Source organism: Mauremys mutica, chromosome 1 (assembly GCF_020497125.1).
Source record: "Mauremys mutica isolate MM-2020 ecotype Southern chromosome 1, ASM2049712v1, whole genome shotgun sequence".
NCBI classification, from domain to species: Eukaryota; Metazoa; Chordata; order Testudines; family Geoemydidae; genus Mauremys; species Mauremys mutica.
The window spans coordinates 107,457,804-107,529,892 of record NC_059072.1 but is presented as its reverse complement, the minus strand read 5'-3'; the positions used below and the strand labels follow the sequence as shown (position 1 = coordinate 107,529,892).

Here is a 72,089-nt window from a genome sequence, read left to right as displayed (position 1 = left end):
TATCTTTAATACGTTATTGATTATGAGCTAGTTCTTTTTTCTAGGGGCCAGGTCCTGGCCTTGCCTGTGTAGTCAACCAGAAGCATAAGGGGGAATTAAATTCCACACTTCCTTACCTTATAGCTACTGGCATAGGGAACGCAGTGGGGGTTGCATGCCTTGTTCTTCCCCCCACTCAGGCAAATAAAGGGAAAGGGCAGGGAATGGGCCACGCCTTGGTTCCGCCTCCCTTTCCCCAGGCACCAGCCTGTGGAAATGAGCGAGGGTGAGGAGGTAGGAATCTGTTACTGATAAAGGACATAACAGATTATTGCCCTTGGAGCAAATGGGAAACAGGGAGTAATTGTAACTTCATGAGTCCCAATTCCTTCCCTTAGTTTGTCCTAGGTTGGCATAACTTTGTTCCACATTGTACAGGCTTAGATGTACAGGCACAATCTAGCCGTGTAAATATTGAACCCGAAGAACCATGGAGAGGTGTCCTGTGGAATGCTTCAAGAGCAATTATTTTGGGTGGATAAGTGATCACCCAGCACCACCCTCTTGGTCTGAAAGGGAAGAATGCAAAAACTCTTTCCTGAGCAATTCCATCAACCCCTGGTAGGGTCAGTAGCTGAGCCGCAAAAACCTAAATGATTCAGGATGGTCAGTTCCTGCACACATGGATAACTAAAAGTGTTATTCCTAAAGCAGGAAATGTTAAGCTGCAAACTAACTAATTAAATAGATCCCATTTTATCATAGGCTTTCACCATCATTCATACAGCAAACATTTCCAAAACATAGACTTTCAGCTTTTCCATGGAGTTTGTGAACTCACTGTTAATAATTTACCTTATGTTATTGAATGTGCAGGGTGTCTCTCTGCATCTGTGTACGGAGCCTAACTTAAACAGTCAAATACTATTAAGAACTGGTGCAAATATTTAAATCCAATATCACTTGCAGGAAGCACACTGACAATATTACCAGAGAATGACATCAATTGAAGTTTATGCTTAATTCGCTGCACTCTGAAGACAGTCACAATTTATATGAGCAGTCATGTTCTTTATGCAGTAAAATGAATGCACACATTAGCTTGTATTACAACATCTTAGGCAGGTTATCACAATCAGCTAGCTGAGATCCATAAAGCACCAGAGATGGATAGTTTCAGGGAGCTTTTATTGCTGCAGTTGAAAGAATTAGGAAACAATATATTCCTATTCAGGTACATGAACACCATCTGCCAGACTGCTCTGCTGCTGTTGCTATTTGCAGGATTTACCTCCTAAAGCCAGTCCAGAGGGAGTGAGAGAGTAAAGAAATGGCAGCCAAAGAGTGATACTTAAGGGTACTGGCTGTTTGTGGCAGCCAGGTGGGGTTGGCAGATGCATTATTTCCCTTTTCTTGACCTGTTCCGGACTTTTCCTTCATTCTTTCCCGCAACAGTGGTTGCATCTTAGAAGTATATTAGACTGTTTAAGTTTATGATTAAGTGACTTTATTTGTTACTTTATGTTATATTGCTGAAGAGAGTTTGTGATAAGAACACAATCTGTAGGCCAAATTCTGCTGTCAGTTTAAGCATTTGGTTTATTCACTGTGAGTGGATGGTGAGAAATACATTCCTTCTCTTGTTTTATTCCCTGTTTTCCTTTTGTTTTGTTGGTTATTTTTAATAGGTGAGAGATCTTCTGCAGATGGAGAGAAAAAAAGAGGGAATGAGTTTTCTTGTCCTAGCTTATTTTTATGTGACTTATCTCTTTTGAGGATTCCCATTTTACAAAGCAATGATCCAAAATTCTTTGAAGCCAACTGGAAGATTCTCATTGACCTCAATGGATTTTTTGGATCAGAAGCCAAGAGCATCTGGACTCAAGTTGTTCTTTTATTGTTATTTGCTGGTGTTCATGGAGGATGGCACTAAGTGGAAGGTTTTGGACTGGGGTGGGATTAGGGTAGCCAAGACAGTTGGGCTAGCAGGTTTGAAAATACCCTAAGGATAACTCTTTGTAGGAGAGGTGACTCCTGGGCTATGAGAAGGCATCTTACTTGAAGAAAACAGGTTCAATAGTTTTTAAAAGTTGCAACTGTTTAAAACTGACATTTGTGTCTCGGAACAGCATGACTAACACAAGATCCTAAAGAACAGAATCACAGAGTTTATACGTTTATTATGCCTAATAGTGCAGAATTTTTTTTAACATATATAGTGGTAATGCAAGTATAGTAGAGAAAACAAGAACTCAAATGTCAGAAACTCCCAAATGTAAAGGATAAGTTAAATATCAAGATTACAGAGTTGTATTTTTCTTTTACATTTGTTTGTGGATAGAGTAAAGTATAAGATTTTAATTAGATTACAATATGTATATTTTTTGGCTACATTTTGGGAGTCTCTTGTGTATGGCTTTGGACTGAGAATCAAGAGGTTTGGATTTGGATTCCAGTTTTGTCACAGACTTCTGCATGACTTCTAATAATAGTTCTATTGCTGAGAACAAGTATTTTTGTATTAGTGTGCCAGTATACAATAATGGAACAATTTAAATATTATTTATTCTTACTGGTTGAAAGATGGCCCACTAAAAGTCCAAGCTAACTCTCATTAAGTCAATAGAAGTTGACTTTAATCGGAGCTGAATTAAAGGTTCAATGGGATCACCTGTGTGATTAGGACAAGAAGGATTTGGCCACTGCAATGAGTTCTAGGAAAAATCAAGAAGTGCTTCTACAGTATTACAAACCCCAAGCACTCACAGGCTACCAAAAGTCACGAGATTGACTTAAAAAACTTAAGAATCTAAAAAATAATACACTGTGAGTGTTTTAATTTGTATTCTGGCTCTTAAACCTTTGAGGTTTCATGTTTTCCAGCTCCCCTCTGCTTCATAAGGTAGAAACATACTTTTTAAAAAATGAAAGCTGAAACTGTCAGCAATTACATGACCCCAGGAGCCAGAGTTTTAAGAAAACACCTAGTATAGTATTGCCAGACTCACTAAAATATCATGAAAGGACAGCTATACTGCTTCTAAGTGGAGAACCAGAGCAGCTGATTTTCCAAAATAACTGGTAACACACATGACAGTCAGGACCAGTCTGCCTGATGAATGTGACTATTTAATGTATTAAAAAGGAAATACTGAAATTAAAGGCAACATCAAAAAAGGAATGACATTATTCTTTCTAAATGAGGACAAGCAATCTTTCAAGGGAAACTAAATCATCAGATCACAGTTGTAAAGTGAATCCCCACCATGAAGCTCAAAATCAAATTGCATTTTCTGTCTTAAGCAGACATTTCGCTTGGAACTGATTAATTTTGTGACACCAGAGATCAGAAGCATGATTGGAAACCCAATAGAAAATATCGCTACCCTCATTTAGGCAAAACCATCTGATCATGGAATGGGGCAATTTGTGATATATTAAACTTTGTTTCCATATTTTACAAACATTTTCTAGTACAATAAATATGTATTCTTTTTTAAAATTTGCACACCACATGGTAAAACTTATTTTAATTTTTCAACATAGAAATAAGCAGCTGATAGGGTATAAAAAAACGCACATGAAGTTGAAAGTAAAGCAAATTCTGTCTGGGTTCTAATTCTAATAATACCATCTTTCTGAAAGACATGTAATGAAAAGTCAGTGATGACTGAGAATATAAGACCAGATTCATCGTTTACCTCCACATTATGTAGTCACTTACACCAGTGCAAAGTTAGTGTAAAAAGAACCAGATCAGAATTTTCCTTTCCCTTCTGCTGGTAGCAGTGTTTTAAACTTGAATAGATGTAAAGGATAAGACAGCTGAGAATTGGGGACCTATGATGTCTTTATCAGACTTACAGTTACTTACTTTTGGATATTTAAATTAGGCGCTATTATTCTCAATATTCCACTGAATAATGCCATAGAAGAAATTGTGCAGAAAGCCAATAGTACTACACCAAATCCCCTTTGCTGTAGTGTGACTACTTGTTTATATTTCTTCTTCATTCCCAGATGTGCTGATTTTTACCCCACCAACTGGTGGCAGAAATGTATGCCTTTATTTGATTATGTTCTTTGCCAAATTCATTTGTATATGTCATCAGAACTTGAAATAGCAAATTCGTTAAAGGAAAAATGCTGAAGAAGTATTTTGATACAGGGCATCAGTTCTCAACACGGGCATGGGAGGAGAGGGGGAAATCACAAACTGGTCTCAGAGGGTTATGAGCATTCTATCCTTCTCACTTTGATAAATAGAAGGGAGTTCCTGGGTAGGCCCATGATCCTGTACCATTCAGATCAATGGGAGAGATTTCTAATTACTTGAATGGGAGCAGGATCAAGCCCTAGATGCAAAGAGGGTCCTGATATAGAAAAGAAACTCATGATGTGGAAAAGGATGAGACCTGCTGGGATAGCCATTTACTTAATATGGCCCCAATCATGCAATTACTGCGGGTTCTGCATGGGCACACTATTGCATCAACACCGGATTCTGCCTGGGAACAGTATTGCATCCACACAGGATGTCGTTGAAGTCTGCAGGTCTCTATGCAGGTGCAGCACTGCATCTGCGCACAATCTCTTGCCAGACTGGGGCCTATATGTGAACAAAACTCAGGAGAATGTGGGCCAAAAATCTCTGGTTACTTCCAACTGTTTGCTTTTTGTAAGAAAGACAAAAATGAATAATTTTAATCACTTTATTTCTTGTTCAAAATACATATGAAACAAATAGAATAAAATTATATTTCAAATGTGTTCTTTTCTTTTTCTTTTCTTTTTTTTATAAAATTATCACAAACTGTACACTTCATAACATCTTTTGAGGTTTCATTGTTACATATTTTTTCGGAACTGACAAATAGATTCACACTTTCTAGAGAATACATTGTAAAAATACTGAAATGTGTTACATCTCTTAAAGGCTAGTGCAAAAACATTTACTATCAGTAATACAATTATATGCTGTCAAGTTTCACAAATGGCTGTTTAGCGCGTACAAAAAGCCAGTAACACGAGTTCCAAAAGGTTTTTATTTTCTTTCCCCTCTATAATGCAGAAGCCATAGATATTGACTCGAACAATGGTTGGGTACCAAATCACAAACTGCATTTAAAAAGTCACACCATGAACACTGAATAAAGGGAACCAAAACAGTCAAGTATTTAATTTTAGATCCCAGTCAACCAATACCACATAGCAAGAAGAGGCGAAAGCTTAGAAGAACTCTGCAGTTCTTCATAGGCTACATAGACTTGGCAAAAGTTGTGATCTAATTGTAAAGATTATTTGAAAGGTCGGCAGTTTATTAGAGTTTTGGCTATTTAGGGCCTAATCCAACGCCCACTGAAGTCAGTGTAAAGATGTCAATGGGCATTAGAATGGGCCCTTAATTTTAAAGTATTTTAAATTCATTTTTTATTTTAGCCCTCAACTTTTCCACAGGCCAGGAACCCAATCTTAACTTCCTACCTTTCAAATCGTTCGCTCCTGAAAGCGACTTCGCTATAAATAAACAAAATATTCTCTCGTGAAAAAAATAGAATCCCAAAGGCTAAATCCTGTTCACATCACCTCATTCACATGAGTAGTTCCACTGAAATCAATGGGCTGGAATATGATTTGTGTTACATGCCCGCTCAAAGGAGTAAGAGGTGTCAAGAACCCCCTTTAGCTCCTACACAAGCTAGTTGGGCTCTGATTTGGAGTGCACAGGATTAGGTGCCACTTACTTGGAGGGTGAGGAGTAAGCAGAGATGGGTGGGGAATGGATGGAAACTTGGCTCCACCTCCTACATCCTGGTTAGTGCAGCTAAGCTGGCATGAGGGCTGTTGTAATTTACTGGTAGTATAGGATAACAGTAAGACTCTGACACAGCAGTCCATCTCTATTCAGCAAAGTATTTTAGCAGGTGCTTAACTTTAGGCACATGCCCAAGTCCCAATGACTTTAATGGGATTTAACTTTCATGTTTTTCTGTATAGGAATAGACTTAAGCATGTGCTTAAATCTCCTAAATTACTGTCCCCAGGTCAAAGTGGAAAGAGGGAAGGAACTGGGAATTGGACGGGGGGGGGGGGTGTCTTTCTGGTCTGCTCCTAAGGTGGTGCAAGTAGCTGTTACCCCTGGCTCAGGGCTGTGCCTATAAAGCCCCATAGAGCCCATTGAGACTGCTCGTGTGAGCAAGGTGGGCAGTGTTTAGACCTACATTTGGAAGAAGAGAAGAAAAGAAACTATCTGCAAGATATATATAATTTCTTAAATTGATAAGTAGTTTTCTACTTGGTATTCTTAGCAAAATTATATTTTATTTCCTATTTTTCATAGAAATATATATTGAAAATAAGTGCTTCATGTTTGCTGTACAACAGGATTATCTAAGGATTACACTGGAAAGATCTACTCTGTCCAGACATACTCTGAGCTTCACTACTAATATGGCATCAGATGGAAAACTGTAGGCTACAATTAAAATAAAAGAGCCAATAAAGATATGTCTGACCTCCACACCAGGCTACAGACACCAGACATTTTTATTTACTGAATCAGGCAGTTGAGGCTTACATTGCTTGGCGATGCTAGTAAAATCCACACACAAGACAGGCAATAGTTCATACCCTAGAGATGCACTGAAGACTTGAATATAATCTGAATTGGCAGCAAGCCACAAGCATCAACAGTGGACACTTCAGAATTCATTCTCCTTGCTGGGTTCGTTTCATGACATTTTTTGCGTTACTTGTATATTTTATCATATGCAGCCTGGTCTAAAGCTCATTGAATTCAATGGGAATCTTTCCATTGACTTCAATGGGCTTTGGATCAGGTCATTGGGACTGTGCTTGAGCACCTTGTCATCTGTCTTGGTGTTGCAATGAAATGACACCCTAAAAAGAATAATAGAAAACTGGACACTGCCTGAACACTCATTTTACTGGGTACAAATAATGGCAGAGATGTAATATAGGACCTGGACATTTAAACAAAACCCCACATCTCTCATTTTAATGAATATAAGAACAATTACTTCAACTACAGAAAGAACAGCTGCTTACCTGCTTTAAAAAAATCTTGGTTTGAAAGAATGTTACAATTTTTACTAAAATGGTAACAGATTTTAATAAGCTTCCTTTACCAATGCAAAATATAAAAAATGTGCATTATTTTAAAAAGTATATTCTTTTTAAAAAGCTAAATGGAATAACTTTGTGCTCTATTCTTTCAATAATTATTAAAGCTACAGGATTGTGTTATTTTGTGGTTTTATTGGGTTGAGGGTTTTTTGTTGTTGTTGTTTTTTGGACAATGGAAAAGTCTGCAATTTTTTGTCCTACAAGTTTTTACCACTGAGAAGGCTTTCAAAGTACAATGTACAGCTTTTTTCTTAGCATCTCATAAGAATAAATATTTTTGCTAACAGATTTTTAAATCTTTGTTTGCATTATGTTATATTATGAGTAGATCAATGGTATCATTTTTGCTGCTGCTAGATAACAAAGTATCAAAGTTGTATCTCTTTTAATAGAAAGAGGATAGTTAGCAACAGCAGAGGCAGCAAATAAAGACGTACTAAAAGATGCCTTGAAATGGATTTGAATGGATCTCTTTTCTCTGTGTGGATCACTTACTAACAACCCTCCTTGGGCGGGATTCTCATTTACTCCATTTGTGTATGGAATGGTTTCAGAATCAGGCCTAAGGTCTTAAAAGGTTCCCCCCAGGCACTGCTTTAATGTACACCACCTGACTATGATGCACAATGGGTGTTGACCAGCGGCGCCAATTCAGATTTTTCCTATGGTGGGGTGGGGAGGGTTCCATTCCCCACCTTTCCCCCTACCTCCCAGAAGGGCCTCTGTTCTAGTTCCTGCTCCTCCCACATGGACCCCGGGTCTCCCTCAGACAAGGAGTCTCCCCTTTCTCTTATCCACACTGTGCATGAGTTGGTGGAACCAAGAGTCAAGCAGGCTCTGCTACACAGGAATAGACTTCCCATGTGCCAGATTGCTACACTGACAACTCACTGATATTTGGCCTGGCCTCCCATCTGTATGGAAGAGCTGTTGGGGCAAATTTCAGTGGCACTGTGACCATGCAGCAGGAGCAAGGCTCCAGACCACTTCAGCACCAGCTATACTGATTTGGTACAAGACCACTACTTAAAAGTGGTCAGGCCATGCCCACCCTGGTTCCGTGGCCTATGGAACTTGAAGCAAGTGCAAAAACCCTGGGGCTGGGGGAGGCACTCACTCCCCCCAATCCCCAGTTGACACCACTGCCAGGTGAGAGCAGCCAGAGTGCTGTTGTGCGCCAGCCAAGGCCACTTTTACCCTCACATGGAGCACAAAGGTCTACCAATGTAGATTCAATTGCAGGACTGGGGCTGAAGCAATATATTTCATATTCAGCGGTCCGACTATACCCTGATAATAAACATGTAATGATTTGGGGGGAACCTGCCAGATGAGAAGGTTAAAAGGTTCAACAAATTAGTCAAGCTCCTGTGCTAAGGGAATAATTCAAGTCATTAGACTCTCTTATCCTCTCTAAAGCTGAAAAGGAACAAAAAAATAACATACCATAAAGTGCTCTTTGGAGGTTCATTCTAATCTCCTCCCTCATTTTCTGAGATAATCAAGGCTCCCTTCAGAGAAAGAAGTCCACTCACACACACTCATGTGCTAAATACAGTAAAATAATTACATTTGGCAATTCTATATCCCCTTTCATCCAAAGGTCCTCAGAGCTCTCCACAAACATTAATTAATTAAAGCTCACAAAACCCCTGTAAAGTAATGGGCTCTATTAGAATCACTTCGACCTCTGCAGAAACACAGTCACCTCTGGGGTGAAACACTCACTGGTTAGCAGCAAACACCACCACTTTGCAACTGTTTAGAACAAGAGAAGAAGAACTCAGTATCCAATTGAACCTGCATATGTAACTTTAGATAGGAAGAACAAAATCAGCTGGAGTATGTCCTGGACACCAATCCCACTACCTCTATTCATACAGAAAGAGCTGTTGGATATTAAATGAGAAATACACTGTAATCAGGAATTCAGTTTTGTGAGTACTCCTCAATAGGTGCAGGATGGCTACACCCATTATCTTCCTTCTTCAGGAAGCCGTCACAGAAAACCATTGATCCTTCTCCAGTGAATCATGGTGATCAGAGGTGCAGTAAGCAGCATTACTCCCCCATCCTTCCCTTCCAGCAGGCAGCAGGAGAGAAAAACACACTATTCCTGTGCTGCTACCTGCTGCTAGATTGAGAGGCATGGTGACCCCTACATTGTTCTATGGCATTAGTCTAGCCATTGTTCAGATTGAAGAATGGTATCTTCTGAATCACATCAGCACTTGCAATAGGTATTTCCTAGTGAGTCTTCCATCCAAATACTGATCTGGTCTGTAGGGACTGGAAAATGTGCTAGGCTCATAGCATAGAAGGCTGGTCTGTTCTAATCTGTGCCAGCTGCCAATGCCATTAAAAGCCATTACAGCTGCAGGAGTCAGTGGGTCATGAGAAAGCCCTGGCTATGTCCCTTTTGCCCAAGATATGCTGCAGGGAGCAGTGTAGGCACCATTATGACACCACTTCAGCACCTTAGAATCCTCTTTGCAGGGGAGCTAGAACTGCTGGGTTTAGGGTCACTGCTCTAGGAATAGGCAAAGTGCCTACAGTATGGCTCAGGCCAACTGGCACAAACACAAGGCCGTGGAGAATCAGACCCAAAATATTCACTTTTTTTTATGGAAGTGGAGCTTGCTGTGTATACATTTTGTGACTCAGTCCGTACACTGTCACTGTACTCCTGCCTTTAATGTTGTCACTCTTTTTTTTTTTTGACAAGCTTTTATAAAAATCAAATGCTCTTCAGAGGCTCAATTGGCTCTTCTCCCCTCTCCCCATGAGTTATTGACTCTGGTGCTAAAAAAGGAGCTAAATGTCTTGTTAGGCTGTTAAATCCTTGTTTCCCTTTCTCCTTCATTTTCATGAAGCTCTCAGTCTGGACTCATCTGATTAACCAACCCAAGTCCCCACCTCCATAATCTCTCTCTCTCTGCTGCTAAAGGAGATTAGCTTTCCAGGTGAAGCATACAAAAATATTACTCTTACATTTAAAAAAAATCTCTCTAAAATATTTCTCAATTTTTATTTTTGGGGGTAAAATATGTGTATGTAGAACTGTGTGTTCGGGCAAAAACTTTTATTGGTGCTCATTTGGGATATAAAAATATATATATGGCAAAGCTTCCTGCAAGTGAGCAGCTGTTGGGGTTACAAGACTAACAGCAACTCTGTCCTCTTCCTGCGTGTGCCCCCTCAGGCATTAGGCCTCATGCCATTACTTTTCCTGGATGGAATTCCACAAATCCTCCATTCTTAGACCAGGCTCTGGTCTACAGGACTCTGTGTATTGACCATTCTTACCCAATATGTCTAAATGGGTTTAGTTATCTGTGGTTCTTCCCTTTGGGAGTCTGTGACCAGTGATGTACATAATGACCAAATGGCCTTCATCAAACAAAAGGATTGTTTATTTTGGCAGAAGGAAGAAAGCATTTAGAGAAAAGGAATTTTAAGATGCCCACAGTTTACCTGCATGTCTATTTTACCTAACTGTTTACCAAACCCTGAGGTAATCTAGGCAGGCCTAACTTCTTCAGACCCTTCCAGCAGGTGCCTGCACCTTAGTCTGGTTCCAATGAACAACTCTCCCATCTCCAGAGAGAGAGACAGACCCTCACTGCTATAGTCCTTTAGTTTTTGTGTTCCCAGGGCTGTGGGCTTTCTAAACAAAACTAGTTTTGCAGGTTGACTGGGGAGGAGGTAAAGTCTTCAAAGATAACAGTTCAGACATTGTCCCTCAACAACCCTCAAGCATTTGAGGTGTGACATATCTTGAGCCATTCTTTGCTTTCCCTGCTTGTTTTTCCTCACAGCCCTCTATTAAACTTCTCAACAACCATCTCGACATACAATATTCACAAATTTTTATTTATTATTCAAAAGCAGCTCTACTGCTGCCATAGCAGCTGTCCAACCTCCTGCTGATTAAACCTTTGTAGCACACCATCATGAAACAGCAGAGGTTCTTCAAGTGTTAATTACTAAACAATGCCTAGCTCCTCTGTTAAATCAATTAATTTGTATTTTTATTTATTAATTCTATTTATTGTCTTATTAATTGTCGGTAAACAAGACCTTCAATGAAGCTTACCTGGATGGTGATTTCATCAGATTTTACAAATGTCGGACTCAACTCTGCGGGGTGCTGAGCACTCTGCTTTGATCCAGCAAAGCACTAAAACTCATGCTTCATGTTCACAATACGAGTACTCCCATTGATGGTGTGGTATAAAGTCTTAATTGACAAGAGCAGCTGTGATGCTGTTTTAAACTTCTGATGTCTGGTGACCTCCTAGGTCCAATCAAGCCTAGAGGATTGAGCCCTGTGCAACATAAGGCGTGGTCTGTATTTGAATGGAAGATAGTAGGTAGATATTCTCTAAATCAGTAAAGAAAGTGTCCCAGCAACAACATGCAGTGTTGGAGGTGTTGTCTATCAGGTAAGACATAAAACCAAGGCCCTGAGTACTTACTGTCTTTAAGAACCTTGTAGCACTTTTCAGAAGATAGGAGGTATTAATTCCATTTTCCCCTTTGGTATGTAAATCCCTCATGTAGTTTCATTTCAATAGCCCTTATTTTCCTGGGTGTTGCTGAACAGCTGCCAACTTCCAACCCAGAAATGAGAGAAGGCATTTCTGTATATAAGAACTGAGTTGATTTTATATAGTGCTTTGGGATGAAATGTACTATATTAATGTAAGGTATCATTTGTCATGAACATGACAAAAGACAGTTCAGCATCCCACTTCATTTCTATACTTGCTGCTTCTGTTTCCCCACTGCCCAACCTTTCTAGGCTCCCTTTTCATCACTGCCTCAATAGTGCATTCAGGCCCATCAAGAAGAATGAATGCACAGCATGAATACCGCAAAGATTACCTGCTCTAAAGAAGTGTTTTTTTCCACCGACTTTGCAGTTGTACCAAACAGTTGTGCACTTCATATTATGATCTCATCCTGGTCATTATCCTATGTTTTCAATAGCTCTGTATTCCATCATGTTTGGCAGTTTTACAATTTTCTGGAAGTTGAGTGCTTAGATTTTTGAATGATCCTCATAAGCCAACTGGAAGTGAGTTTGTGAACAAAAGGTCAATACTGGGTCTTATTTCATATAAGAGGAATGAGAAGCCAAGAACATTTTCTCTCTAAAATATTCAATAACATCCCTGCCATAGAAAATATTCTACTCATCACTGGCTTTAAATCATCTCCAGTCCAAAAGCTGCCGCACAATCTACTTAGCAATGCACATTTAGGTCATAATTTATGCCAATAGAATTTTCAAGCACATTCATTTGAATGCACAAAAAACGTATACTTTGAGTCAGGGACTCTCTCTTCCTAAGTGTTTGTTCAGCATCTAGCACCAATGGACGCCTATTTCTCATTGGCCTTCTGGATCCTATTGCATTGCAAATGCTAAATAATCATGATTACATATATATTGTGTGTACTAGTGTATTTTCAAACATAGATTTTTGCAGGCTCAGATAAATACTTTCTCAAATCTTGCTGGCATATTTATTGAACTCCTTTGAAAATGTAGCTATTAAAACACTAAAATAGTCCTGTTATATATGTATTGCTGTGATGGCTTCCCACATGGCAAGTTACTGTAGACCAAGCCATGCTCTGGGACTTTCAGTGCACTGCAGCATCATCTACATGTCATATTACTCCATGGCAAACTGTAGAGTAACAACCTTGTTTGTTGGGCAGTAATTTGCCATATAGATAAGTCCCTAGTGAGTGTTAATATAATTTCTCAAATTCTCCAACATTTTTGCTCTTAAAAATGATTTAAAACGTTTATGTGTAAAGTATAAATCTACCAATGAAACTTATGCAGCATCATAGACCTTTTATATCCCATAAACCATCTAGGTACATATTTTGTTAATGGGTTAAAAAAGGCTAAATAATGTGAAAGTTGGGAATTAGATCATCATCACCCTAGAAAGTGATAGTCAAGGCTTACAAATAGGTAAAATAAAAGCCAACAGAAAATAAATGAAAGTACAAAAGTAAGAGTAAAGGATGACTGGGTAAGGATTCCCTGGAAACTGAACAAATTGCTAAGCCTTATGGGTAGAAGTGGTTATGAATTTTGTTTTCCTGAGGAAAACTTTGATGAAAATTAAAACTGCTTATTTTCATTGAAATGTTACTTCTGAATCTTTTGGTTTTAAACTGAACAATTTGGGGGTTTGGTCACTGAAAACCAAGAGTATTTCAAGTTTTTGGATTTATTGTTTTTTTAATGAAAACCAGATAAGAATATAAAAATGGCCATAGTGGGTCAGACCAATTGTCCATCTAGCACAGCATCATGTCTTGCGACAATGGCTGGTGCCAGATTATTCAGAGGGAATGAACAAAACAGGGCAATTCATTGGGTGATGAACCTCCTGTTGCCAGTCTAGCTTCTAGCAGTCAGATGTTTAGGGGCATCCAGAGCATAATTTTAAACAAAAATGGAAATTTTTGTGAAAAAATTCCATTTAGTTAAAAAAGCCATTTTGATGGAAAATGTGTGACCTGATGTATTTATGGGTTACTGCAGTCCCTGCCCTGCTATTCAACATAGCTCAGTGATTTGAGCATTGGCCTGCTAAACCCAGCATTGTGAGCTCAATCCTTGAGGGAGCCATTTAGGGATCTGGGGCAAAATCAGTACTTGGTCCTGCTAATGAAGGCAAGGGACTGGACTCAATGACCTTTCAAGGTCCCTTCCAGTTCTATGAGATAGGTATATCTCCATATATTAACATCTAGCAGCACAGAGACAGTATATTTCCCTCTCCGGCTGCCTGCTCGAAGGGAAGGAAATGAGAGTAATGCTGCTTCCTGAACCTCTGATATTCATGATACACTGTAGAAAGGTCAGAGGCTTTCTATGGCAGCTTCCTGAAGAAGGAAAATAATGGGTGTAGCCATCCTTCACCTATTGAGGAGGAGAGAGAAGGGCTTTCATAGATTCTAAGGCCAGAAATCTTCTTGAGGCAGTGCAGAGGAAAGTAAGCATCAGATCACTACTGCTTGAATACAAACCTGGTAGAGAAAAGGTTGTCGGAAAAAAGTGGCCAGTTGTTGGGATGATGGAGGGGAAGAGACAAATCAGTGGAGTTTCATAGATCTACAGTCCTGTGAAATGCATCAGCCCAGCTTTAATGACTATTTGTGAACATCTGCTTATGTTTGTTTGCAGCCCCACTAGAAACCCAAACCTACCCTGGTTTTCAAGTCCCACTCAAACTTTTTGCATAGACCTACTGACAGCTTCATCATTGTTCAAACTGTGTTTTGTGGGTTTTTTTTAACTTATTAGTATGGTGGGAAAACACTTCATTATTTACCCAAGAGACCAGAGTGGCTCATGGGAGAAATTTGCATTTGGACTTCTCCATTTTAAAGTGTATTATTGTAAGTATGTTTAAGAGCTGAACAACTTTTTTGGAGCCACTTAATCCATCATGTAAATACAGTATTCTGAAAGTATTAAAAATTATGTATACAAAAAAAATTCTTATGAAAAATAATTACTGTGCCCAGCCAATTCAACATAAATTCAGGCTTTTAGAAATGTGAGTTTTTCAAATTGCCAGATGTTATTGGAATATATTTTACAAACATCACTTGCTAAATTTGATTGTGTTTAAATCAAAATAATACGTATGACATTTTGAATATGCAAATATAGGCAATCAAAACATTTCTTCAATTTTTTTGCACCTTGTCTACAAATTAAAAACAATTATGTTTCTTAAAAGCTGGAAGGAAAAGTTATTTATTCATTCACTGAGACTTTCTTTCCTAAGTTTTCACTCTGAGTGAACGTTTTTGCCCGAGGTGTATACTTCTAAACATGGTGGTCTTTAGAAAAAATGGTATAGTCTAAGGCTCCAAATCCTGCAAGAAGTTACACACATGCATAACTTGTGAGAAATCCCCTTGAAAAGAATGCAATTGCTCACATGGTAAATGAAGCACAGGCTTAACTTTGCAGGATCAATACTCAAGGGATCAATGAAAAAATAAACCACTTTACATTATTTAAATACATCACTGATAAGGGCACAATATGAGAAACCATCTATAATCTACAGCTAGGCTTTTTTTTGAAAGTTTGATGCCTAAATTTAAGCATTTCAATTCATATGTAGGCACCTAATTAAGCAGCCTGGTTTTTCAGAGAGGCAGAGCACCCACAAATCAAGTTTGGAAACATAAGCCATTATTAATAATTTTCTGAACAAAAAAAAAAGAGGGCACAAACTGGATTATTATTCCTTTGGTTTTGGATAATAATTTAAATCTAAGAAAGTGATCATTTAAATATCTTGCCACTTATAATCACACATACATGATATTAATAGAAAATGATGAAACAGTTATAAACAAGATGTTGTTCATTACTGAACACTAGTGCTACATTTGATTGTGAACTTGTTAGCTTTTTTTGGATATTAGATGCAAAAAAGTGCAAAGAATATTCAGTCAACTGTTACAGTACCACATTACAAAATAGTAACTTTTGGGGCACAAAACCCCATTTCCTATAATACTTTATATTAAGATAGATGTATACTCAAAATAGTTTTTGAATCTCCAGATATATAAGTATGTCTCTATATCAGCCTTGCAAAACTATCATGAAAATTTACAAGCCCAGGCACAAAATCTCATGATGATGATGGTGATGAAAACCAAATTACAGTTTACTCCCCTATTTAAAAAATTTACTCACCCAGGGCAAGAGGATGAATAAAATTTGCAAGGCTGTATGTATATATATTTATTTATTAAAATACAATCTTGAGGGTTAAAATACCATGGGACAAGAGGACCAAATCTCTAGAAGGAAACAGTTTCTATAAGATTCAGCAAAGGTGACTTGCAAAGAATTTTTTCAAACGTTGGTCCCTTTTTTTTGTTTTTGTTTTCAGTAATATATAAAGAAGGCCTGTGTGTTTATGTGTGTGATTATTTTATGCTTGGTTTTACTAGAATGTCAAGACTAGCTTTCTGTGTTTTTTCTGGAGGAAATGATAAACATCTCAGAGTATGTTTACTGGGAGCTATCACATCTTAATTAAAAAGCTGGAGGTGATAGATTTTTCTAAATAAATCATTTATCCAAAATGTTAGTCATTGAAATAAAATAGGTATTAACAAAGCCAACCAAACCCAAAAGATTTGTTTAAGTCTGAGTAAAAATCCCTTCCTCTCAGTTTTCATTCTCTTGACTCCTGGCATGTCAGAATTTGGTAGTTCTCCCATCATTACAGAGTTTTTCTGCACAGACAGAACATACATTTCTAATTTTAAAATGTTTTTGGATTGTTTTTAAACTAAAACCTTTCTGGCTTTCTTTATATGTCAAAAAGAAACAAGCAAACAAACAAACAAAAAAAAGGGAACATCCCTAATTAATTTTCCTATTGCAGCTCACCTTTAAAAGTCCAAGGCCCAATCCTGCAGCCTTTTCTCTGTCCTTATTCAGTATAAATTCTCTCACTGAGCTAAACTGGAGTTTTATTGAGACTTGGATCAATACTGCAAAGTAACATGCTAGAACAGTAACTCCTCACTTAACGTTCTAGTTATGTGCCTGAAAAATGCAAATTTAAGTGAAACAATGTTAAATGAATCCAATTGTCCCATAAGATTTAATGTAAATGCGGGGGGTTAGGTTCCAAGGAAATTTTTGGGGGGCAGACAAAAGGCATTATACTGTATACTGTACAGTACTGTACTGTGGTTGGGAAGTGCCCTTGGCTTACTCCACACAGGCAGAGCCCGCTGCAGGCAAGGATGCTAGGAAGCACCTTTGCAGCAGCAGCGGCAGCTTCCTTGGAGAACAGACTCGGATTTTGCTGGGAATGCTCCAGGCCCACCTCTTCCTGTCCCCACTCCACCTCCTCTCCGGAGCATGCCACATCTCTCCCCCACCCCCAAAGTCCTAAGCCCTGCCAAACAGCTGTTCTCCAAACAGCTGTTTGGCAGGGCTTAGGACTTTCTGGGATAGAGAGGGAGGAGCGGAGATGCAGCGCTTCCCTGCTCCTGCCTTTCCCTCCCAGAAAGTCCTAAGCACCGACAAAGAGCTGTTTAGCAGCGCTTACGATTTTCTGGGAGGGAGGAGGAGGAGCAGAGACATGACACTTCCCCACTCCTGCCCCTCCCTCCCATAAAGTCCTAAGCACTGCCAAATTTGGCGATGGGAGAAGCGCTGGGAGGGAGAGGGGTTGGCAGAGAAGCAGACCTTCTGCAATGCTCCCTTGTAAAGTTGCTGCTCTTCCACAGAATCTTACAAGCAGGCAGCCAAACAGCGTTGTAAGAGAGCATTGCACAACTTTAAATGTGCATGTTCCCTAATTGAGGAGGGATGTAACATTGAAACAAAGTTAAGTGGGACAATGTTAAATGAGAAGTTACTGTATTTATTCAGTTTTTTAACCAACTAGCTTTAACTGATGCTCATTTTGTATTTTCTTTCCTTGAATATTCTTGAGTTTATGAGCAGGAATGTTCTATGAAGTAGTAACACTTAAGTTTCTACCTCACTATATTGACAGAAGGCAAATTTCAAATTCATAATCACAAGTCTTTTCACTGGAAGCCTGATTCTAAGAAAAACATTCATCCAGTCCTATTGAATTCATAAGACCAGAACAGAACCAATCCCATGCGAACAAGGCATCCAGTCAAAATAGCTTGGATATAAAATACTGCATAGTTATCTCCATAATGTCAGTAGGATTGTTGAAAGGGTTCAACTACATGCATTCATTTGCAGGATATGGTCCATAGGACCTGAACTAAAACCAAATGAATTCAATAGGATCCTTTCCATTGACTTCAGTGGGCTCTGGTGCAGGCCTACAGTGAGCAAAGTAACATTCAAGACAATCATAGAGAAACTGGACATTATGTTGTTAGAATTATCTTTTTCTAGTACATCAATAGCTTTAAAGGTTTTCTTTAATGGTCATATACGATTTAGTGCAAAATTTATAATTTAGAGGCAAGTTACAAAGTAAGTGCTGTATATGACAATTTTGCTACCTTAAAAGGAATAGTATCATAAGCTCCATTTGTTTTCAAGTGCTAGTATATATGTATTTTTTTTATTCCCTTCCATCTGCAAAGAAATAGGTTGTATCAAAACAATACTTTATGACAGAGAGAAAAATGAATATCTTTGCATAAGGAAGGAATATTTTGGCTCAAGTGAAATTCATTCTTAAGAAATTATTATAAACTGTAATATAAGACTTAGAACAGGAAGAAAATCTATTTTAATACAAAAATATGGATACAGTTCATCTGAGGAAGCCAAACCTTCTGTTAATGTAGGTGTGATGGACATGGAGCTTGGACACTGGATGTGATGAATCCATTCTTGTGCCCTAGGGTGTAGGTGGTGGTTTTGGTGATGAACAAGACCCCTGGCTATCAAAACTGGTTGCCTGGCCAGGTAACTGAAAGAAAAGTTTTAGTTTTATAATCATCATCAGATCTCTCCACTCATCATGGTTATTTCTGAGGATGAGAGAGTCTTAAGGACCCTCTCCAAAAGAAGGAGCTGAATTGTACCCCAAATGAAAAGGAAATTTTTAGAAAATGAAAACTTAATCTGAACTAATTTTTATGCCTCAGGACACACCCTCCTGGAGAATTAACCATGGTAAGGAAACTTTTTTGGGGGGGACCCAATAAGGACTTTCCCTGAATCATTCCATTTGGGTGTGGCTTGCTTCACCATCTACTGAGCTGCAGTTCTGTCTCCAAACCGTGCATATATGCTGGAGAATCCAGGAGGAGGCCAGGAACCTCTGTGCAGTGCCCTCTGAACTGTTCTGGCTCCAGCTTCCTCTCTCTCATACACTCCCTGAGAATGTAGCTCCAGTAGACACTCCTCAGCTGCCACAGCCCTGGATGCTTCTTTAAGGGTGGTTCCCCACAGTAGAGGGAGCCATGAAATAGTCAGTGCTGCCTCAGGTTGCATCAGCTCTCAACTGGTTTATCTGCAAGGCTTGATTGAAGAGAAGGGGTGAACAACATTTGTCCCCCTGACCCCAATCCTGGCCTGCTGCCTAATGAACACAGCCTGCACCCTCCCAGCCCTAAAGCCATGACTCCAATGGGTGTTATGCATCCGGCAGGATGTGGTCCTAAGACATGGAAGGGGATCTTCTCAATGTTCACAGTTACACACATAATTTTCCCTGCATTAGGATTAGAGGGTTCAAATAAGTGACTGTTTTAGCATCTCTGTATGTGGCTACTGGTGTGTAGCCTCAAGTTGGCCTACTAAATGGAGAAATCTATACTCAATATTTTAGTTACACAACTCTCTTTAATGGTAATGATTTCAGATCAGAAAATGACTGCCCTTGAAATATTTACATTTGCCACTCCCAAGTAATTTTAAGCAACTCTTGGTAATCTCAAAATAAACAATAGGTAGCCCCTAAAAAGATTTGAAGGAACTTTATCTCAAAACCTTGAGAGCAGAGCAAGACAACTTCTGAAGTAACACTTTCAGATCAAAAGTAAACTCCTAAATCAGAACCTCACTGATTAAAATAACGGCAAAAATCAATACAAGCATTCTTTAGACGTGAACTGAATCATAGATTTCTTTTGACTGTCCACTATTTAGAGAAATTTCAGTCCACAAACATAAGAAACTTCAGGTCCTATTCAAGTGGAGTGCAGGAAGGCTGAGGAAGTAAAATCCATCTCTGAAGCCCAGGGTCAATTTCTGACCCCTGGCCTGCCCCAAAGTGGATCTTCATACCAGCCTTTGCAGGGCAGTGGAAAGTGCTTTTCTGCAGTATGTAAGGTATGGGCAGGCATCCCTGTTTGGCCATTCAACCCTTTCTCCCCCACCACACACAACTCTTAGGCAAAATTTAAGTGTTGTGGAGGTTCTTCCACAAGGTCCCCACCTTAGTGATGTCGTGATTCTCAGAGGCTCTTGGAAATGAGTTATTAAATGCAGAGAGATGTAGCAACAAGTTGGCTATAGAGATACTCTACTTCTTACCTCTACCAATGGATGCCAGTGAGTAATAGGTTTACGGGGGTAAGCCAGCATTTCATTCCAGTGATCTCTTCCAAGTCCTTCAGCATCAAGTCCTGTCCTACACACCCCGATCACCTCATTGTGTCCTACTCTGAGGATTACAGAAGGGCAGAGAAAGCGTTTTTTAATGCAGATAGATTTATTAACATCTTTGAATCATAATCCAGTTTGATTGGTTTAGCGCAAAATGTTGTTGAGGATGGCCAAAGTGTGCACATTATTGTTATTAATCATTATTGTTATATATCATATATATCCCAGTCAAGCTTGGGGCATCATCTTGTTAGGAGCTATAAAATCACTGGTGAAGAAATTGGCCCTGCCCTGGGAAGTTTACAATTAGAGCCCTGCAAATCTGTGGATATCCACTTTATATTCACAGATATCTGCATCCGTGGATGCAGATATCCATGGACCATGTTCACAGATCGGATGCAGATACAAATTTGGTGCAGGGCTCTACTTACAACCCAAAAGAACAGGCAAAGAGTTGGAGACAGGGTTAACATACAAATAAATGACCATAGTTTTGAGTGTGCGGTGTTGCGGCTGTGTCGGTTCCAGGATATTAGAGAGACAAGGTGGGTGAGGTAATATCTTTTATTGGAGCAACTTCTGTTGGCGAGAGAGACAAGCATTTGAGCTTACACAGAGCTCTGCTTCAGGTCTGGGAAACTTACTTATTGTCACAGCTAAATACAAGGTGGAACAGATTGTTTAGCACCAGTAGTTAACACACATTTCAAGGGACCATTCAAGGTGAAGTAGTCCATTAATACCCCTTCAATCACAGGGATAAAGGAAGGCAGGGTGGAAGGGGAAGCAAAGCAATTGGGGATGTTGTTAGTGGGTTATAAATTGTTGTAATAAACCATAAATCCTATGTCTCTGTTCAGTCCATGATTTTTAGTGATAGCAGAGTTATGAATTTAAGCTCCCAGAGTTGTCTTTTGAAAGTGTTGTGCAGGTTTCCTTTGAGGATGAGGACTGAGATGTTAGATATAGAGCAGGGGTAGGCAACCTATGGCATGGGTGCTGAAGGCAGCACGCGAGCTGATTTTCAGTGGCACTCACACTGCCCGGGTCCTGGCCACCGGTCTGGGGGGCTCTGCATTTTAATTTAATTTAAAAAGAAGCTTCTTAAACATTTTAAAAACCTTATGTACTTTACATAGAATAGTTTAATTATGTATTATAGACTTATAGAAAGAGATCTTCTAAAAATGTTAAAATGTATTACTGGCACGCGAAACCTTAAATTAGAGTGAATAAATGAAGACTTGGCACACCACTTCTGAAAGGTTGCTGACCCCTGATATAGAGAGATCACTTTGTGAAAAGTGCTCACCCACAGGTGATAGAGTGTTTTTGTCTGTTATCATTTTCCTGTGTGAGTACATTCAAGAGTGTAGTGATTGTCAGATTTCACCCACAGAATTGATACTGGGGCATTTAGTGCACTGGATGAGGTACACCACATGTTGTGATAGGCATGTGTAAGACCCGTGGATCTTGAAAGATGTGTTGTGGGGGGTGTTGATCATTTTAGCACTAGGTTTTGCATCTGTTGTTCTGGCAGGGTCTGGTGCCACTTTGAGTTGGTGTGTCTTGGTCTGCGTGGAGCTTGCTTGATAATGAGCTTGGAGAGATTGGTAGGTTATTTGATGGCCAGAAGTGGGGGTTCAGGAAAGATTTCTTTCAGGATGGGATCCCCATGGCATATGGGTTGTAGTTGTTTGATGATACCCTGTATGGGTTCCAGTGGAGTGGTAGGTGACAACTAGGGTTGTGCAGTCAGAAGGTGGGGGTTATTTCTGCATTGGAGCAGGCTCTCTCAGAGTATTTGGGTGGCCCATTCCATGAGATGATCTACTTCTCTGGTGGAGTGTCCTTGTTTGGTAAAGGTGGTTTAAGTGTGTTAAGGTGTGTATCCCAAACTTTCTCCTTGGAGCATATTCTGTGGTATCTAAGTACCTGGCTGTAGCTAACAGATTTCTTGGTGTATTTGGGGTGGTTACCAGCTCTACGAAGGTAAGTGTGGTGATCCATTGATTTCTTGCATATAGTTGTCAGTAGGTTTTGAGTGTCACCGGTTAGTTAGTTACACATTTTGCTGTTGTGTTTTAAATTGTGGGGAGAGGGATGATGAGTGGGAATTGGAGGAATGAGGGTCCATGCAGGATCCAAGAGTAACTGGTGATCCTAAGGTATATTTTTCATCTTTAGTCTGTTATAATAATTAGAACCTTAGGTACAGAAACATAAAAGATAGATCTATGCTTTTTGTCAAGGCATTCCGGGGTGTAACTATGACAGGCAAAAATCTTAACACCAGCTAAATGCTTAATAGCTCTTACTCTGACATCGATCTGTTGTGTGACCTTGACCAAGTCACTTCCTCTCTCTTTCTCATTTCTTCCCTCACACAGGTGACGATACCTATCTTCCCCTATGACAAAGCCTTTGAGATCGGCAAATGAAGAGTGCTATAGAAGGACTGATGGTGTATAACTCACTGCACCATTCACTCCCTAAGCCCTTCACAGCCACTGTCTTAAGGTGAGGTAGGAACTAAAGGATGGGGAAAATTCACCACAGGTTTTATATCATTAACTCAGTTTTTACTGCTGATTCTTCCCTCCACCCCCATAATTTTGAATGTCTCTGGAGCTCATGAGTAATAGTAGGTGTGAGTGAAGTAGGCTCTGCTTAAGCACTGTTCTGTCAATCCATCTCTAATGTAACTTGCAACCCCCATGCTATTTTAGCCATAGGGATGAAGTTGTCCCCTTTGTGCTAGGAAACTGTCTGGGAAAGGATGGGAGGAGATGGCTCTCTGTGATGCGGTTGTGGGGTATTTCCCTCCTCTGTATGGAGACAGGAAGTAGGCAGGTCCAGGGTAATTGACCTGAAGTAATGAATTATTAGCAAGAATGTAACCAGTGTCTACAGAACTAATTTTTTTCCTACTGCTTGAGCTAAAGGAATAACTCCATTTGCTGGAAGTTTTACAGACTTACAAACCCATTACACAGTGTAGCTACAGGGTGTGTGTGGGGGGGGGGAAGGGGAGATGGGGACGGGATGGACAAAGACTCACACTGTTAATGTGGGTTACATTTATAAGACAATTTTCAGTCATGTTTAATTTTCTTCCTACCTTCATTAATGACACTGATTAACAGAAGTAAATGCTGAAAGCTATGGTAGCTTTGAATCCTCCAGCAGAGGATTCAAAAGTGTTATTTTAGTGACATTGAATTTACTTAAAACACCAGGCAGTTAAAATAATAAATCAATTGCAATAATGAGGTAACCACTTGCTGAAGATTAATATTTTCAGGGAACAAATTGCACTTACCGATCGTAGTCCATCACAGCAATGGAGAGGCTGACCTGGTCCACATTCTCTGGAGGGATATCAAAGATGATGGCCTCATTATAAACTGGGTTAAGTGTGTTTTTCTTTGTAGTTGTTTTCCGCTTTTTCAGCCTTCGACCCTCACACATCAATGAGACTTTGACATACGGATCTGAGTAACAGGAAGTCATTTTCACACACTGGTCTCAATGCAGTTGAAATGTAAAGCAAAAAAGCAGCGAATTCTTAGCAGGTTAACATTCATGAAAACCTAAGTTGTATAGGTATTAGTGAGATAAGACAACCAGAGCTGTCTCTTCTGCAATTTCAATTTCCTGTCTACTCAAAAGAATGGTGCAAGCAAACAGAATAGATACACCCACCCCCACATCACACACAGCCAGTAGCACTAATTTAGACCTCTCCACCTTAACCAGTTCTCTTGAAGGTTTCATATAATAAACATATTAGTTACAAAGTAAAAGGAGGAGATTTTCAAAAGTGCAGAGGGCAGTTAGGTACCTAACTCCAATTGAAAGTCAATGGGAGTTGTGTGCCTTTGAAAATCTCTCCCCACATTTTTAATGCTTAATTTTCTTTTAATTATCTTCTGCTATTATTTTAAGAGGACGGAGTAATCCCCATTGTCCTACCCATCCAGAAAACAAAGCAAAACTTAATTAACTAACAAACAGACAAATCCCAAAACTTTGTAGGTGAATATCAAAGTACAATTTAATGTCAACTAAATCAAAGCTTTCCACTGGATATAGAGATTTTTAATGCTCCACTAAAGGAGTGTCTTTTGAAGAGCAGTTCCATTCTATTAGTGTCTGTTGGTTGACATGTTTGTCTCACAGTGCTTTCTGTATCAAGTTAAGTTTACAACTTTAAAAACAAAACAAAACAAAAAACCCAACAGTCCTTCAAACTCAGCCTCAACTCTAACAGCTAACCAGTGTTTTATCTCACTCAGCATCAAAATAATCAATGTTGGGATGGCCAAATTATGCCCTCTCTTACACCTGCATAATCCCATTGTATTCAGTGAGTGCCCTCAATGGCTATTGCTTTCAATGGCTTTGCACAGAATTGTTTGGAACTTTGTAAACAATTTGGTCGATCATGCAAAAGATGAAATAGAATCCTCATTTTACTCTTTTTGAGCCATGTTGTCTCTGCACAGCTAATAAAAAGAAAAAGCAGGAAAAAAACCCATTTTTTTCACAAAACTGAGCAGATATGACTCAGCATATTAAAAATACACATATTTGTTGAGTAAGAAGTTGTTGTTTTAATATAGCCACTTTTCAGACCAGAACTCCATGCTGTTAAGTGAAAAGAAGCATACTCACCTGAAGCGCCAGTTACATCCATGGCTTTGAGATTTCTACATTTGATTACTGTTAATGTCATTCGCCCGGCAGTAGGTAAATAGCAAAGGGAAAACATGATTTCACCCAAATCTATGCTTTCCTGAAAAGGAAAGATATGGTTAGAATGTTCTGTACTATGCAAATGGTTCAAAACAATCCAAAACTGTAGAAACATTCAAAAAATGAATGCGGAAACCTATTTTGCTGAAGATCGAATCTTATTTAGATGTGTTTATAAAGAGATTATAAATAAACTTTTCAAAAAAAAAATTGAAGCATACAAAATAATTAGAAATGGAAGAATATTTTGGTGACCAGATTTTGAGATGCAGATTGAGGACTTTAGTTCAGGAACAAGCTCAGAACCTTTATGTTCCAGGCTGGTGGGACCAGAGCCTTGTTGCATTCAGAGTGAGGGACAAGGAATGCTGAATGTAGGATCCTTGCATGCCATGGCTCCTTAGAAGTCATGGAGATATACTAATGTCAGCTCCGGAAGGGACTCCATGTTCTACTCTCCCAGCCAGGCAGTAAGGTGGTGAGGTATATTCACATAAATTTAAGCCCATTCCACAAATGTATGAAAAATTTGTGTGGATGTGAAAAAATTGCCTCATTTTGTGAGCATTTAGAGAGGTCATTATACTTGTAAAAGTCATCAACATGAAGCTCTTTACCATTTCCTTCTTCTGTGTTCTGTTGGTCAGGTAGAAGGAAGGAAAGAGCCAAGTAGCATTCCCTACACCACCTCATTCCTTCCTGGGCGCAACACAACCTTTAGGAAGGTGATGTACCAAACTAGGAAAGATGGACAAAGTCCAAATAACATTTCTTCCTCTGGAACTTACTCATCATATTACATAGAGATATTATTTACATGCAGGAGAGAGACGCTGGCCAGAGATAGAACAAGGAAATAACATGGCCCTGTTGTATAAATATGAAGCTTGAGAACTGAAGGATAAAAAAAGAGATATGAATTATGGACCCTTTCTCCCACCCATGTGTACAGTAATTTCCTTACAAACTCAATATATTTGACAACAGATATGGTAGATTTTGTTCAGGTATCTTTCTTCAGTGAAATAAACAAACAAAAAACAAAAACAAACACTTTTTAAACCTTAAAAACACAAAAAATGAACAAAAATAAAGTTGTATAGTAAGAACTAAAGGCTCAATCCAATACTAACTGAATACAATGGAGGTCTTTCCATTGACTTCAAAGAGTTTTGGCTCAGGCATCGATACCTGTAGTTATATATGTATTGAGAAATGTGCTGTAGCTACTTAATCTTAATACATTTGCAGTTGGCTGATAAGTATATCTTGTTACTGGGCCATTTATGGTAAAACAGTCATGGTACGTGGAGGAGAATGGAAATATTTTACCATAATATGCCAGATTAATAATGCCTGTGTAAAAGGTGATACAGTATATTGCTGATAATTATGGACCAGATTGGGACTCTTCATTCACATTGATGACAATTACTCTCATGAGTAGTTTAATTGACCTCAATGGGATTTAAGTGCATGACTAAATTTAAATACATGCTTAAGTACAGTCTTTTGCAAAGGTAATCACGGGCTTCATTGCTTTTCTGAATCAGGGCCTCTAATTGTAGCTCTAAATTTAAGAATGTAGGTTTCAGAATAGCTTTAAATTCTTTCTCGTACCATTAATAAATGCAAATAACTGATTGCCCATGCTGTAAAGTCATGTGTGCGAAAAAGCCAAAAATAGCAGATAACTTAAAATTTGGATGGTACCTGCCTGTGAGTCCCAACCTGGTGATAATTCAACCTGGTGACTCAACAGACTTTCTGAGCACCATAAACATAGTGACAGTCTTGGAAGTTTATTTAGATTGAATTTTATGCAGGTCAGCTTATATCCCATTCACATGTAAAATAGTTTTCTTGGGGTTTTGTTTTGAAAATTAATAGGTTGATAGGCATGTGCCTATGTAATTGCTTGATGAAGTTTCCAAATATGTCAAAATGACTTTTGCTCACATTCAGTCCACATCAGATGGAATTGGCCACTTCACCTCTTCTCATACCTCTTATTTTGTGACTCACTACTTTCAATTTTATAAATTACAATGCATTAAAACACTTCTGGAAAATATGAATAAAACATAAACAAATGAAAACTGACATTTTCCCACCCATTCACAAAAGGGGTGAAAAGCCTTAAATTACATTTAACAGTTTTGTCATAACTGCACTTTTATTCTAATACAGCCCTTTCAGTTATGAATACTAATTTATGTACATGGGGCCAGATTATGACCCATGTATCCGCATGCAGAAGGTACTCTCTTTGCATGGATCTCACATGGAAAGAAGGTGAAGCTATCTTCATATCAGCATCCCCTCCATGCGCCCTCCCCCGCCAGAAATACCCTACAGATGCCTCTTAACATAGTCTAAGGTCCATGCTGGAGGAGGGGATAGAGATTGACTGGACAAGATAAGGGAGTGGGCTGGCCAGAGGAAAGACAAGGGGGACCCACATCATCCTTCCATCTAGTCCTGTGGTTATTAAGAGAAAGAGACAACATAGCCCAGCTGGTATTATCATTCCTAAATAGCCTTTAGAACCCATGACCACCTGGCTGACCTGAGGGCTACCACAGCCAAGGGGATGCCTTGGGAGAGTCTCTCTTTGGCTTTATCATGCATGTTAAGGTTTACAGCTATGATTTGCAATCTTAAATAGATTTTCTTTTAAATTAGATTTCCAAACACTTCTAATGGAAACAAATGGAACCACAGTTCCCAGAATATTCGTGTAACCCAAAGTGTCAGAAATGTTTGTATCATTTTTTTGTTAATGGTTATTTGTTTACTAAGCATGAGCATGGTGCTTGGCACCATACCCAAAGCACAAATCAGACACAGATTGTTCCTGAAGTGCTTGTACAATTATAGCTGGGCAAAAATTACTGAAAGAAATTGCAAATGTTTTAAAAAACTTTTAATGAAAAGTTGTAAGCAAAATTTCAAATTTACTAAAGCATTTGACCACTCCATAAGCTAGTTGTAAAAACAGCAAAATAAAAATCACAACATATTTTTTGGACTTTTCAAAATTAAGAATTTTTTCCCTGGCAGTTCTACTTACAGTTTAAAACCCAGACAAATATGGGGCAGGAAGATCCAGAGGATGATGGTAACTTAGATCTTTTAAAAACATTTCTTACAAATATCATAATTCAAATGAGAGTGACATGTTATGACTTCATGATGTCTAATCTTTGGTTCAGTAGGCGATTGCTAGAATTATTCATGCATTAAAAAGCTGGCATTGAAAGTGTGTGGAGATGTAAGTGATAATGTAATGCAAGGGTGAGGGGGATATAGCATTATAGCACATATTATGTTATGGGGTGGACACATTGTGCCCAATTCTTCCCTCAGAAAGCCAGATGTGGAGATCATTTGTTATACTTGAATGGAAAAGTTCTCATTGTACAGACTTATAAATTCTTAGGATAGTTACTATGTCTTCCTCTCTGCATTCTGTAGTGCTTAATAAATAGTAAATAAATAATAATTCATGGCTCTGGATCATCCCTTTTTTATCCATTTAAATATTACATATACAATGTAGATGGGAAATGACCTTGAAAAATTACTATCCAAACACCAAGCATTTAACAATATGTTGGACATTGAAGACAGTATGCAGATTACCTTGAATGTAAAGGAAAACATTATTCCTACATTTCCAAAGTATTTTCTGTTCCACATACTATTAAATATATCACAGAAGGAAAACTGAGGCACCTGGAAAGCACGGATATCACAAGAAAAGTAGGGTATTTGGAATGGCCTACTCCGGTTGTACTAGTCTTATTCCATTGCAGTACATTTATATGGTAATTCTCTAAAGTGACCATCAGCTAGGAATAGATTGCAGCTGCTTTCAGCTATAGTACAGTAGACCCCTGTTCACCCAAGCCTTCATTAGCCAGCTTTCCATATTAACTGAACAACCAGTGCACACACTGAACGGTTGTTGATGAAGCAACTCCCTGATCGTGCAATGAAGAAGAGACCCTTTCATCTAAAACAACGCAAACTGTTAGATTTTTTCCAGCCATTATCAACATGAGTGCTGCTGTACCTACCACTGTGCTATATACGATATTGTATTTTAATGTGATACTTTATGCATATGATGTATTGTTATTGTTGTTAGTTGTTACCATTGGTATTGCTGTTGTTGCAATTTAGAATGATCATTTCTGCATTTTTAAAAACTGGTACTGGTTACTAGAAGTAACGGTTCATGTATACTGAAAATAAAGAAGGGAGCTATGTTTTAATGCTTTTCCAGGAGGGATCAGCTAGTTTAAAAGCAACACTGCAACTTTAAAATAATGGACAGAAAGCTCTTAGACCATTCTCCTGATTATGAAAATTTTGGATTATCTAATCTGACCCCGGTCCCAGTTTGGTCAGATGAACGGGGTTTTGCTGTATTATAACTGCTTAGATGATTTCACCCATTACACTGGCGTTTGTGCTCTGATGGCTGCACTGCCGGCCTATTGTAAAGCCAGTGTGCTTCAAATGCTTGCTATTAGTAAATCAGGCCCAAATGCTTGGCTCAATGTCTGGGGCAGCAGAGGGGAAGGGGGCGGGTATTTCCATCCAGGATGCAGAGTGGCTGAAGAGCAGCTCCACAGAGGTTACTAGGGCCCAGTGAGCCCTTTCATGGGATTTCCCGATCTCCACAGGCTGAAGGTTGTGTTTATGCCTAGAAGCAAGGCTCTCTATACCCTTGCATTGTCTATACATATATCCTCCAGAGCAACTGAACTGCATCCATGGAGCAGGAGATTGGTGTTACCCTTAATGACTAAATAACAGATAGTAGAATCAGTCAACCTGAGGGAAACTTATTGCCCTATGTCTTGTGACAACAAATGAGTTCTAAATAGACACTGTTCCAAAGTATCTAATCTCATCTATGCCATTTATAATGTGTCCATCACTGTAGAATCAAGACACCAGAATTGAAATGAAGGGTTTCACTGAGATAATCCATAGATTCCATCTCAAGGTCACTGGGGACTGATACCATAGTGGTGTCTAGAGAGAACTGGCATGCACAGATTGCCACCAATGACTCGGAATTCTATTGCTCTCTGGGTTCAGTATAAACCATTTTGATATCCTTTGGAGCAAGTCTCCTGACTTTCTATTTTTAGTTTAATTGTGGTGGCACCATATGTGCTGGGCTGATATCTTTGTGAGAGGTGTATTTCTGGTAAGTGTGGAATGGAGGTTACTAGTATTTTTGTTCTGTTCTTCTTTTATAGATCTGTTATGGCATGTGGCCCTGTTTCATATTTGTATTAATTATGTATATTTTGCTAAGGTATTCAGAAGCATATGGGAACAAAAAATTAAAATGTATTATTATAATATGTATGCTGGGTAGGAATTCATACAGGTGAAATCCGTCCTTGTGCAGAGGAGCAGCACAAAGCCTATGCACTTCCTATTTTTAGGGCTTGAATGGTGCATATGTAAATGACACTAGCAAAGTTTGAGTTTTTGTCCCCCTCTAGAAGCTGATACACTACAGCTCTTAGCTACTAGACAGGGTTCTTTAGCTCAAGCAGTGGAGGTTCATACTTTTAGTGCTGAAAGTCCCATATTCAAACCCAGCTAATGGACCAAGCAAGGATGTAAACATACATACACACACATACACACACACAGACTAGCATGAGATGTGGGTCTATATAGCTACCTCCACACTTGCAATTGTACATAGTTACATGTGCATTGTTATGCCAAAACCCCATTATTGTCCACATCTGAAGCCCTAAAGCATGTCCCTGAAAGAGAGTAAAGGGCAAGAAAGCTAGTACATCTGAGAGGTGTGGGTAAGTGCATGCCTCTGCTGGGGCATAGCCTCATACTCTTTCTGCAGTGTAGTGCAGATGTAGGTTAAGGGTGTGTACAAGGTCACAAGTATCAGTAGTGTTCCAGGGTCATCCCTGCATTGAACCTTCTGCTGCCTCACCCTTAGGCAAAGGTCCCTGACCACCCTTGGTCAGCAGCAGTGGTGACCTGAGAACCTCAGAACAGGTTTCTGGGGGAATTCTATCGATCAGCGCAGGCAATCATGGAGCACATTACAAGAGCTGCTGCCTGGTCTCTGGAGCACACCTTATCAACGTGTGGTCAGAATACACCATCCTTTACAACTTCACCCGACAGGAGCACAGACCTGTACCTGGAGATTTTTCAGAGGCTGGAAGAAGCTGGCGTTTACTGGACTCTGTCCCACTGCCAGGAGCTCATGAAGCACCTCAGACTCCTGTACCAAGGGTGAAAGACAAACAGTTGCTCGGGGCAGGGGGTGGGGGGTGGGGATCTAGCTCATGCCCATGCTCTGATAAGCTGGACTAGGTGCTCTCCAGGGCTGCAAGAACAGAGTCTGAAGTGACTAGTGACTTATGACCCCATCCTCAACCCCACCGGCCTCATCATACGATGGGACACCAATGACAGGCAGTGGGGACCTTGGAGGAATTCCTGAGGAAGCCCTGGGGGTCACGGAGGAAGAGGAGCATGTGATCCTACACCTCTACCTGGCAGACCTGGTTGAGGAAGCCCTCCCTGAGGAGCCTGGGGAGGACCCAGAGCCACTGCAGGAACCAGAACCCAAGGCTGGTAAGTTACAATACACCCCCACACTCCCTGGAAATATTCCCTCTTGCTCCAGTGATACATGCCTGAAACAGGCCCTTGCCTCCAGCTCTCTGCTCCAACCTGCCATGATCCCCAAGCCAGACACAACTGTAAATCAGTTATTTTATTGAAATTCCATACACCACTGTAAAGTATTTAGCGGAAGCTATAACAGATAATTAAAAAGCAGTCACTGTGCTCCTGTGTCTGTGCCTTTCTTGGCCAGCACTGAGACTGATAGCCCTTGGGCTGCGCAGACTGAAAAGGAGGGAGGAAGAGAGGGAGTGGGTTTGAAAGGGCCCAGGTGGGGAAAGAACAGATTTGTGACATTTATGTTTGTTCAAAGACCCCAAACCACTCATCCCACCGATCCCCCATCTTTCCATCCCCATGTGAATGGGAGCTGCATGGAAGCAGGATGGGTGGTGGCTTGGGTGCTGGCCTGCCAACATCTGGCAGGGGAAAGGGAGCTGTCTGATTGTCCAGCAAAAGCCATAGTCATTCATTCTCCCTGTGACTATTTCAAATATTTATTACTGTTCCCAGTCCCTGGTGTCTGGCCTCTCCCTGCACTGAGCCACTCTGCAGTAGCCAGCAGAAGATAGGGTGGATGAAGCATCTGCTTTGCCAGTTGCACACACAGAATGCTATGTCCCTTAGCAGTAGAGAGGTAACAAGCTTGAGGTGTTAATCTGAAAGTTCAGGAGAAAAAATGCACTTGCAGCATGACTCTCCGTTTCCCTGTCCTTTTCCAATGCTGGTTGCTGGACATGGGCCTGAACTTTCTGGTAATACGGGGAAGGTTAGGGGGTGGGTGGATGTTCTTTGTGGTTCTTTGTTCCTCTTCTATGGAACTCGGTCAGCTAGCTTAAAATACAGTCAACTTCCTCTTGAATTGCCTCCCAGTTCTGTAAGCATAATTCAGCAAATATTTGGTGTAGGAGAGATTGAAGCTGGTTGTTCAGGTTCATTGGCAGGGCAAATGTGCTTGGTCCACCTTTGTAGCTCTCAAAACCCCTTCACTCAGCAATATGTAGGGAGGCGACCTTCAGAAGAAACATTGCACTGGCATAGGAGGCCAGATCTCCTCCCCGGGACTGGTAAACTACTGCTCTTTTCCATCCCAATACCTCGAAAACTGCTATGTTCTCCAAATGATGCCTGTCTTTTCAAGAACAAATAAATGCCTGGTAATGTACCCCCAGAAGGAACCAACCCCCCACCCCAAATGGCTCCTTGATGCACTGTAAACATTACAACATTTTAATAACAGTACTGCAGGAACCTTACCATTATTTGCCTCAGCTCCTTCCTTGTGGGCTGCAAATGTTGTCTGAGAAGGAAGGATGTTGTAAACAGTTGCATTCCTGCGATATTAAAAAGTATCAACATTGTGGCCTTCAGGAGCACAGTTAAGTTGTGTGTGTGTTGGGGAGAGGGTGTTCTTAGGTTCCTTCAAAGGGAAATTAAATATAACGCTACCCTTGTGTTTGACTCAGCAGTATGTTCTGATGCCACCAGGGTACCTATTCTGCCAGGAGGGCAGGAGCAGCACTACAGAGACAGCAGAGGCAGGCAGACAGACCTGGAGCATTTGCTCATTGGCATACACAAGAGAAGTCAGGAACAGTTTTGCTTTCTTTGGGTATGGGACAATCAAGCTGTTAGGCAGGGTGGGGCACTGATGAACCAGATATTGAATCTAGAGTCATGCCACAGGGAACGGGAGTATGCCCAGTGGGCAGAGGATCATGAACTCATGCAGTCACTAGTATAACTGGTGGTGGAAAGTTTTTGGCAGGGCCACCCAGAGGATTCAGGGGGCCTGGGGCAAAGCAATTTCAGGGGCCCCTTCCATTAAAAAAAGTTGGAAAACTATAGAATATTATATTCTCGTGGGGGTCCCTGCAGGGCCCGGGGCCTGGGGCAAATTGCCCCATTTGTCCCCACTCTGGGTGGCCCTGGCTATTGGGTCTCACCTGCTGCTGGTGACACTGCTCTTGTCTTGGAACAGGCAGCACCTCCTCCTCCCCATACTGCTCTTCCAGGTGCTTCACAGGCTGCTGCTCATCCAACACTAACATGCCGGTCTCCTGGCACAACATCCTTCACTGGTACCCAAAAGCCCTTGCAGGAGAACCCCCACCCCCAAAGCATACAGATGTGGAACAATGAGCCTAAGCCATGCCTTGTAGCCCAGCCAGTGTTCATCCCTCAAACTCCATGCAGATGTCCCCTCATCTCCCCCAAATAATTTTTTTCAGCTATTCCCCCTTGTCACGGGAAGGGGGAGGACAAGGAGACAGGTCCACAGAAAGTAATGTTTTCACATAGCTCAGGGAATTCGACCCAGTTTTTGATTCATTTGCAGTTCCAGTTAAAAATCATTTCTGTTCTATGTTCCATAGACCTTTTAAATAAAAGTTATTGTTCACTTCACTTGTGTAGGCACTTTGCTTTCCGAGTATCATCAATGGGATATTTCCCACACGTCAGCAGCGTGCACAGCAAATGACTATCAGTTCTGTAACTTTCTAATGCAGTGATGCCATAGAAAGACACTGAATTTTCTGTCTCTCCCACAACTCCTTCCACCCTGCCACCATGAATTTCCCAATGTTTAACAAAAAGAGAGAGCAAGAGAGCAGGGTTTATGACAATGAACAAAGCTCTGAGAAAACTGTTACTGTCCAATGCACCAGAACGAAAATCAGAGAAGTTCACTTAAAATGTCTTTATGGCTTTGTCAATAATTTAACTGACAATACAGAGAAAGGAAACAAAACTAAATTAACACTGATATCTGACGCTGAGCAGTGCTTTTATGACCCTTCCTCCTTCACCCCATCAAACAGTCACGACATACAACCAGAGGAGTACTCCTGCATAGCGGCTAATCAGTGCTGTGATCACTAGTTGCAGAAAACATTGTGAGGAAGGAATGAGTGAAGCCCCTCCCTGCCCCCCAAAACCCTTACAGAACTGTTTTTCAGTTACTTTCAGAATGGTTAAGTACTCCCCAGAGAGCACTATGAAACAGAGTTGTTAACATATAACAAAAAGATTGCTTAGTGCTGGCACTGAAGTGCTTATACACCCTCGAAACCAAAACCACAGCCAAAAGGTATTGACCCTGAGGAGCAACCCTCACATAATGGTCTGCTTTCATTTGGTACATTAACATGAGCTGCAGGGATCAAAACCCACCAATGGATGCCACAACACAACTATATAGCAATGCTCTATTGAGCTTTTACAACAGCACCGTACCATCACATAGTGTCCTTTGGTGTCCCTTGGTACAGTCCAAAGTCACCTTCTGGCTCCCCACTGTTCCATGGTGTGCAAGCAAATAGCACCACAAATTTCCCTTGCCCTCTAGGAGCTGTGTACACGTTTGGGATCTGGCTGCCTCTCCTGTGCCTGCTCAGTCCAGAAGTATTCCCCCTTATCCTCACATACGTTGGGAAAGGCACAGCATACTACGATTATGCAAAATGCATAGGACACATTGCTATCCAGAGGGGTCCGCCAATATCATCAACAAGTTTTCAGTCTCCCAAACACACACTCCACCACCATTCTGCAGCTACACAGTCTGTAGCTGAATTCTCTTTTTCTTGGATCAGCAATGTTGGGATACAACTTCATGAGCTAAGTTAGGAATGGGTCTGTGGGGTGCCCCGAAATAAATGTCAGGCCAGAAACACTGTATATAACCATGTCATTTCTGGGGAATAAAGTCCCTTCTTTCCCCCTGCAATACAATCCTAATCCCCTGAGCACTCTGGCATCATGGACTTTTCCCGTGTCCCCAACATTGGTGATCATGCACCAACCACTGTGGTCCACTAAGACATGGAGAATGAATGAATTGTAACTTTTTGGTTCACATACTCACTTGCCCCTTTTGGTGGGTTAAGTATTGGGATGTATGTTCCATCGATGGCCCCTGAACAGTTCAGAAACCCCTTCCTTTGAAATCCAGCTATAATTACAGGGACTTGGGTTATGGCAATCACTTGTGGGTAGATCTCAGTGTTGATTGCCTGGCAAACCTATACAGCCACCACCCTGACAGTTGACTTCTCAACCTCAAACTGGTTTGTAACTTACCAGTAGCTGTCAGGTGTTGTAGCCACCTCCTGTCCTGTTATGAGTTTCTGAAACTGAGTGGCATGGCACTGGAGGGTTGGTGCAAGCTCCTCACACAACTCCATGAAGGTATGTTTCCTCAGCTGGAAGTTCTGCAGCTACTGGTCATCCTTCTAGGTTTCCAAGACGATGTGGCCTGACCATGTTGTGCTGGTTTTCCACAACCAGAAGTGGCAGTCCAGCCATGGGCATACCACTGCAATCGCAGAATTCAACGTATCTGTTCCATGAGACTATAGTGGATTTTCATTCATCCTTTCAGTCAGCTCTCTTCAGCATCTCAACTATGTCTGGACCTATTCCATGCAGTATCAAGGAATGAACCTGCATGAACATTTGTCCTGCAAGCAGGAGCAGAACCATATCATCATGGACTTGGCTCTATGTCTTCCACACAGTTTGGTAGAAAGGAGAGGTGAGTGAGAGGTGCCATCACCAAATGTGTGAAGGTGGCATCTAGTACCAGCAACACAAAACCAGGCGATTCCCAGAGTGTCTCCTGTGACACATAGGTCCCTGGGATACTGTCCCTATAATGGTAGTGCTACCATCCTGTACCAAAAATGGGGCAGCATGGATGCAGATATATGCCTGTGCACAGGGTCTAGCTGTGCCCAGCACTGCATATGTAAACACTTGGCACTGGTATGGGTTCCATGTATTAGTAATACTTGGAAAAGTACATGGGATGTACATAAGGATAGACATAGCTTGTATATTTTATACACTCACCCATAGTATTCTTTTCTAATAGTTTGGGACCCTTTGGGTAACATTTTTGAAGGTGCCTAAATGACATAGTAGCCAAAGTCCCATTGATTTTGAATAAGTTGTAGGCACCTAAATCACTTAGGTGCTCTTGAAAATTTTACCCTATATCACTTTATGTCAGACCAGTTCACTAAGTTTTACCTCAGCCACCTGACCAGAGTATCTCAATGCTATCAGACTTCATAAAGCCAAGGTGTAGATTGTCTGCAAAGTTCACTTTTGTATCTCCAACACACTTGTTTATATGACCTCCTACTCAAGAGATACAAGCATAAAGAATTGCAGTCCAAAGTTAATCAGATAAGTATTTATTTAACTATAACATCAAGAATTAAGCTTGCCAGAGTTTATTTTAGAAGCAGACTTTTATACTGAATGTTTTATTTTATTTTTATTTTATTCATAATGGCTACAGGGTTTTTTCTTTTTTTTTAAGGCAACTCCAGTGAAGTTTCCTGAATTTCATTAGTGTGTTGTGAGTTTTTCCTCTTCTTAAATTAAATTAAGGTTTCAGTTAAGAGCTAACCTTACTGACAGATACTGCTTTACTTTCAGATCCACACTGCTCATAATGATTCACTGCCAAAGGCTTGCAATAACTTGTACAAAAAAAGCAACACTGAGCACAGATACAATAAAACATCCATTTGGTGTTGAGTATCTTTTATCTATTTGTTTCCTTGTTGTGAACACAAGCCATTACACAGAACCATGGAACTGAAACAATGGTAAGCACTATACCAGCTTACATTTATTTCTATTGCTCCCTGTTTACATGACGAGCCAATACATTTCTGTCATGGTGAGGCAAGAAAGAAATACAAAAACAGGAGAAACAAAATTCAAAATAAAGGTGTCAACTATTCATATCAACACTATTATTTAATTATAGAATATAGATTCCTTAGACAGCATTAAATTCTTATCCTTCACTTAGGGACCAACTCTACGACCACTCCTAAGTGACACTGAACATATAAAGTTCCTGCTAAGTTCGATGGGAGTTTTGTGTGCTCACTGTCTGTCAGTTGGGGGCTTGATCCAGGGGCCACTGAAATCAATGGATAGACTACCATTGTCCTGTTATCATTGTCATCTGGCCTACTGGAGAGAACTAAAGCTCTGCCCATTCTCTACTTCTACCTACCTGTGTGAGAGAAGTAGCAGCAATTCTGCAAATGCTGCTATGCTGGTAACCATGCAGAGGTGTAAGGAGGTGCCTCATACACCCTTGCTCACCGGTGGAGTGCACAGGATGGTCCACGACGTGGCCCTTAGGACTTTAGTTGCTGGATAAAGCTTCCCTCTTTCCCACTCAGACACAGACTTATGGGTTTTCCCAGTTGTTCTCAATGGTTTCCATATCAAATGTCTTCAGTACACAATTAAAAACACAGTTCCGTAGCTGCAAGCCCTGCACACTCAACTGGGGATCAAGCAACGTTCATTCCTACTCTGATACCATCATCAGACATTCTAATCCAACTGAGGCATGTTGGTGACGTAGCTAACCTGAAACCTGGATGCCTCCAGGGAAAGATATTGCAATAAGAATTTAGTAATTCTGCTGATGGGAGAGCTGGAACAGATTCCATCTCACTTTCCAATAGCTTTGCGGGTTCTACAGTGCTAACAGGAACAAAAAGCAAACAGGGAGCAGATCTGTGAAGTAAGAAGTTGTCATTTTTACATTATCATATTTCTGACCATAACTGCAGTCTAAGCAGTTACTGTATTGTCACATAGTTATTCCCGCTCTGATTTTTCAAACTTCCCAGCTAACTCAAATTAACTCCTTCAGCAGCATTTCTCAGTTCACTACTGCCATGGGCTAGTTAGATGTTACAAGGGCTTGGAACCTTATATTGTTTTATTCATGCTAGTTGGTGATTTATTGCTAGTATTAAAATAATAATGATCCATTTAATTAATACTGAATTACAATAGACATCCCCTAGAATACTATTGATGACATTAATACCATTCAGATTATTACAATGAAAACCAAAAGAATTAATAATCATTTAGGCTATTATTAATTAATATTTAGTCACTTTACCAGAACTTTACTATTAAGTAGAATGTAAATGATTTTTTAATACTAGATATTGTGTGACAATAAAATAGAAAAAAATATTTGTGGGCACCATTTTCTACTTTTATATGCCATTATCTAGATTCTAGCAAACCATTCTACACATCTTCTTTATCACCACTTTTTGGTTCACTTTCCAAATGAATCTAATTTAAGCTATTATTTTATTAAATAGTGGATCTTTTTTTCGGTTTCACAAGATGACATTAAAAATACCTACAACATTCTCATCTCCCTCATACACATACTCCAGCAGCATCAGTTAGCTCTAATACAGAGTCCCTAAGCGTTACATTATAAGATGCTATTTTGAAAACCCAAATTATTTAGGACCCTATTCTGCCACTTTTACTCACATTGCACAGTACCTTACTCTGGAATACTAACATTAATTTTAACAGAAAGCTGGCAGAATCAGGTTCTAAGATAGTTTGAAATGACAGGAAAGAACAAAAAAAATATTTTCTGATTTTTAGGGACATTTGAATGTTCCTGGTTTCCACCAAAAAATGTCTGAATGAGTTTTAACCTACAGAATAATTGCATGTTCCAATATCCTATCAGGAACTAAATAAAACAATATTGACAAATCAGATTATTTTGTTCGTTGGTTGGAAATTAAAGAGGCGATGGGGCTTGGCCTCCAAGAGCCAGATAGAATTGCTCTGAAAATTATGTTACAAAAATCATAACTGCTCTAGAGGAACCAGTGTCATGTCAATGAAAGACTACATAGGACCCAAACTGACAATTGTGATGTTTGTCTGTCTGTGTATTATGAGCTCATCATTGTGGTATTTACCTTGTAAAAATTACATGAAATCACATGGGCTTTTCAAAAATGCCTCAGGCAGATAGGCGCACTAATCCTATTGACTTTCAATGGGATTTATTCTTTTCAACACACCACCCCCAGATGATATTTTATTCTCTTCCCTTATTCCAGGCACATGAATTTCATTTTTTTTCCTTCCCAGCAGCCTCTATTGATTTAGTTATTCTGCCCGGAGATTAGTGTTATTGTGGGAATCTAGGCCAAGGAGATGGGTCTTACATTTTGACCTGAAGAAAGTGATTGCTGGTATTAAAAGCTGCTAATAGCTCAAACAACATCAGCATGTCCAATTAGCCTCTGTCCATAACTACAAGAATAGCATGTGAAGCCTGAATAGGTCTAGAGTGAGGTCTATGTGATTGCCCATTTTTTAAAAAATGTGGTTTGCAAACACTTACACCCTATTCAGTAATACTTTGCACTTATTCAACTTCAAAGTGCTTTACAGACAATAATTAAACCCATATTACTGCTTTAGCTCTTGGATTTAACCTTCATTCACAATATTGTGTCTAAAAGGATGCATATCTTACACCATTACTATCTTCAATTTACCTGTGGGGAAACGTTGACACAGAGATGTTAGTGACTTATCCAAGAACACAGGAGTCATTGTCATAGCTTGGTCTAGGAGTCAAAAGTCTCTTGCTCCAAGTCCTTTAATGAGACCACTATATAGCATACGTCTACCTATTGGTAGTTTGGTATCCAAACGTGCAGAAGCACAAAAAGATTAACCTGAATAGATTCTACATTTATATAAATAAAAAGCAGAGACTTCATCTGTACTTATACAGCACCCAGTACACTGAGATGCCCATCCTCATGGACGCCTTAGGATCCTACTGTAATGTAAATGTAAATAGTATCAACTATCACTAATGTGGGTGGCATATGGATCAGATTTTGAAAGTATCAGAGGATGGAAGGTTATGCAAGAATACTTAAACAGGGCTGGAAGGGGTTAACGTGGCCAGGTAGGCTATTCACTCCACAGGCTGCTCCTGGAGGAAGAGCCAGGGAGCAGGGAATTAATTGCAAGGAGGCTCAGCTGGGCAGGAAGAGGTGGGGCCTATAAAGCCAGGAAGCTGGCAACAGATTGAGGCAGCAATCACTCCCTGGGAAGAGGGAGGAGGGTTTGGAGCTGGTGCTCCCAGAAAAAGGGGGAAACCAGGAGTGGTAGAAAGCAGTCCAGGGAAGAGGCAGTGGGGGCTGGGAGAGTAAAGCCCAGAACTGCTGAATTAAGGGCCCCTGGACTGGAACCCAGAGTAGAGGGAAAGCCGGGGTTCCTCTACCAGCCACAAAAGGATTAGCACCTGAGGCAGTGAATGGGAAGACTGCCCAGGATTGCTGAAAGAAAGACTTTGATAAACCCTGGAATGGGGAGGCACAGACAGTGACCTGGCCAAAGGGCCAAGTCACGAAGAAAACCCTGTGGTTCCTGGGATGAGAGAGGAGCTGCAGACATAAGAGAGAGATGAGGTGACATTGCATGACCACATGGAGTGTTGATCTTGAGTGTTGATCTTGAGAACCAGAGTGACCAAGAGGGGGCTCCAGACAAGCAGTGAGTGGAGCACCCCATGACAGATTTAGAAATATAAGAGTCCAACCCAGCAAGGACTTCACATGCCAAATTCTCATTGAAGATGGAGTAGACTATTTCTTCGACTGGGGTTCTTTGCATATTTCTTTATATTAAAAACCATCAAAGTGCAGCTGGAAGGATTTATTTGTTTCTTTATTGACTACCTTTCATTTTTTAAAATTAGTAGATACAATGAGCATGTTTTATGTGCATACTGGTTTCGTTTTCTTGAACCTTGTTACAACAGATTGAGTGAAGTCTGTGACTCTAACCTTGGAAAAGGGATGGCAATACATTTAGGCACTCTAAGGGAGTATATGGACACTCTCAAAAGCTTTGAATAAGAACCAGGTTCCATGGATCTATAACATAAGATGCTCCTAGAGCTTCCATATATCTGCAGCCTCAAGAATGCATCATTATCCTGGATATCCTCAGCACATTTTACTCTTTCTATCAAATGATATATCTTGATATCATTGGGCATACTAAGAAATTTTACATAAAACCTTTGAAATTCTCCATTTCTAAATTGACAACTATGTGTACACATGCTTATGCTTGCAAAATGCATTGAATTTCTTATAGATTTCATTTAATATTAACTAGGTGTGTTTGTTGTATATAACTAATTTCTACTGTGTATGGTAAGAGAAAATGACATAATAAAATCAATATTTTCTGTAATATAATTAATGCAGGTGTTCAAAACAAATTTCTGTACATAACATATTGTTAGTTAGACATCAGTTATAAAATTTCTGTGACTGGCTGAAGATTCCAACTCACACATTATCTTTTCTCAAAGGAATATGTCCATAATAGTTGGGGGGGAATGGGAGAGTCAGTGAGCTGGTCTACACAATGAGACAGGAAAACCACATTAAAGTTAATTTTAGAACAAAGATGAATATATTTCATGCTTTTGACCAGAAACTCCTGGTTGAACTACAGCATAGCTCTTGGAAAGACATCCAGTCTTGATTTAAAGACTTTGAGTGATGGAGAATCTCCCATATTGCTATGTACAGTAACTCCTCACTTAACGTTGTAGTTATGTTCCTGAAAAATGTGACTTTAAGTGAAACGATGTTAAGCGAAACCAATTTCCCCATAAGAATTAATGTAAATAGGGGGGGATAGGTTCCGGGGAAATTTTTTTCACCAGACTATATATATATATGTGTGTGTGTGTGTGTGTGTATTTATATATATATATACACACACACACACATATATATACATATATACACCAGGGGTCGGCAACCTTTCAGAAGCGATGTGTCGAGTCTTCATTTATTCACTCTAATTTAAGGTTTCATGTGCCAGTAATACATTTTAACATTTTTTAGAAGGTCTCTTTCTATAAGTCTATAACATATAACTAAACTATTGTTGTATGTAAAGTAAATAAGGTTTTTAAAATGTTTAAGAAGCTTCATCTAAAATTAAATTAAAATGCAGAGCCCCCCCCGACCAGTGGCCAGGACCCAGGCAGTGTGAGTGCCACTGAAAATCAGCCCGCTTGCCGCCTTCGGCACCCGTGCCATAGGTTGCCTACCCTTGATACACACACACACAGTATATGTTTTAAACAAATAATTTAATACTGTTCACAGCTATGATGATTGTGAAGCTTGGTTGAGGTAGTGAAGTTAGAGGGTGGAAGAGAATGGGATATTTCCCAGGGAATGCCTTGCTGCTAAATCAGTGGTTCTCAAACTTTTGTACTGGTCACCCCTTTCACATAGCAAGGCTCTGAGTGCGACCCCCCCCCATATAAATTAATTTCTTAAATTATATTTAACACTATTATAAATGCTGGAGGCAAAGCAGAGTTTCGGGTGGAGGCTGACAGCTCGCGATCCCCATGTAATAATCTCATGACCCCCAAGGAGTCCTGACCCCCAGTTTGAGAACCCCTGTGCTAAATGATGAACTAGCACTCGCCTGAGCCCTCAAGGGTTAACACGTTAATGTAGCCTCTCACTCTACAAGGCAGCAGGAATGGAGGGGAGAAGAGATAGCATAGCAGACAGAGACAGACACACACCTTGTGTCTGAGGGAGAGAGAGAAATGCACACTGCCCCTTTAAGTAAGCTGACCCACTCTTAAGTGCATTGTCTTTTAAAGTGGATAAGGAAGTTGAGAGAGCAGCTGCTGCCCCAGGCTATCTCTGTCTCTCTCCATGTCCCCACCCTGCTCTATATGGAGAAGAAGGGGGGTGTAGGAGCAAGGGGGAGGGGGACACCCTCACATTAGCACACCCCCCCCCCGCCACGCACAGCAAGCAGGAGGCTTGGGGAGCAGCTCCAAGGCAGAGGGCAGGAGCAGCACATGGCAATGGGGGGAGGGATAGCTGCAATTGCTAGCCTGCTGGCAGCTGCTGCACAGGGAACTTAGGGGAGCGGGGAGCTGATTGATAGGGAGGCTGCCGGTCCACCCTGGTTCCAAGCCCCCACCAGCTACCTGCCAGCAGGCTGCTCTTCCTGCAAGCAGTGGACAAAGCAGGCGGCTGCCAAACGATGTTAGAAGGGAGCATTGCACAACTTTAAACGAGCATGTTCCCTAATTGATCAGCAAGGTAACAACAAAACAACGTTAACCGGAATGACTTTAAGTGAGGAGTTACCGTATATTGTTCCAAAGGCTAATTACCCCCACTATTAAAATGTTCACTTTATTTCTGGTCTTAATTTGTCTAGCTTCAGTTTCCAGCAATTGGATACCATTATGCCTTTGTCTGCTAGAACCAAGAGCCCTCTGCCACCAGAAATCTTATCCCCATATAGGTGTCTTTTAATGTAGAAAAGGAGACTAAAGGAATTCTTAGCCATACTCTACTTGCAGAACAGGACATGAATATTTGAATAATGTCTGTGGGAGAGAGGTGGTCCTGGGAGGGCTTGAAAGTCTGAGGAGATACCACTCACCCTTTATTTGGTGAGTGTTGCACCAGTCCCCAGATCCAGATCTTGGGTTGGCTCCCAGTTACCTAGAGTGTCGGTAAATCTCTAAGCATGCTTCCCAGTACAGAGGAAGCATACCCGGACCCATTGGCCAGAGGTAATAACCCCTACAAAACAAACAAACCTGTCCAAAACATGGGGAAGATGGGAGTGAGGCGAGGGGGGAAGAAGTATCAGAGATATATGTCTATGGGTGATGTCTCGTTCCCCAAGCACTGGAGTAGTATGAGCTGAGTAAGGTCCTTACTCCTGCTCCAGACATTCAATTTTTAAAATTATCTGCTGATCACTAGTACAGGAAGGCCAGCTTGTGGTGAAATCCATTTCCACTAAAGCACATTCACGTACCCAAGCATGGCTTTTCTCATTCCACATTCATGGCACTAAAGGGAGCAGAAAAGTGCATAAGTAAAAATAACCTGTTCAGGGTGTAAAGTTTACTCTCAATGTCTGCTGAGTCAGTTTGAGCACCTACTTCTCAAGACATGACCCAAATCCTATGGACTTTACTGTCGTGATCCAAAACCTTTTGGCATCTTGCCATTGACTTCACTAGACTTTTGGTCTAGGTTCTTAGAGCATAAATTCCTCATCTCATCCACTTAAGCATTGCTTAACCCAGTGCAGAATTGGCCCCTCAATCTTACAGTTTCTGCGATGTAAGAATTGGAAATCGTTAACACTAACCTGATTTTCAGGAATATAAAATAGCTAAAATAAACTCCAAAACAACCCAAACCACAAGTTCATGGTAGCACATTCCAGCTTGTATATGTTAGTGATTTATAATAGTATCGTTTTATTTTGCCAGTAAAAAGAATACAGTCAACTACTGAAAAAATGTGGTTAATAATTCAAAGATTCAAAAAGTCTATGAAGGCACAATATGGTTATACATAACTACAAGTTACTTTAATTTTCACGTGTTCACTGGTAATGGTTTCTAAGTGGTAGCCACTTAGAAAACAGGCTATTTGCACTAGTACAATACTGTTCATAAAGTTGTGCTTACAGTTATAAGCTGCTTGCTGTACGACTGAAGCTCCAAACACAGCTGCTACTTCCTAAACTGCACACTTATGATTTGCAATTGTAAAATAGCGGTTCATTAACACCAAACAAGATACTACCACACTAAACTAAGCATTATAATTAGGTGGTTTTGTCTCTCAATGCTGAGGAGAGTTGTACTAATGTCAGCAGCCAAGAACAGCAATAATTCTCAGCCACATGCATATTAGCGTGTCTCTCCCAGTAGCACCATTTGGTATGACATTCTAGTCTGCTCAAAAAGATGTCCAAGAAGTTTAGAATGATGAGATCATTTTGGTTTATCAAGTAAAAGGTTTGCATTTTTGCCTGTTCTAAAGGACCAACGAACATTTAAATGTAAAATCTCTCAAAACCCACCAGAATTAATAATAATAAAGCAATGCCATTGGGCTTCATTTCAGCAAAGAACTTAAAGCACTCATTGAAGTCAAAGCATGTGAAAGTTAAATACATGCTTAAGTACTTTGCTGGATCAGGGCCTATGCCAATGGAAAGCTGAGATTTTAAGTTTTAAAGCCCTGAATGTTCATTGGAAACATAAAGGGATGTTAATATTTGTACCTCAGCTGTAATTTCAATTAAAGTCTAAAAGATCATTTGAGTCCCATTTGCTGCTGACATCATGAATGTTTCCACATTCAAGAGGAAGATGTTCAGATATTATAGTATGATATTTTCTCTACTTAGTCTGATTTGCTTGTGAAATCATCAGCAGTATGAGTCTCAAATGGCCTATTAGACTTAGCTAGATAGGGTGACCAGATGTTCCGATATTATCGGGACAGTCCTGATTTTTGGGTCTTTTTCTTATATAGGCTCCTATTACCCCCCCCCACACACACACCCTGTCCTGATTTTTCGCACTTGCTGTCTGGTCACCCTATAGCTAGAAGATGGAGCCAGCTGGTTTTTCTTTACCTTTTGTGTGACTAACTGAATTTTCAGATATTTAATATACTAAAACAAATAGCTAGTTGACACTCATGCTTTTTTGTCATCTATAGGTAGGGCCCTACCAAATTCATGGCCATGAAACATGCATCAGAGACTGTGAAATATGGTCTTTTGTGTGCTTTTACCATACAGTTTTCATGGGCGAGACCAGCATTTCTCAAATTGGGGGTTCTGACCCCAAAGGGAGCTGGAGGGGGGCTCACGAGATTATTTTAGGGGGGGTCCTGGTATTACCACCCTTACTTCTGCGCTGCCTTCAGAGTTGGGCAGCCAGAGAGTGGTGGCTGCTGACTGAGGGCCCAGCTCTGCAGGCAGCAGCGCAGAAGTAAGGGTGGCAATGCCATACCAGGCCATCCTTACTTTTATGCTGCTGCTGGCAGCAGCTCTGCCTTCAGAGCTGGGCTCCCAGCCAGCAGCCCCAGCTGTCCAGCCGCTCAGCTCTAAAGTCAGTGCTGCCACCAGCACCAGCGCAGAAGTAGGGGTAGCAGTACTCGCAACCCCCCTACAATAATATTACAATGCCCCGCACAACTCCTTTTTGGGTCAGGACCTCTAAAATTGCCACAACATGAAATTTCAGATTTAAAAATAGCTGAAATCATGAAATTTACAATTTTTTCAAATTCTATGACTGTGAAATTGACCAACATGGCTGTGGATTTGTCAGGGCCTTATCTGTAGGTGTATGTCCACATTGCAATTAAACACTTCTGGCTGGTCTGTGTCAACTGACTCAAGCTGGAGCTGCAGGGCTGTTAAATTGCAGTGTAGACATTTGGGCTTGGACTGGAGCTCAGGCCCTGAGACTCTTTTCTCCCCCTCCCTCCCCCCGCACCTGGCAGGGTCTGGGAGCTCAGGCTCCAGCAAAGCCCAAACATCTACACTGCAGTTTTAAAGCCAAATAGCCCAAGTCAGCTGACACGGGCCAGCCACAGGGGTTTAATTGTAGGGTAGATATTCCCTTAGGTACTCAGATGGCACCCATTACCATAGCATCTGATTGCCTCACAATCTTTAAAGCATTTATCCTCAGAACACTCCTGGGCTGTACTATCATTTCAATTTTGCAGAATGAGGAACTGAGACAGAGACAGACTAAGCACAGTATCATCCAAGAAGCTTGCAGAAGAGCAGGGAATTGAACCCAGGTCTAAGGCTAGCATTCTGAATCATCCTTTCCATGTTTAAGATCCGCTGTTTCATGTACTTGCCAGGCCAAAGAAATATTTTGGCAGTCTGTTAACTCTTCAAACGCATTGGTACTGGACTTATGATCAGAAAGAAAGTAGGTCCCTGTATTCTACCCATATCTGCACCACTCAACTGCACCCAGAAGCTAGAACCTCCATAGTACTACCATCCACTTGAATCTAACAGTACCCAGTACCACCACTTCTGATATGCCTGCCCTAAGGGTGGAGAGAGGGGTTTGTCAGGGGTGAAAGAAAAGAGGAGTTGTCTGCCCACATTAAAGAGGAGGCCTGCCTGCGGTAGCCTGTGGTCTGTAATTCAGCCAATCCACTCCTCTAAGAAAATTGCATGAGTTCACCACCATAGCCCAGCTCTTGCTTAGACTTTAAGTCAAGGTGATCACTTTGTTCAGGAGGAAATAATTAAAATGCATATGAGTGATTTTTTATTTTATTTAATTTTTAACTCCACTGGTTATTGTACAGAAGATGGAGCCAACAGAACAAACCATCCTAAACTTGTACAATTCATTAGTGAATGTTTAGAAAACCCTTCAAGATCCTTGGAGGAAAGGTGCTGTACAAGTGCAAAGCATTATCATCATCATGAAACAGACTGCTCAAGAGGACTAAGAACATAATAAAAAAAACCCAATTTCATATTCAGCCCAGAAATATTTTAATGTTACCTATGAACCTTTGAAGTCTACACAGTGTAGCAACCAGGGCTGGTGTCAGAGACAGGGTGACCAGATGTCCTGATTTTATAGGGACAGTCCCAATTTTGGGGTCTTTTTCTTATATAGGCTCCTATTACCCCCCACCTTCTGTCCCGATTTTTCACATTTGCTGTCTGGTCACCCTAGCCAGAAAAGACAGTGGAGGTAGCTGAGACAGTTGTTCCAGTCCTGTGCATGAGATGTTGATGCTCATTGGTACCTCTAGTGGTGGGTCAGTGCTGATGCACTGCTCTATAGAGCAACACAGGGTCTCACTAAGTGCAACAGCAACAGTAGGCTGAGGTGGCGATGTCATTAGCAGCAGCTGCTGTAGAAGAGAGTCAGCAGCAGGTGACTGCCGAGGAGGTGCCAGGCAGCATGAAGAGAGCCTGAAATGAAGCCCTGAACAGCCCCTGGCTATTCTGAGATTCTGGAAAAGGCGCAAAATGGAAGGCAGACTGGGAATGGGGAAAAACAGGGGCACCGGGGACACAAATGATGGGAGATGTGAAAAGATGAAGGGAGGTGAAAAAAAAGGGCAGAGAGACAGGGGTGTGCGTGAGAAAAGGGCACAAACAGAGGGCAGAGAAAAGGGGGGAAACAGCAAATGGAAGGAGGGAGCCAAGGCCACCAATGTGAAGGGGGAATGAGGAAAATAATAAATGGGGGACAGAGACAAGGTAAGAGGGTGAGTCCTCTGGGAGAAAGGGGGAAAACAAAGAGGATGGCGTAGAGCTCCCACCTGTGAGGGAGAAGCCCTGCTTGTGTTTCCTCTCCTAAACCCAGTAAATCTTGGGTGCAGTGCTGGCAACAGCCCACCTCCTACTGAAAAAGCATGGATAAGGAAGGCATATGGATCAGAGCGACGTAGATACCCCCAGTACAAGACAACAGGAAGTTTCCTTATGAACAGTGTAGTATTGTAGAGAAAACTGATTTGTTTTCTGAAACCATCTATCTGATTCCAAGTGGAAAAGATGAGTTTGGCCTTCTGACTGGTAAAGATAAAGTTGGGAGATAGTGTTTGTTAGTAGTTGCAGCATGTCACCTATTTGCTTCTGTTCACAGGTGAATTTTATAGGCTACAGTTCTCACTTGAAACAGCAAACCAATTCTCTCTGTTTCCAAATGCTCCCCATATGTCCTTCTGTTCTCCATCAACATTGAGTGTCTATAGTAGACATTAGCAACAAAGAATATGTAGATATTTCATGTAGGATACCCTGTGCATGGGACAGCTGTTAGAAAATCATTTTAGACACTGGATCATCTTAACCTCCATCTCTTTTTTCATTTACATTGCAATATGTGAAAGGCAGTTAATAATACTAAGGTGCTTTCATGGCATATTAGTACATGACATTTTGAAGGACAATGTGGAAATGTACATATGTTTTGCTAACAGGAAAATATTAACTGTTCCTGTTAAACAGTGACACTTAGGGGTATTTGATTTAATTAATCAATCTAATTTTCATTTGTATAGTGTGTCATGAGGGTAACTCTATGTTCCCAGAAGAGTTTTTTAAATTACATTTCATGGCTTCCCAATTATCTTATTTTCCAAGCTCAAAGGAAAACACTGGCAACTTTTTTTTTCAATCTGTGCAGATAGGCAGTATATGCTTTCCGTAAACTACAAAGGAGAAATGAAAATGTCATCAATTTGAACACTTTTGGGACACATTACTTACTGTGGTGGCACAGTGGATGTCTTTCCACACAGTGGCTTCCCTGGAGAGATCAGAGACTTCAAAAAAGTTATCAAGAATAACTTCCCCAATCATGTCATGTCTAGAAAATCTGTCAAAATCATATACACTGAAATGCAATTTCCTGTTGCTGAGCTGATCATAGGCTACAGGAAACTGAAAGGTTTCATCAAAGACAGGATTTAAAGTCTTTCTGTGAACCCGTGTCTGAAACTTCTTTTTCCTGTCTGGGAGAAGGTAAATCTTAACGTACGGATCTGAGGTTCCTGTGAAGTCTTTAGCGGGTAGATCTAAGGCTTTGACAATGGTAACAACAAGGAGTTCATTTTCATAATCATACCGGAGAGTAAAGTTAAGTTTCCCACAGATTTTCACATCTTCTTGCTTATCTTCCGAATCAACAGACTTCTGTTTATAGAGTTCTGGTTTTATTCGCCCAATGCTGGTTGTTGTTTCACCCCGTTGTAAAATCGGATCTGTCCCCATGTTAAAATCAACACTGGACACTTGCATCTGCCTTGGCAAGTGCCTCCTGAAAGAATTATGCCTGCACACACAAAAAATTAGCTGGGATTATCTCCATGAAAACGTATGGGTTTTCCCAAATAAAAATATGAACAAAAATTCTAAACAAATAAAAGCTTAGGTTTAAAAACAAAGAAATTGCTGTGCAAATCCAGTCTTGAACTAAGAATTAACATTAACACCATACAACATAATTTTACATGAAAATGGAATTTCTTATCCCAAAAGACACCCAATTTCCTAGCAATACAACACATACCTTGTTTTGAAAAATGTGTACCTGAAACTGCAGTAGAAATTATATGACTCCCCAAACTTCAGTAAGGCTAAAACATCACTGTAAATTTATACCTTCATTTTTATGGTAAGTGCCATGTGATTTTTTTAAAAAATCAGAATTGGTCAGGACTTCAGTTTTATATCTCATAAAATAGGAACTCTAACACTGATCCCTAGCACCATGCTGGCGTATTAGTACAGTGTTGTTACACAGGGAAAAGTACCGCCTACCACTCATCATCAACACTTCCTGTAACTCTTGGGCATTCCTTGGAGGTTTTCCATCTAAGTATTTAACAGGCTCAACACTTCTCAACTTGCGAGATCTGAAAAGACCATAAGGTACTAGGGCTGCAGGTAAAAGTATAGCATTTAACCAGTAGAGGCCCTAATCCTGTAAAGATTTATACACATGCCTACATCTTTTCAGGATTGAGGTTATAGCTGGGTTCCGATTGGTGTTTTAACATTTAACATTGAATTCTAGCTCTTCTATAGTTTAAAGCTTTATTAGACATTTTTATGTTCCATTTTTTCCTGCTTTCCTATTCACTCTACAGTGTGTCAGAAGATGAATTCGCTTAATGATACCAAAAGAAATTATTTTTAATTCCTCCTAATTTGGATTGCAGTATAGTACATTCATGATACTTAAGGCCTTATGCTGTCTACAATAACAGTGGGAATTTTGCCATTGCCTTCAAAAAGAGTAGGATCTGGCCTATTATGTGTTTTACAGTAGTATGAAACGTAGGCTAATATACTTACTATATTTAATCTGGTGAAGACTTTGTGTAACCTAAATGTCCCTTCCATTTTTCTGCCACTATAAAATTTCCCTGATATATTACCACCCTTGTAAGCTGTGCTGTGACAAACTCAGATTGCTCCTATGACTACACTTATACTTAGTTGCCATTAAAAACCAATTTAATTGTCAGAATTTCCTCACTTTTGCACAATCTATTACTTATTAATGCCAGATATAAATGTGCATTACTGCTCAGTTCCCCCACAGTTCAGCATGCTGAAACCAAGAGGAGTCATAGCTGTATGTTTATTTCTTTAAACCAGGAAAACAAATTCTCCTTTTGAAAATGATTGTGAGTAATTTCATGGAAAATATTCTTATTTATGCTGCATGGGAGAGGTGCACAATGAACAAAACTGTTATGGATCCTCTGAGTGCTGCACCAACGGGGCAATCTGCAGCCATTAAATAATGAACAAGAACATTTTCCATTCTGGATGCCTTAGGGGTGTTGAGTGCAGGGAACAGTCCTCTCAACACAGCCATAATTTGGATTTGAACTGGTTATAAGAAATCTAAGTGTTTCAAACCCAAAAGTTATATGCATAAAACACACTTCTGATCACACACATTTCTGCATCAGAAAGAAACTCTCAAACTGAACTCTAATCAAATTAAAAAAATAAGTTAAAAATAAGTTAAGGTGCCACAAATGTCCTCGACTCTGCCTGCAAATTTGGAGGGATTTTTAAAAAAAAGTTTTTCTCCTCCATGTTGTATGAAAAAATCTACATAAACAGGAGAATCTGACTATGCAGTAGAAACTGTGAAACAAACTGCTGTCAGAGGAACAAAGTAAGCAAAATGGAAACATACAAAAAAGTTTCTTTGATCTCTTGCATTTATAATAATCTGAGGTAGTATTTGTAAAAATAATAGGTAACATTTTTCAAACAAATGTAATTTCTACATTGCAAGAGTCCTTTCAAAATTAAAAACATTTACACACACACACACACGCCGTAATATCCTCCAATGAAACTAGTCACTGTTTTAAGTGTCACTTGATAAAACTATACAGCTGTAAGATTGCTCTCTATGGGAACCAAGGCTCAGTAGCACTTTTACTCTACTAAGCCAATGCCCTAATTACACAGTACCCAGTGAATGTTCTGAGTCACAACTTTTCAACAAGACAGCTAATTACTCTTTTAATTATTAAGGTGCTTCACTGTTGTCATGGCAACATAGTTATGTTCCTTTTTTCTGCAATAACAAAGGGATTAATGACTGTTGTACTGAAGTGCAAGGATCTCAGCCAATCACATTGTGGAGATGCCATATAGTTACAGACTCACACCTCTACTAGGGCTTTCAGTGACAAGAGAGTGCAGGTCCATGCACTCTGATTCACTACTGCCCCTAAAAGCACCATCATCAATAATAATACCTAGCTCTTATATAAGATTTTTCATCAGTAGATTTGAAAGTGCTTAAAATTGGCCTCCACATCCCCCAAACAAGCATGATATCCTCAAATCAGATGAGAAAAACTTTGTGTCATAAATATTTACTCCCTAGATATTTTCCAGTAATAATAATAATAGTAATTATATAACAATGATTAACATGACAGTGCTTTCTGTTAACTCAGTAAGAACCACACCCAACGAAATAAGAACAGACGGATGACACTATGATTAAGGCACTGGACTGGACGTCAGAATATATGAGTTCAATTATTAGCTCTTTCACAGACTCCCTGTGTGACCTTGGGCAAATCACTTAGTCGGCTGTCTAGCCAAACATATAAGTACATGCTTAACTTTAAACGGGCTTAAGTTAATCCCTAGAATGGAACATAAGCACATGCTTAAGTACTTTGCTGAGTATGGATGGACCTAAGGATGTGCTTAAGTACTTTGCTTTAAGACAGAGGTGGGCAAACTACGGCCGCGCGAGACCCCCCTCCTGCCCAGCCCCTGAGCTCCTGCCCCGGGAAGCTCACCCCTGGCCCCTTCCCTACTGTTCCCCCTCCCCCGCAGCCCAGCTCGCTCCGCCGCCTGTGCAATGCTCTGGGCAGCGGGGCTGCGAGCTCTTGCCGGACAGCGCAGCTGCAGATCCACAGCCTGACCCAGTGCTCTGTGCTGTGTGGTGGTGTGGCTGGCTCCAGCTGGGCGTCGCGGCTGCCTGTCCTGGTGCTCTGGTGGTGCAGCTGTTGCGCTGCCAGCCACCGGTGCTCCAGGCAGCGTAGTAAGGGGGCAAGGAGCGGGGTGTGTGTGTGTATTGGATAGAGGGCAGGGGCGTTCGGGGTGGTAGTCAGAGGGCGGGGGTCTGGATAGGGGTCGGGGCAGTCAGAGGGTGAGGAACAGGGGGGTTGAATGGGGGCAGGGGTCCCCAGGGGGAAGTCAGGAAGGAAAAAGGGGGTTGGATGGGGTGGCGGAGGGCAGTCAGGGGAAGGGGTTCTGGGGGCGGTCAGGGAGAAGGGGTGGTTGGATAGGGCAAGGGTCCTGGGGGGGACAGTCAGAAATGAGAGGGGTTGGATGGGGCAGTGAGGGGCAGTCAGGGATGGGGGTTTCAGGGGCTGTCAGGGGACAGGGAACGGGGGGTTGGGTGGGACAGAAGCCCCGGGGGGGCTATGGGGGGGAAGCAGGGGGAGGGGTCAGATAGGGGGTGGGGGCCAGGCCACGCCTGGCTGTTTGGGGAGGCACAGCCTCCACTAACCGGCCTTCCATACAATTTTGGAAACCCGATGCAGCCCTCAGGCCAAAATGTTTGCCCGCCCCTGCTTTAGGATCATGGTGACTCAGTTCCTCATCTGTAAAATGGGGGTTGGGGTGGGTTTTGATAATACTTCTTTTCTCCCAAACTTTATCTATCTTGTCCAGTTAGATTGTAAGCTTTTCAGGGCCTCTTTGTATAATGGGGCTTCATTTTCAGTTGGGGCCTCTAGGCATTACTGTAGTACAAATAATAAAGAGTAATAATTTGGCCTTTGGCCTTAGAGTTTACTTAACCCAATATAGGATTATTAACTTGCACAGAGAAAGCACATTCACGTTATAAACTAATTATAAAATAATGACTAGTATAGAGCAGACAGTTTGGACACTCTTATTTCTCCTTCTGTATGATACAAGGATATGGGGACTTGAAATGAACTTGTAAGGCAGTAAGTTAGTCTGGTAGTGGTTGCTCCAGCCATTAAGCATAAGGGTTTCCTTCTCTTATTTTTAATCATATCCAATGTAACTAAGATGTTCTAATTATCTAAATAAATGTCTAGTCCTTTTTTCAATCCTAGAGTCGTAGTCTGAATCCTACTGTGGTAATTAGTTCCATAGGTCAATTTTGCCCTGCATTTTTTCCCCATTTGATCAGCTTTTAATTTGTCGCCTTTCAGTTTTGTTGAAAATTCCCTTGGTTTTGTATTATAAGCAAGGGTAAATAGATGCACCCAATTTACCATGAATTATTTTGTGTACTTCTATTATCTCCCCTCTTATTCCTCTCCTCTCTAAACTGAACTGTCCCAGGCTTTTCAATATCTCCTCAGAGCAAAGTCTCTCCATGCTACTAAAGATTTTCGTTTCTGCCTCTGGAACGCTTCTATTTTTGCTATCTCTATGTTGACTATAGTGGGAGTTCTGAGCTCAACACCTCTGAATATCTCTTTGTACGCATGTCAACTTCGGCACCCAAAAATGGAGGGATCCAAAGTTAGAAGCTACCTTTGCAGATTTGGCCTTAGTGACTTTCTCGAGGTCACACAGTGAGTTAGTGGCAGAGTTAAAAATGGAATCTGAGTCTCCTCATAGTCTTACATTCACCCCACTAGGCAGTAGCTGCCTCCTGCAGATTTCAGCTGCCCCCTTCCTTTCTCTAGTTTGATTAATTTCTTAAAAAGTAAATAATCTCTACTGCAAAAGCTACTTTAAATTTAACTCCTGTTTAGTTCATCTCAGCCGATGAGCTGGAGGAAGAAAAGAAGAGGAAAGAAAGAAGTTGGGCTGAAGTGGGATTGATTTGGGAGTGTCACAAAGGAGGAAAGAGGAACTTAATATTTTCCACCATGAGACCAACTTTTCTTTTAGAGATGCTATGGATTGTACTTCTGGATAGTTTCAATTCTCACCTGCTGTTATAGGGAATTAAATCAAGGGCTGTTTAATAAGCCCAGTTTAGATTTTTCAGTAGTTAAACTAAAGTTGCAAATGGCCAGAGGGCCACAAGCTGCTTCTGAAAGGACTTCTGGCATCCTGGGGAAGAAAGAGACCAAACAATTCAAGAACTTTTTTAAAAGATGAAGTTAGATGAAATTTGTTAGAAAACAAATGTAGGTAAGGGTGTTTGTAACTTACGTCCCACTAAGAACTCCAGAATGGATGGCTATGTTATGATAAATAGTTCAAAATGATTTTTAAAAAGTTGTTTTTTCCTTTCTGAAAATGTAAATTTTTCCTGGGCCGCTAGTGAGTGTAGTTCTCAAGTGGATGAAGGTACAAAGCCAAAACATATCCAAGAGGTGCAACAGTGGTGCAGAAATGTTCATCCTGTTATAGTTTACTGCTTAATTGGGATCAAGACACTGAAGAGTGACTTTTTTAAATAAGCCAACCTTCTTCATAATATTACAAACTATGACAATGATATAAAATGTTCCAGTTAAGCTGAGAAACATCATTTTCCTGAACATATCTCTGTGTTAAAAATACTATCCAGAAATTGTGATCAGATACATTGTTAGGTTTTGAATAATTTATTATATGATTATAGTTATAATTAGTTAATATCATGCAGTTTGTTTTTATTAATAATTAACTAATGCGAGAAGACCAAAAATGTATCTTATTTGCATGATAGACTCTTGTCCAGATCCTCTGCTCTAAATCTAAGTTCAGCATAGGTAATGGGGGATATTAAGGGTTGGTTACACTCCCTAATTCTCTGCTCCAGTACAGGTTAGAGAAACCTAGGAGCTACTCTAACTTTAGCCACCTGGCAAACTTTACTGATTGGCTATGCTCAGTTGGCAAATGGTCTGAGTGCAATGCATTCTGGTCATTTGCTGTTGTGACATGCCCTTGCTGAATAGTGCTTCTGCTGAGAGTGGTGTAGAAGCCAGCTACACCACTTCTATGTCTGCTAGGGACTCTCCTACCACTACAGGTATTCCAACAAGGAAGCTGTAGCCAGATTCTCAGAGTGACACAAAAGGGACTGAGCAATCCAGAGAATTGACCTTTGTGTCTGCTCTCCTGATAGATAAAGTTTTGGATCATGATAATTACATTACTGAATGTGAGAGGTTCAAGGAGCAGTAGGCAAACAGCTATATGAAACAAGTGTAGGTATGGGAAAAAGGTATTTGTAAATACAGAATGGACCATGTGGAAGGCTACTGTGAAGCTTTTATGGGGGATCTGATTCTAAAAATACACAAGAAAGTATTTTGTATGTTAGACACTCAGCTTTGAGGGGAACCCTAAAAGGGCTATGTCTCCAAAGATCCCACTGTCAAATGGCAGCTCCAAAGCCAGGAGAGATGAAAGGCCGATCTGAGTGAAGTTTTCCCCTTGATAATCTGGAATGAGCAAGAGAGAAAGACCCCCTGGAAACACTACCAGCTGATACCAGTGAGAAGAGGAGAAATCACTGCTTATACTCCTTAAGATTGTCCCCAGCTCCAAGACTTTTTACGGTTTTAGGGTCTGATCCAATGCCCATTAGAAATCTACAGGAATACTTCCATGGACTTCAATGGGCTTTGGATGAGGATCCTGGGAGCTGTTTCCTTTCCTATATGATACTACACATAGTACTTGGGTTTGTTTTGCAGCTAGATATTTCTTCTATCTATTCATTGACTGATGTTTCTTGGAGGTTTACACTACCTGATGGAGATTTTGGGGCATGAGAAGTGATGGCATGGACAAGAACCTTCCACTTAATATCAAACTATTCTATGTAATATTCTCATCATGTTAAATGATACCAACTTTGGTCGCTCTCTGGCCAGAATGACAGTTATGATTTCATGGATGTCTCTCCAGCATTTTTAAAATGTTTCATGTAACAAGTCAGATTCTGTGCTCCGTCACTTAGGAAGTGGAGCACTGGACTTGGAGCCCAGACAAATTGGGAGAAAAAGACGGCTTTAAGCCATCTGTGCACCTTCCTAATTCAAGGATGTTTAAGACGATTGTGCAGTTCCTGGTGTGAGTGAGACCTTCCCTAAGGAATGTTTCGATTTATGACAGCCTTACATCGCTGCTTCACAGCCCGGAACAGTAGTAGAACAAAGCACTCCAGCCACTCACCATCCCATTCACAATACTCCCCCAGCAAATCCCTGTGCACAGGAGATCAATATAAGGTTGTTTATGTACATATATACTGGGCATAAAGAGGCCACTGTGGGCAGGGGCAGCTCTAGACATTTCGCCGCCCCAAGCACGGCGGGATGCCACAGGGGGCGCTCTGCCGGTCGCCGGTCCTGCGGCTCCGGTGGACCTCCCGCAGGCGTGCCTGTGGAGGGTCTGCTGGTCCCACGGCTTCGGTGGACATCCCACAGGCGTGCCTGTGGAGGGTCCGCTGGTCCCACGGCTTTGGTGGACCTCCCGCAGCCGTGCCTGCGGAGGGTCCACTGGTCCCACGGCTCCACCGAAACCGCGGTACCAGCGGACCCTCCGCAGGCACGCCTGCGGGAGGTCCACCAGAGCCATGGGACCAGCAGACCCTCTGCAGGCAAGCCGCCAAAGGCGGCCTGCCTGCCGCCCTCCCGGCAACCGGCAGAGCGCCCCCCGCGGCATGCCGCCCCAAGCACGCGCTTGGCGTGCTGGGGCCTGGAGCCGCCCCTGACTGTGGGGGACAGATTCTGTCTCAAGATGTCATCTTCAACATTTGCCTGAACTGTTCATGTGTTTTTGCTTCAGTTTCAAGTGTACATAGTACAAATCATTTATTGAGCAAAAATGAAATACTTTATATTTAGCATTTATTAGTTTCATTTATGTCATGATTCACAGCATCTCTCTTCCCCGCTTTCATTTTCCCTGTGTCTAAAAAGCATTACTAAATTATTTCAGATGTAGTGAGTGATGTTGTATTTCACTGTTTAAATGTCTCCTGTGCATTAAATACTTAAGTCACAAAAATTTCTTTGATACTACGAGTACTGCTACATGTCACAGTATATCTTTAGTTCACCGCATATTGACATAATCCAGTACCTGAGATGGACAAACAGTTGGTATTCTCTATATTGTACCAGGGCTTTCGGAGCTGCTTCAGATTTATTAAAAAAAATCCCTGTATTATAGGTGTAATGTATTAGGAATATTCCACAAAGAGGTATATTTTGTTGAGTGTGGAATTTTTAATCCTTTTAAAACGTCAATCCACATCTTAAAGAAATGTGCATCAACCACATGTTTGTAATTTATTTTCTGAGTCAAATTTCAGTTGATGGAGCTGTAAAAATATGCATACCGATTGTACCTGAAAGCTGGAGATGTCCTATATGCTTGCCTGGCTCTGGCAAATTGCCGTAAAAGATCCTTCCTTAAATAAAAGTTTGTATGGAAATGTGTCACAAGTACAAATACATATTTAAGTACAATAGTGACAGACATAGACTTGATCTTTGCATTTATAAACAATGAAATAATTTAATTTAAATATTCATTTTTGAGAGACTGTTCATTATGGCTGTTTACTGAAAACTTTGCAGAAATGTTGATGCTTTGGCTTAATATGACTGCTTTACCGAAAACTTGTAAGCACTGGACTGAGAATGCTCCAATTTTGAGGCCTTAATTCACAACGAAATGCTCTGGCTCTTATCTTTACTCTATAAATTGCCATAAAATTGAGTTTTCCTTACCTTGATGAGGATGCAGGCTCAGTGATCTGTCTCTGCATGCGTGCATGTTTAATTAGATGTTCTTTCAATGCATTCTGGACTTCGGCTGGAATATCAGGTGAAGTGTGGCTAATTTTCATTGCAGCCTCAAGTACCTTCACTGAAGGTTTCCCATTTTCTTTAATTTCCTTTTTCTCGTTGGTTTCGAAAACCTCAGCAGGAGCACTACAGGTGCTTTGAGGGATATTACTGGTATTAGAAATAAGAGGTTTGCTTCTCCAGCATGGCCAACACAACTTCCAAAAGACAAATAGCGAGACTACCAGCAAGGCAAGCCCACAGAAGCTGACGACTACTGCTAGCAGACTGACTGAGATGTCTGCAAACAATCAAAAACAAAGATCATCAAGACAGTCAAGTACAGAGAAAAAGAAACATGACACAACTAAGGAAGCAGAAGATTTTAGATATTTCTCTTGTGTAGAGCTTTCAGGATATGACAGATGAACATTTTCACTCTTGCAGATATCTAAAAAATATACATTTTTCAAGTTTTATCCACTAATAACAATTTAACTAAAATTCTATTAATTATTGCTTTGTTGCTCAACCAATGGCCAGTTTCAGCCAGTCTTACTCACACTAAAATGAATGGGTGTGCATGAGGAGTCAAGTGCTAATCATTGAGAGGAAGCGTAGCCTGTCTTTCCATTGATTTTAGTGGGCTTTGGGTTAGGCCCTGGCAAGAACTTCAGTGGAGTAAAACCAAGAATGTATCTGACTCAAAAAATTAAATCACAGAAGTTATCTTCTATGAGTACACATTAATATAGATCATCATCTGAACCCTGGCAGATATATACAGTTGTTCAGCATCTTCCAAACTTTGGTCACGTTAGGAAACAGGATTCAGCTGCTCTCTTTTTTTTAACAAATATGGAGATATGACCAGCACAGGCTAACATCCAAAAGCTGCTCAGATCAAGATGGCATTTAGTGTGGTGGTACCTGGAGTCTCCATGGGCTATCCCTCTGTACTGAAAATGAGACTCACCACAGACCAAATTGTAGACCATGTGCTGCACTTTAGCTACCCCTGCTATCCTGCATTTGATTTGGCCTGCCACCATGGGTGAACATGTCCAATGACATTACCAAAGCAAAGAAAACAGATTTCATCTCTCTCAACTTTGTGAACAGATTCAGATTTCAGGGGAAGGCTGACCTTTCGTAGTGCCAGTAGGAGTCCTGATTAGGAGCATTATTATATGAGACACACTTCAGTTAGATTTTTTTCAGTACCATGTTATATTATAAAATATAGACTTAAAAATTCTCAAACCCCTTTTCTTTTGAAAAGGGCCTTTCACATGTTTTAAAATTATTCAATCGGCCTCAATTAAATCTTGTGGAGAATTCTTGTCCCTTAAGCAATTGCTGCTACCGCTTGTTACAACAAGGGTTGACAGATCTACAGCTAATACTTTGCATCCAAAGCTTCAGGCTCCATGCAGCTAAAATGAACCAGCTGAGAAGCACATTGAGCACTTTAAATACAAGTTTGCTAAAAAATCACAGAAAGAAAAAAATCCTTGAACTACACAGTGGTTCTATGAAATGGTACGTAGCTCATTCTTTCCTTAGTGGGATTAGAAGTACAATTGAAATTTGAGAAGTTTGTTTTTTTAAAGATTATAATTATGATTTCCAGATACATATCTTTCAATAATAAATATTGAGCTCAATGTCCATATACCATGAAAAGAGATAACAGTAATAAAAGAAAAAAAGAAAGGTTTAGAGCCTTGAGAAAATTGGAAAGGCCCAGAAAAACCTTGGGGTTTAAACTGAGCCAAATCAAGATTAAAAGGGTTCTTAAAAATAAAAAAGCAGAACATTCTTTTGCATAGGAACTGTACAGTTTGGCCAATGTACATGGCAGAGGGGCATTTCTGGCACATGATGGCATATATCACACTGGTAGACATGCAGGTGAACGCTAAAGAATAAATGGACACAAATCAGACATCAAGAATTGTAACATTCAAAAACCAGTAGGAGAGCACTTCAGTCTCCCTAGACACTCAATAACGGACTTAAAAGTGGCCATTCTTCAACAAAAAAACCTTTAAAAACAGACTTCAGTGAGAAACTGTAGAACTGGAATTAATTTGCAAACTGGACACCATCAAATTAGGCCTGAATAAAGACTGGGAGTGGCTAGGTCACTACAAAAAGTAATTTTCCCTCTGTTGATACTCACACCTTCTTGTCAACTGTTGGGAATGGGCCACATCCACCCTCATTAGCACTACAAAAAGTAATTTTCCCTCTGTTGATATTCACCCTTTCTTGTCAACCGTTGGGGATAGGCTACATCCACCCTGTCTGAATTGGCCTCGTTAGCACTGACCCCCTAACTTGGTAAGTATCAGAGGGGTAGCCGTGTTAGTCTGGTTCTGTAGAAGCAGCAAAGAATCCTGTGGCACCTTATAGACTAACAGACGTTTTGCAGCATGAGCTTTCGTGGGTGAATACCCACTTCTTCGGATGCAAGAAGAAGTGGGATGCATCCGAAGAAGTGGGTATTCACCCACGAAAGCTCATGCTGCAAAACGTCTGTTAGTCTATAAGGTGCCACAGGATTCTTTGCTGCTTCTAACTTGGTAAGGTAACTCCCATCTTTTCATGTGCTGTAATATATATACCTGCCTACTGTATTTTTCACTCCATGCATCTCATGAAGTGGGTTTTAGCCCACGAAAGCTTACGCCCAAATAAATTTGTTAGTCTCTAATGTGCCACAAGGACACCTCGTTGTTTTTGCAGACTAACATGGCTGCTACTCTGAAATTTCAATGAGAATCATTCATTGTAAGGCCAGAAGGGACCATTAGATCCTCTGTCTAGTCTGATCTCTGGTATTTCACAGGCCAATCAGTTTCAGTAACTAATTTGAATTTGTCTGGCTTCAGCTTCCAGCCATAGGTTCTTGTTATGCCTTTCTCCACTAGAGTAAAGAGGCCCATCATTTTCTATCCATGAAAGTAGTTATACACTGTAATCAAGTCGTTTCTCAATCTTTTTGATAAACTAAACAGATTGAGTTTTATGTAGAGAGGGGTGGGAGATGGTTCCCCATCCCAGACTTTGATGAACCTACCCCAAAATTTGCATTAGCCTCCCCTCCATAACCTCCTCTCCCACTGCAAAGGTCAAATGTTACACAGTAGTAAGGGAGGCATGGGAGTCTGCTGTGAAATGTGGTATTTGCATGTTTGTTAATATCACTTTTCCCAGCTTCCCAGCTAGCTAACAAGTTTGTTGCAAAAAGTGATATTGACAAAGTTTCTTTGCAACACCCCTCCTGTCTTAAACAGTAATTATTAAAAAATATATATTCTGTTTATAACATTAATTTGATAAAATGTGTTTTGGTCTTAATTTAAAAGCAATGTGAAAATGTAAATTCATTTTAAACAGTAGCGTTATAAATGTAGCATTTAAAATAGGGTTAATATGAAAATGTGTTTTAATTTGTAAGCAGTGGGGGGTACACTCAAAGGCTTGTGGTGAGAAAGAGGTTGCCTGTACAAAAAGTTTGAGAACCACTGGTCTAGATAATAGTTAGTCCTGCCTCAGTGCAAGAGATTGGACTAGATGACCTATTGAGGTCCCTTCCAGTATTACATTACTATAATTCTATGGTCCGTATCCTTTCCTCCTTGATGTATGATCTTGCATTTGGCTGTACTAAAACACATTTTGTTTGAACATGTCCAGATTACCAGGAGAACCAGGTGGCTCTGTCTGACTGTCCTGTCCTCATCGCTATTTACCATTCCACTAGTCTGTGCCATCCCCCAATTTTATCAGCCGTTATATTTATTTCCAAATCATTGATAAAAATGTTGAATACTGTCAAGCCTAAACCCAGCAGAATCTCTCTAGAAACACCCACATTCAATGAGAATTCCCCAGTAACTACTTTTCTGAGTTCCCTTATTAGGAACATGAGAAAGTTTAGTTATTTGAATAGGTGGATGGAATCACAAATAAAAAGCAGTCACAGAATTGTACAAATCCTTTCCTTTGAGGCTCTTGATAAAATCCAACTGTGAGTTATTGGTCTTAGCCAGAGGCAATACTTTTCTAATACTTCAACTTTTCTGTGAAGGAAAACACTTTTTAAATCAAGGCTCCCCTCACAACTTAGTACTAGCCTCTTTAGTTTTAACAGCTTTAAATTGTAAATATTTTAAATGTTTTTCTCATCTATTTCAGATTTTATCTAATTCTAATAACTTTACAGGAAATATATCCAATCATGTTAACCCAAAAGAATCAAATCAGACTTCTAGACCTTCAATAGAAAGAAAAAAAATTATATGAGAGGTAATTTTAGGAGTATTTGAAGTATATTCAATGGCTTCAGATGCTGTAATGGTACCATAAAATATTTTAATTAATAACAATGCAGTTTTGCATTTCCTAGGAAGTTGAGCAGCAAATTCATTCCCCAAATACTGAAATTATTGCTATAAATCTAAATATCATAGAAGATAACAGAAAGTACAGATAGTATTAGCTCATTTCCTCAGTTCTGATGGTCACTCAACTAAGCAATTATTAAAATTACCCTGCTGTCATATTAAGCCAGAATTCATTCAAGCCCAGCTGTGGAATAGTACTAAACCTGAGCTTTCCAAATCCTATGTATCAGACTGGAAATGTCGCCTATAATGTCTTTTTTCACAGAAAGTTTGATTTGATAAGAGAAAATATCAAGAGACATTTCTTCAGACAGGAGTCTCTTTGCATGCCCATCAAGGAAGTTTAGTACTTAAGGCTGAATCTGTCAACAGGAATGGATTGCATTCCCTATATGTCAATAATGTGCTATTTGTCCCTAACTAAGACTTAAAGATAGGGACAAATTAAGAGCCTAATTTAATTTTTGGATGCAGATGGATGTACATTAATTCTGTTATGGAAAAAGTCATGGGTGTTTGTATCCTGAGATGGCTGCTATAACCTGCTCTGGGTTGAAGATGGATCAGGAAATCAGGGACCTGTAACCAGTTCCCTGACAGTCCTCTCCGCCCAGCTGCATTCAGCCATTCATACCATCTTCAATAGTATCTAGAATAGGACATCTCAAGTTTTGTTCTTATGCTTCACAATATCTTATAAGTGCTGTGAATTGCATTTAGTATTCCTGTCCTCATATTGTGCTGTATTAAAACTATGGGTGAAAACATGTCCAGATTGAAGTCAATCACAAATCTCCTATTGACTTCAGGATAGGGCCAGGATTTCACCTGGAGTATTTTTTGTACAGCATCCAATCATTTGCCATGATTTCATCTCCACGAGCTAATAAGAGTTTAAGATTGAAAGTACCTGTCATTTTTCTGTTGGTTTTCCAATTAAAATGACTCCTTCAAGCTGTTGTATCATTGGGCCATTTTGTATTTCTCATTTGACTTTGTCACATTTATTTTTGGAAATGCAGAGTGCCTGAGTAGTATTTACTTCAAATTCTTCTTCCTCTAGCTTCTGGCTTTCACTGTTTATAGGTACCCTTGAAAATACATCCACTACGAAAAGCTGATTATCAGCCAGTATTTCACATTAAACAAGTACTCTAGAAATTTCATGATCATTTTCTGGATTCTAGGCAATGCTTTGCACAATAATTTCTGTAATAGAGCATCCAACAATTTATGGTCCATATTGACTTCAGTTGATTTCAGCTCATAAAATCATCCATTACCAAACACACTGCCTGCATTTCCTTTTCATTCTGAATGCAGTTTGGTTATATTTCAGTGCTTTCGAAACATATCTCACTGCGTGGCTATCTTATAGAAGGACAGTGCTCAACCCATGTGAGTTTCCACTGAGACCCAGGGGTCTTTGTTAATCTCAATTACAGTGTTTCTAGAACTTTTATTTAAGTGCCCAAATTTCTCTTTTGCTAATCACCCAAGTGCCATTCAGTACTATCCACAGCCAGCACTCTGAGTGTAGCACTTAATTATGACAAATTAGATCACCTTAGTAGGATTTTCCATTTGTACAACTGCCTGGATACAATCAAACTCCATTGTAATTGAGCATGAGTCCTATACAACTAACCTCATTTAGACTAAATCTAGCATGTTTGCTGTTTAATTTAAGATTTTTTTCCTTTGGAAAACTGTGGAACATTACACAATTGTATTGTTGATCATTGTGTTAACTATTTCTCCCCCAAATTAGCAAATCATCAACAATTCCACTCCATCCAGACCCCCACAGATTGGAAACATTATACTTTAGTATATCTCAGGAAGCTGAAGGTGTTCTGTAGTTTCTCTAGTAAACTAGACTTGCCAAAATACTTTGCTCACATCCAAAACTGAAAACACTCTTACATTTAGAAATCTAGACAAGACCTCCTTGGCTGTTCTAATACACTAACACCCACATTTGATGGCCTTACTCAAATCTTTTGACTCTGTTCAAATTTGCTTGTTTTTTATTCCAGTGGCCATACTGTTAACCCACTCTGTTGGCATCTGAATTTGCTCAATAAGTACTTTTACGTTATTGCTCACTGCTAATGGACCTGATGGTTGCACATATTTTTGGTGACACACTGGGATATATATGAATGTGTGATTCATTATCTCTTGAGAGAATAACAATCCAGTCATCAAATATATTTCATCCTGAGCAGCAGACAAGTTACATATCCATTTGATCACTGGTATTTTCAGACTGCCCTTCAACCCAAGCACCCACAAGACTTCCCTTTTTCACTGTTTCAGACTCTACTTAACAGTGTGTCTTTATACAGTGTAGTCTATAGGAACTGGGTAATGTCCTATTAAATAGTTTGAGAGTCCTCTAGGGTATGTCTACACAGGGATAAAAAAAAAAAATGGGTGGCCTGGGTCAGCGGATTCAGGCTCGTGGGGTTCAGGCTCTGGGGCTAAAAAATTGCTGCATAGACATTCGGGTTTGGGCTGGACCCCTGAGCCCTGGGACCTGGAAAGGGTGGAGGGTCCCTGGGCTCAGTCCTTCAGCACATAATACTCATGTGCACAGATGTACATACTGCTGTTTAAATATTCTGTGTTCAAGTATTTATATATTTAAATATGTTAACATTGTTATTATTTTAAAAACAAATGTGTGTTTGCATTACTTTCCTGGTGTCAGTAAATATTAAATTATGTTTGCTAACAGGGGTTTAATTAGTGTGATTGTTTTTAATTTAATCTGAGTGTAAATGCAGTTGATGAGTGTCATCTGATGGCAATGGTTTGAAGAGGAAGAAGTGTTTGCAAATAAATGCAAATGCTTCTTCAAGAGTCAGTCATTAATTGAAATTTGCATTCACGTTCTAGCTTTGAGAGAAAATATTATCTCAATAAAATTGCATGGTCACATGCAAGAATTGAAGAGAGACCACCACTGACCATTGATTTTCAAGTATAATAGAATACAGAATACAGACATTTAATATAGGTTTTAGTTTGTATGGTCATTCATAAATGGCACTCACTGTATTAAACAAAATAAAGGCAAAAGCTCAGATAGTGTAAGCAATGTCTTGTATCACCAAATGATGTCTTGCACTGCTAAGGAATTAACTACTCTGTCTGTAGAGACATGGTTACTTTCAAACACAAATTAAGTTATAGTACAATTGATAGTAATCTTAATGATCACTGATATTCATGTAGAAGTATACATGGCTACAGAAAAAACTTCCCATTCTTCAATGGAGAGATAAAAAAAACGTGTAGGAGGAGGAAATAACTTTTTCATTCATCTCTCTTTGGCGTAAACTGCCTACTACTCCATATTTGGGGTGGTTCATTGATGTGATTTTACCAATATGAGCCAACTAATATGATCTCTTAAGCATCCTATGTGACACTCTAATAATTTTGGACTAGATTCTGCCACCCTTACTCATGTTGAGTAGTACCTTATTTGGCAAGTAGTCCCACTGATATCAGTGGGACTATTTAGAAGTACTACTCTCTGAATATGGTACTATATGACAAGAGTGGCAGAACTTAGGTATGACTATCTAACTTTTGGCCTGATCCTGCTGCCTTTCTTCAAATTAAACTCTTCTGTGGTCATGGGCAGATTGTGAACCCCTTACAGTAATGAGCAGCTTCTCACACAAGTAATCCCGATGACTTTAATAGCACTACTTATGGAGTAACTGTTCACCACTGAGAGTTAGGGGTTTGCAGTTCAGCACCCAGTGAGTTTAGTGGAAGTTTTGTCTGAAGAAGAAATGCTGGATCACATCTTTTATCAGTGCATTAGTGGTCTCATCTAATGTAAGGAACAGTTTAAAAATTTTAGTGAATTTTAAAACACACATCCACATATTTATGAGAAATGAAGAAAATGTCATACAACAGAAAAGAATGTCTTTATTTTAAAACACTCTTTATTGTTTTTCATGTGAAGATGCCCTAAGATTCTATAGCTTATTAAAATGATGTAGATACACTCAAGACAATGTATTTGCTGAAGATAAGTTAAAATTTTAGCAAGCATTCATCAAATAATCTAATATCCTTATATTTTAGAAAAAACATCCTCTAGCATTATTTTTATGTAAGATGTGTTTCTAGGAATCTTATGAACAAGCAATTTTATATTCTCACCTCAGCCACTTTTACTTCATGACAAATTGTTATTGCCGCAGAATACAAAATTTAAAATCCCAGGCCTTTTGGCAGTTGCAAGTTGGTTAAGCATTATGAATTTAAAATACTGATAAGATTGTTGGTTTTGAAGAAATGCTAAAAATTAAGGTATGCAATCTAATATCTAAACAGGTGCTGAATTTAAACGTAAAAACATAATAATTTGCCTTATCAGTACCTTGGAGAGCACCTTTGTATCTTTCATATCTTATTCCTTTGTATTACATTTATGTTTGTTATAATAAAATTAATAATGACCCTCAAAAATGAATATACAATGCACAAGGTGCTCTTTTACTATAAGTAAAGCAACCCTACTGGAAGATTTTGAAGCTGAACACCAACTACATCTCCATTTGATATGATTCAATCTGGATCAAGATAATTAACATATGCTTGATTATAACAAATATGCTAAAATGTACTATATTTAATTAAAAATGCTAGTGGGAATACTGTGTAGTTCAACCAAATGAAAAATAACCAATCACATCCACCAGGAACACTTCTGCATACCCAATCTATTAATCTGTCCACCCATTTATAGCGTGTAATATATTGTATGTATTCCTCGCGCACATAGACACACTGAAATACACACAACGACCCCCCAATCGATGCAGATAAACTTCCTGCTGGATTCTGTTCCTACTGAAAACTTTGAGACTTTTGCCACAACTCCAGTAGCAGCAGAATCATTTCCTTTGTTCTTGCCTCAGGTAAATAACCACATAAAATGATCCAGAGGCGCCAGCTAGCGTTAACTTGGTCAGGGAGATTTCATTATGGATCCCTATATTCAAGCTGTGTAAATGCACCTTAGAATAAAACTTGGCACACGGTGCCTTAGCCTATGAGAAAGAACTGGAAGGGTGGTTGTTGTTATGGTTGTTTTGTTTTTGTCAACAGGAGTTGGAAATAAATTAGATCCTCATTCCTCTCTCTTTTTAAGTGAGGAGTTGCTCTGTTCTGAGGTGGGATTGTTGAGTGCTATAAAACTCCACCCTACTGCTGAATATGCACTAAAGACTTAGGGCATTAAAAGAAAAAACAAACACGGGTGGTACATTTATACTACTGCTATCGATTTTCATAAAGATTTTTAAACTATATGTTTATTATTTTTCTCTGTTGTTCAGGTCTCGCCTGCGAGCGCACAAGAATAAAGCACCAAAAATGAGCTAATTTTTTTAAGGCTCCCTTTAAAAACACTACTATAGAAAAGGCAACGGAATCATGTACTATGACAAAGTAAGGTCAAATAGCTGAACTGAGCCAGAAACCCCGAGACAATCCAGAAATGAATCCGAAACTCATTCCCTAACCTGGATGTGCCTAGGTACAAACAGTAAGTGATCAAACATGGTACCACTTGAGCTGCGTTAACTAGGCAAAACGAGACAATTTCACCTTTGATAGATTATCTTGCTTCCGAGGATTTAAATCAGTCCCTAATTTTCTTCACGTCTTCCCTGATGGGTCCTAGAACAGATCTGACCCCAAAGAACTCCACTGAATCTACAGGTTTCCATTTGTACATTCTCAGCAAACCTAGCTAAGGTAAAATACACATCCTTAACAACAAGCTCTCCCTGAAACGGGGACTCATCCTATGGGACAAATGGAGACTATCTTATTAAAATAACTGTTCCGTTCATTCATAAAACGCCTTGGTGTTGCCAGGTTTTATGGCAGCAATACTTTGCATCATCATCAAGAGATCGCTGCAACAGCGGGTCATTCAGAAAGTGCACACAAAGGTATATCGATGGATTGGTTTGGGGTCCCCCAGGATATTTTTCTCCCATAACTCTAACACGATATGCCTTTTTCATACTTAAAACTTCAACAGAAATCGGGTATACACATTAAAAAGCATCTAAACACCGTGTCTCTGCTCTGGGAATAGAGTTCCTCTCCATATCCCCCCGCCCCCCCCCCGGCCAAATCTTGAGCAATGTTATGCAGAGCAAGCCTTCGTTTGAAGCGCTTCCGATTCGTACAATCTGTTGATTTGGTGGCTGCCTGATTGAAACCCTGTGCAAGGAAAAATAAGGGCCACTGGGGAGAACAGAGAAGGGGAGACGCGGGGTAAATCATATATGTACAATAACACTTCCTTTCCCCGGAACACACATTACTAACCATTGTTTATAACACTAAACCAGCAGCCTCTTCCCCCTCCCTACATGGGTGCAACAGGAGAAAATAGTTCTCCAGCATTAAGAAAGAAAAATTTCGTTGCAGAACAATGTAAGTTCAAGTGTGTGTGTGTATGGGGGGGGGAATAGAAAGGGGGAACTAGCACTAGAAAGAGAGGGAAGGAAACGGGATACAAGGCGGGATATTTCCTGTTGCACAAATCCAACCAACTGTTGGGCTTTCACTTTGGGGGATGAGTGTCTCTCTCTCTTTCCTCCACTCCCTGATCACCGATCCAAGGTCCTGACCCCCCCACCCAAGCATTTTTCTTTCCTTTGTGGTGATTGTCCTCACGCCCTGCAGCATCGCTACTGCAGCAGCCCCTCCACACAGCATCGGAACCTTCCCGGGGCTCTGCTCTATAACCATCACCATACATAGCAAATGAGGCTCTTGGGCACCAGCGTTTGCTATGCTTGTGCTGAGTGCGGTCCTGAGTACTCGAAGAAAAACTGCTTATGGTTATTGTTATTTTAACGTGGATTCTCTCTCTCCCCCACCCCCCACTCCATAGGCAAAGCAAAGAAAAAGTTCAACTTTCCAAACGCCCACACAACCTGCTGCCGCTGCTATTAGTAGATAACCGTCCCACACGCGTGTTCCCCCCTCTTTGCGCTAAGGAAGCGAAGTGGAGGCAAGGAGCAGAGTGAGGGGGACAAGGGGAAAAAAGAGAGTGGTGGAAAGAAGTTGGGGGGGGAAGCAGCAGAAGACTAGAGACGAGCAGGAGAGGAGAGCTCAGCAGAGAGTCCACTGTACCTGTGCTGCCTATACCTTGCTTGGTGGTCTCCAAGGGGAAGAAGATGCCTGAACATTTCTCCCGCTCCACCTGGCCCCCCAGGCACAGCTCGGAGATGATCTGCAGCGCCTTGTGACACAGGCTCCCCACACCATCTTCCTTGTGGAAACTCATCTTCTCCTCCTTCTTCTCCAGCCTCCTTCCCTCTCCTCTAAGCCATTGCTTGCCTGGGAAGGGTTTTCTGGATGGCACTAAAAAGCTACCAAGTCACCATCCCCGGAAAGGGGGAAAAAAAAGGAAAGGGGAGAGGAAGAGCAGACAGAGAACCGGTGCAATTGAGACGTTGCAAGTGAACCAAGGCTCTCATCAGCAAGGGTGGGGGGGGAGGGAAAAAGAAAAGGAGGGAAACAAAATAAGCATCCACTTAGCAACGCCTTTTGTGCCTAGCAGGCTTCGGTAGGCAGCTGTGTCCAATGGCAGCAGAGCGCGGGCGCTTGCCTTGGGCGGGATACAGGTGGCAGCCGCGCCGGGCGGGACGGCAAGGTCCCGGGTGAGTCACTGTCCCGGCGCGTTCCCAGGGGCTCGCGGGCGGAGCAGCCTCTCCCCAAGGACACGTCTTGCCTCTGTGCCGCGCCCTGGCACATCCCAGTCCCCTCAGGGTTCCACCCGCTTTCCTTCCCCCCCACCCAAGCGGGAGCTGGGGGGGCCGGGCGGTGGGGGGGAGGGGGGGTTGAAATATGACACTCCCCTTCTTTCCTGGGGGGCAGGAGGGACCCCTTACATGCACCGTCTGAGCTCAGGCACGCAGCACCCGCAGAAGGGATGTTGGCTGGCAGAGAGGCAGACGCAGGCTCCCCCTTGCTCCCAGCTATCAGGGTAGGGCACTGCCCCTCCAGCAGAAGAGCACACGCTCCAGTTTGGAGACGATTCACTGGCATGAATCAATTCATTGTTAGCTCTGGCATGGCCTGGGGACGGCCGGTCACACAAGTGGCAATGGGGACTCGGTAACTTGAGCCAGGCTTGTTAATATTGTGTGTCATTTTGGGGACGTTACAAAAGCACACGCAAAAAAGTAGCTATAAAGGGACAGGACTTACTCCAAAGCCCACTGCAGTCAATGGGAGCCTTCCCGTTGATTTCAGTGGGGTTTGGATCAGGCTATGGGTGGGGGAAAAAACAACCTGGTTGCTTACTTCATTAATACTGGTGCTCCTTTAGTCTATGAAAGGCAACCTTTGACATTCAACAGAGGGCTACAGTGAATGCACAACATA

At 40.6% G+C, this 72,089-nt stretch overlaps 1 protein-coding gene across 1 annotated transcript; it reads right to left on the bottom strand.

The window, feature by feature from the left end:
- Positions 1-18,545: 18,545 nt before the first annotated feature.
- SYT10 (synaptotagmin 10) lies at positions 18,546-70,986 on the bottom strand. The gene is made up of 7 exons (XM_044990389.1): positions 70,833-70,986; positions 59,170-59,527; positions 49,712-50,276; positions 24,944-25,064; positions 23,589-23,760; positions 20,189-20,318; positions 18,546-18,617 (listed from the first exon to the last, which is right to left on the bottom strand). Exons 1-7 carry the CDS (start codon positions 70,984-70,986, stop codon positions 18,546-18,548), a joined length of 1,572 nt encoding a protein of 523 aa, XP_044846324.1.
- Positions 70,987-72,089: the final 1,103 nt, after the last annotated feature.

What these genes read in the sequence shown, in the direction of transcription:
- SYT10 (XM_044990389.1), bottom strand. Translation starts at nt 70,986, where the DNA reads ATGAGTTTCCACAAGGAAGATGGTGTGGGGAGCCTGTGTCACAAGGCG. An exon ending in ACATCCACTGTGCCACCACA is followed by an intron (nt 25,065 to 49,711) that starts GTAAGTAATGTG and finishes TTTCCTTTTCAG; the next exon opens with GAAAGCATAGATTTGGGTGA. An exon ending in GCTGTGATGGACTACGATCG is followed by an intron (nt 20,319 to 23,588) that starts GTAAGTGCAATT and finishes TGTAATCCTCAG; the next exon opens with AGTAGGACACAATGAGGTGA.